At 56.1% G+C, this 68,718-nt stretch overlaps 3 protein-coding genes across 6 annotated transcripts; all 3 read right to left on the bottom strand.

Annotated features, from left to right (window-relative positions):
* Positions 1-4,705: 4,705 nt before the first annotated feature.
* LOC136139230 (somatotropin) lies at positions 4,706-6,474 on the bottom strand. The gene is made up of 5 exons (XM_065898124.1): positions 6,406-6,474; positions 5,992-6,152; positions 5,672-5,788; positions 5,282-5,443; positions 4,706-5,006 (listed from the first exon to the last, which is right to left on the bottom strand). Exons 1-5 carry the CDS (start codon positions 6,413-6,415, stop codon positions 4,806-4,808), a joined length of 651 nt encoding a protein of 216 aa, XP_065754196.1. The 5' UTR covers positions 6,416-6,474; the 3' UTR covers positions 4,706-4,805.
* Positions 6,475-14,065: 7,591 nt separating this feature from the next.
* Positions 14,066-17,606, bottom strand: CD79B (CD79b molecule). 4 transcript variants are annotated; one of them, XM_065897267.1, is made up of 6 exons: positions 17,464-17,606; positions 16,781-16,831; positions 15,449-15,760; positions 15,111-15,229; positions 14,797-14,838; positions 14,066-14,675 (listed from the first exon to the last, which is right to left on the bottom strand). In XM_065897267.1, exons 1-6 carry the CDS (start codon positions 17,528-17,530, stop codon positions 14,577-14,579), a joined length of 690 nt encoding a protein of 229 aa, XP_065753339.1. In that variant the 5' UTR covers positions 17,531-17,606; the 3' UTR covers positions 14,066-14,576. The 4 variants fall into 4 exon arrangements, with proteins under 4 accessions (XP_065753339.1, XP_065753338.1, XP_065753340.1 ...); XM_065897266.1 differs by having other exon boundaries at positions 14,577-14,675; positions 16,781-16,834; positions 17,464-17,530; XM_065897268.1 differs by lacking the exon at positions 15,449-15,760 and having other exon boundaries at positions 14,577-14,675; positions 16,781-16,834; positions 17,464-17,530.
* Positions 17,607-23,503: 5,897 nt separating this feature from the next.
* SCN4A (sodium voltage-gated channel alpha subunit 4) lies at positions 23,504-50,595 on the bottom strand. Its single transcript, XM_065898135.1, has 24 exons — positions 50,323-50,595; positions 50,115-50,233; positions 49,898-49,987; positions 49,465-49,593; positions 48,904-48,995; positions 46,663-46,923; positions 45,801-45,864; positions 45,407-45,548; positions 44,400-44,609; positions 43,620-43,773; positions 41,567-41,805; positions 39,594-39,767; positions 38,368-38,724; positions 32,822-33,313; positions 31,027-31,159; positions 30,182-30,336; positions 29,524-29,697; positions 29,305-29,427; positions 27,749-28,027; positions 27,406-27,459; positions 27,061-27,198; positions 26,399-26,503; positions 25,533-25,803; positions 23,504-24,729 (listed from the first exon to the last, which is right to left on the bottom strand). Exons 1-24 carry the CDS (start codon positions 50,593-50,595, stop codon positions 23,504-23,506), a joined length of 5,454 nt encoding a protein of 1,817 aa, XP_065754207.1.
* Between the last annotated feature and the right edge of the window lie 18,123 nt (positions 50,596-68,718).

Raw genomic sequence — 68,718 nt, 5'->3', positions numbered from 1 at the left:
ATAATTCAAAAAGACACATGCACCCCAATGTTCATTGCAGCACTATTTACAATAGCCAGGTCATGGAAGCAACCTAAATGCCCAACAACAGACGAATGGATAAAGAAGATGTGGTACATATATACAATGGAATATTACTCAGCCATAAAAAGGAACGAAAATGAGTCATTTGTTGAGACGTGGATGGATCTAGAGACTGTCATACAGAGTGAAGTAAGTCAGAAAGAGAAAAATGAATATCATATATTAACACATGTATGTGGAACCTAGAAAAATGGTACAGATGAACCGGTTTGCAGGGCAGAAGTTGAGACACAGATGTAGAGAACAAACGTATGGACACCAAGGGGAGAAAGCCGCAGGGGCAGAGTGGGGGGGTATGGTAGTGTGCTGAATTGGGCAATTGGGATTGACATGTATACAATGATGTGTATAAAATTGGTGACTAATGAGAACCTGCTGTATAAAAAAATAAATAAAATAAAATTCAAAAAAAACCCCTAAAAAACAAACAAACAAACAAAAAAACCCCTAATACTAAAAAAAAAAAAGAGTCAGAAATCCATGGCAACGACTGAGGGCCATCAAAAGTCATATACACCACTGATACTTCCTTTCTCTTTTTCCATTGTGTTCTTTCTTCCTCTTTTTCTATTCCATTTCCTTTTCCTTCCTCTACTTTCCCGTTTGTTTTTTTGTTGTTGTTGTTGTTCCCTAAGATTTGGGACTACTAGTAGGAGGACCAATTGTCCCAGTTTGCATTGAGCAGAGAGGTTCCTAAAACATGGGACTTTTGGCACTAAAATTGAGAAAGTCTCATGCAAACTGGCACGAACTGGTCACCCTAATACTGGTATCACTCCGAGTGTTTCTCAGCTTTGCCGGGGCCCGAATTAAAGAAGTCACAAAGCAGTATCATTTTTGCTTATCCCAGAAGCCCAGGTCCTGTAATTCTGAGGACTTGTGAAGCAAGGGCAAAGTGTAAGTCCTCTCAAATGTGTATAAAAGGACAAAACTCACTATATGTGTTTCAGCAATAATGATGGGAGGAATTCAGATTGATCATTTCAGGTTAAATTTAAAAGATTACATGGCATCAGAAAAACATTATTCCAAGGTGTCTAGGATTACTGGATCTCTGCCTGTTGAGCCCTTTCTTCTGCAAATCTCACTAATCTTAACCTTGGGGAAGATTTTTTCACTAGAAAATAATTTTTAAACATTTGAAATTATGCATTCAGATGTAATATACAACATGGTGACTATAGTTAACACTGTACTGCATATTTGAAAGTTGCTAAGAGAATAGATCTTAAAAGTTCTCATCACAAGAAAAAAATTTTTATAACTATGTATGCCGATGGATATTAACTAGACTTACTGAGATGCTCATTTCGCAATATATACAAATATCAAATCATTATGTTGTATACCTGAAACTAATGTTTTATGCCAATTATACCTCAATTTAAAAATTTAAATTGCAGTAAAATATTCGTAACAAAATTTACCACTTTAAACGCACAGTTCAATAATAACTACATTCACATTGTTGTGGGGCTTCCCTGGTGGCACAGTGGTTGAGAGTCTGCCTGCCGATGCAGGGGACACGGGTTCGTGCCCCGTTCCGGAAAGATCCCACATGCCGCGGAGTGGCTGGGCCTGTGGGCCATGGCCGCTGGGCCTGCGTGTCCGGAGCCTGTGCTCTGCAACGGGAGAGGCCACAACAGTGAGAGGCCCACGTACAGCAAAAAAAAACAAAAAACAAAAAAAAAAAGCCTACATTCACATTGTTGTGAATTACACAACAATTGTGTAATTCACAACAGAAACTCATTTTCATTTTGCAAAACTAAAAGTCTACCCGTTAAACAACTCCCCATTCCCCTTCACCCCAGCCCCTGGTAACCAGCATTCTACTTTCTGTCTCTATGAATTTGACTACTCAAAGTACTTCACATGGGAGGAATCATCCAGTATTTGTCTTTTTGCTACTGGCTTATTAGAATTTTTTAAATTGACTGGTTAGAACTGGAAACAGAAAGTGTCGAAACTGGCCCAGGTCTCTCATCTCCTTTTGCCCCCTTTTACCAGTACAATACCTGTGGACACGTGCATTTCATCTTTGTGGTCCCAACTCAGTGATTCTCAGCCTTCTCACCTGGGGAGTTTTTAAAATTCTCTTGTCCGGATCCCGTCCCAGATCCATTAAAGTCAGAATCTCAGGGCGTGAAGGCTACGGCAAACATCCCCGGCATTTCTAATTTACAGCCGAGTTTGCCATCCAACGCCTAACTGGAGAGCTGAAAGGGAGATTAACAGTTGGCAAATCAAAGAGTTTAGGGTAGATGGTCTTTAAGGTCTTTTTAAATTCAAAAATTTTGCAAAATCCACTAGCGTCTTCGTAATTCTCAACCAGCAGTGGTTGAGTTGATTCAGCTGTGCCCGCCCGGAAGGAGCTGAGTGGAAGCTCTCTGGAGTGTGGCTCCCTCTGCAGTCTACTGCTGGCATGACAACCCCACTTTAGAACCCTCTTATTAGTGGCTATAACACCCCTCTCTGCAGGCACCCCTCTCCTGCCACATTCATTCAACACGTACTTCTTAAGATGGCTCACTTTTCTTTCTTTTTTGCCACACCACACGCATGTGGAATCTTAGTTCCCCGACCAGGGATTGAACCCTTGTCCCCTGCAGTGGAAGCATGGAATCTTAACCGCTGGACCGCCAGGGAAGTCCCCTCACTTTCCTTTTAAAACACTTATTCAAGCCAATAGATAATAATATTTGTGCTTAATACATCAACTTCTAAAAGACCATGAGGTATGCAAATAATTCTAAGGTCAAATGAGGGATATTACAGGGACATTGATTTCAGCTGAATGTAAGAAATACTTTGCTGAAATCAAAGGGGTTTAATTACCTTGGGAAATAGTAATTCCCTTGACACCAGTGCTACACAAGTGAGTACCATCTGTGAGGGAGGCTATAGGGTAAGAATCCTAAATTAGAAGGAATTAGGATGACCTGTGAGGCCCTTCTAACTCCAAAACTCCATGATTTAAAAGTCAGACAAAAATGACCTAAGGCAGAGGAATGGTTTCTGAGTTAAGAAATGGAGCTCCAGGGTTCTGATTATTCCAACTTTCAACCACTCCCCAAGTTTACATTTACATTAGTTACTTGACGTAAAATATCCAAAATGAATACACGTGAGTCCCATTTTGAAGAAAATTCATTATGGCCTGTAAAACTTTGGGCTTTTCAGGAAGATTTATTGATTATTTGCATTGTGAAAGAATTATTGACTTTGTAAAATCATGTTTGGATGATAGAGTTACTTTGAGCTTCTAACTATTAATTTACAGATCACTAGTTACTTAGCCAAGGTGCTTGGGTGACTAAAAACTTAACTCTAAAGCTGCCCTTTTAAGTTCACTTGGAAATAAAACAGAAAGAAACATCTGAGGTGCCATTAGGAAAACAGAATGTGATTCGATAACAAGTACTTAAACATTCCCTTGGAAAACACAGACCACCCCACAATTCACTGCAAAACCAGCTGCAACTTCTCGAGTGCTGTACTGTGTCAATCGCTTCAGAAGCCTCACTTTGTCTAATCCTCACATACGCCTTGTAAGGCGACACACTATTATCTCCATTTTATCGGTGAGGAAGCTGGGTCTCAGGGAGGTTAAGTAATTTCTTCCCGAACATGAGTTTAAGTCCAAGTCTTTCTGATTCTTTCCCTTATACCAAGTTATCCCAATCCACTCCTCTAAGAACAAATTGTCCACTGACAGCTTGAAGACCACATGTGTTTGGGTTAACTTTTGCCCTTAAAGTGTTTTCAATAAGAACTAGTTGCCAATGTTTAAACGTTAGATTTTACATGAAAGGCTGGATGTCCTGTTTGTCTTGAAGAATCAGAAGGTCTGGCAGCACTGCTCCTGCAGTCTTGACAAGGCCGATGGGCCCCATCCTTAGCTGGGGCCTGAGTTCTTTAGGTTGCTCTGGCCCTCACCCCTCTGCGCTGTATCCCTCACAAGCAGGCTGAGAGCTAGTTGCTATTTCTACCTTTACATGCAGCCCTTATTACTTATGTATGTACCTACCTGGCACCTGTTGGCACTGAATTTGCAACCCTCAATTTAGAATCTCTCTTCCACATCCCTTGCCCCAATTCAGATCCCAAATGTTCTGGTTCTGTTTGTCCCAAAGCCATTTTTGCATTGTTCCCATTTCCCAAGGGTAGTTGGGCTGAACGTGTATTCACCTTAAAATTTCTGCACACAGGTAGTTCTATGATTTCCTCACATGTGGGAGGCGTTTTCTGGACTTCCGTACTTAATAGCCTGTCTTGCTTTTATTTCTTCCCACCCTTGGGGGCTAGGTTTGGTCTTGTGGTTCTGGTGGGGGAGAGAGAAACGTCTCCAGGTACTTTGGGGGTGGGGTGAGGGGAGTGGTCCTGACCTATGAGTCCCCAGCAAACTGGGACTACGGACCTGGGGAATGGACTAGGTGTGTCACAGAGAGAAGGGGATGTGTCTGCTTCTTTCTAGCCCAGGAAGAACTGGGTCAATTATCGTTCAGCATCTGGGTTCCCATAGGGCCCAGAGGATCCCTGCAGTTTGTCTTTCCAACCCTCCCCTTGCTGTACTGCCCTGCTCCACCCCATAACAGAATGACACCTACTCAGACAATGTGATGCAACCTCGTTTTATTAGGAAAGGACGGTGGGCACTGGAGTGGCACTTTCCAGGGTCCGGGGAGGCACTGGGGAGGGGTAACAGAGATGCCCGGCAACTAGAAGGCACAGCTGCTCTCCACGAAGCGGCGACACTTCATGACCCGCAGGTACGTCTCAGCCTTGTGCAGGTCCTTCTTGAAGCAGGAGAGCAGCCCGTAGTTCTTGAGCAGGGCATCATCACTGCGCATGTTTGTGTCAAATTTGTCGTAGGTCTGCTTGAGGATCTGCCCAGCCCGGGGGCTGCCATCTTCCAGCTCCTGCAAAAGGGAGGGAGAGACAGACAGGGAGCCCTTGGGAGCGGCTGCCTCCCGTCCCCTCCATTTGCCACCCTCCCCTCCAGGCTTGGAGAAGGGTGTGGAGGGAGGACTCACAAGGGGAAACGGGGAGAAGATTTCTCCTGGGTCAAGGCTGGACTGCCACAGAGAGAGCAGGCACCTCTCTCCCCCAGCCCACGGGAGCCCCCCATCCCTCGGCTAAGCCAGGAGAGGGCGGGCATGGGCCCAGCTTGGGAGACCCACTACGCCATCCCCACCTGCATCAGGGCCTGGATGCCCTCCTCCAGGTCCTTCAGCTTCTCATAGACGCGGTCCGAGGTGCCAAACACCAGGCTGTTGGTGAAGACCCTGCTGAGGAACTGCACGGGCCCGAGCCACGACTGGATGAGCAGCAGCGAGAAGCGGAGCAGCTCCACGTCCTGCGGGCAGATGGGTGGGTGGTGGGCGGTGGGCGCCGTGAGGTAGGTGGCGGGGGCGGGGGAGGGGGGCAGCCGCGGGCCTCCCTCCGCCATCCGTCACCTTCCGCCACCAGCCACCACCCTGCACCTCCTCGGGGAGAAGACAGCCCAAGGCCCGATGCCGAGAGATGGAGCAGCCTTCTTAGGATGAGGGAGGCCCCTGCTCCTCGGTCCGCGATGGCCACTCACCGATCTCTGCTGGGCCTCGTCCTTGCCTGTGGGGGCCGGGATGGTCTCCGAGAAGCAGAAGGCAGCCTGGGTGTTCTGGATGGAGTATCTCTGTCCCTCCGGGATGTAGGCGCGCTCCTGGGAGAAGGAACACACGCTCGGGTCTAGGTTGCTGCGCGGTTCTCCTCACTGCTTTATTAGGAACCCCCCTCCGTTTATGACAGCATCTTCACTCTGATAAAATACCTCTGAACTCCTTAGTTTCCTCCCACTACGTGGAGGGGGCACGGATTCTGCCCTTCCTGCCTCCCGCCACTAGTACGCGTCCCTGGGGAGCTTACAAACTCTTTGTAGGTGTCAGCCGCCAGTTGGTGCAGGTGCTGGGCCCGGAGCACAGCGTTGGCAAACAGGCTGGACAAGGGCATGGCTGGGAAGGCGCCCACCTCCTGAGTCCAGGGCAGGCAGAGCAGGGCGAAAGCCAGGAGCATGGAGGTCCGAGGGCCTAGAGAGAGACAAGGAGGGCCGGAGAGGGAGGGGTCCAGAGAACTCGAGGCCTGGTTCCCCTGCCAGTCCTCCACCTTCCCTCCCCCCCGGGAAATGAGAACATTTCAAACCTGGTCACTTGTCTGGGGGTAGATATCTGTGCTCACATCCAGAAGCCCCAAAGCCTGAGGATAGTGCCCCCGTCCATCTGCAGGGCCCTCCCATCACCCTTCAGTACACACCGAGCCCGAGGGGATTTTAGGGGTGCTTACCTGCAGCCATCACAGCTGGTGAGCTGTCCACAGGACCCTGAGCTGTCTGGGGAGATGGGTCCTGGGGTCCTGGAATTGGTCCCTTGTGGGCCGTTTTTATACGCTGGCCTCTTCTCTCTCTCCCTCTGCCCCCACCTATTTTCTTTATACATTTATGCACAGGCCACCGGCGGGCCTGGGCTAATGGATAATTTAGAACCCCCACCCACTCATCCTGTTACCGCTCCTCCTCTGGGGTCATGTCCCCCAGGCTTGTCATCTTCCCCTCTCCACTGTCACCTGTCCTGAGGGCTGTACGCACAGAGTCTCAGCTTGAGAGACCACCCAATCCGTCCTCTTTTTAAGGGGGAGGTAGCAGAAGGGAGTAGCCCGAGTCCAGGCACACTGTGGCAGGGTGTCATTGTGGGGTTGTCCCCCAGGGTGAGGAGGGCCCAAGCTGGTCCCCTAAAGGGGGGCTATGTCAGGATGGATGTACCCTGAGAGCTATGTGGATGCTTCCTCACTCTCTACCTCTTTCCTCCTCCCTGAACAGCTCCCCTCCATCCACCAGAGAGAATGTGTGTTTGGGAGAAGGGGGCCAAGGATAGCAATAGATTCTGGGGTTCCTGGGCACAGGTTCCACCTTTGCCCCATCACCATCCTCCTGCCGCCTGATCCAGCCTGAGGTAGCTGGATGCAGGGCTAACCCTGACCGCTAGAGGGCTCCAGCCCCACACATTTCCCTCCCCTTTGCCGGAGCATAGGGACTCCCCCAGGTGGATAGGGCAAAGGACCAAAACTTGAGGCATTTTCCCTGCTCCTTGGATGTGCCACAGAGATCCCGGGAACAGACACTGCTTACAACTGCTTCCTCCCATAGCCCTGTCACCGTCAGTGAATCTCAAATTTGGAAGAGCCCTTGAGGACTTGAGTCCCACCCCCAGCACTGGAGCTCTGGGCACAGCACACAGAAAGATGCCCTCTCCAGTCATTGCAGTCTCCTCCCCGTCTTTCTTCTCCTCCTTTTAATATTTGTATAGAGCTTATCAGGTTGTGAAGAGCAAGCCCATGCAACCTCACATTAGACCCTCAGGACCATCTTGTGAAGGAAGTATTATCACCCCATTTTACAGAGGAGGAGACCAAGGCTCAGAGAGGCTTACTTACATGAGCTACCTCAGCCAAGGCAGCAGATCTCCAAATCCTTGCTCTTCCCACGTTGCAGCATCCCAAGCCCTTTCTTCAAAGCGGACTGGGTGGACGCCACTCTGTTTTTTAACTTTTAAATCCCTCTGATCACAAGCGTCCTGCCCCTAATCACAAGAGTCCCTTTGCCTCATTTTGTCTTCCCTTAAGAGTCAGCTTGTTGTCCGTCATTTTCCAGGTGAGACTGGCCCAGAGACATGGGGTGCGTGGCGGAGACCACATAGCAGGGCAAGGCCAGGGTCAGGAAGGCTAGGGCTGCAGGCTTGCCCCCTCCTGGTGCCCAGAGTTGGGGCTATTTCAGCATCTGGAGGTCACCAGCATCAAATAGTCCCCCAAGATAAGAGCAGGAAAGAACATATTGCCCTCCGTTTAAACCTTCCATCCCTTGAGTCTAAGAACATTTAGCACTTGACCCTGTGGGGAAACAAACGAACGAATGAGCAAAACTTTCTAGAGGTGGTTGCTTATAGTGTTGCCAACCAATGCTGAAAAGTCACACCCCCATGGTCCAGAACCTGAGTGCTTGTGCCTTGCCATCTCCCCCTTTAAGACCAGAAGATAGAGCTCTCTTCTCTCTCATCGCTCCTGAACCATCGCCCGACCATGCCCCTGATTCTTTATCTGCTACGGAGGGCACTGGGACCTGTGGGAATTGTCCCCAGGCATGACCATAGGAGGACTAGAAGGGAGTGTCATTAAAGAAACAGTCTCTGAGGAAGATGGGGACACAGGAAAGGTGAGGACACCCCTTTCCTCTCCTTCCAGAGCCACCAAAGGGGAGGAGCTGGGCAGGAAGTGGAGGAGGGTCTCTAAGCCCCACACAGCCTCCTGTGTCCTCCGCCACTTCTTCCTTCTAGGTCACCTGGGGGAAGGGACACTGAAGTGGAACCTCTCGTGACAGACTTCTAGCTAATACTGGGGGGACTAGTATGTGAACTGTGGACCACAGGAGAAGCTCAGGCCTCCCCTAGGACTGAGGGTACAGGAGCCCGACTTGGGGACCACTCGAGAGCCACACAAGGTGGGCACAGGTGAGGTGTGGCTGAGGCTCCCTGCCAGGCATGTTACTGCCAAGAACAGGTGGGACCAGCCAGAGCAGGGGAGAGTCTCCTCTCAGCAACCCACTTCCGGTTGGCCCACAGGATTCTGGGGACCCCCGGGATACACCTTTATTAAAGGTGACCACGGTGGCAGCCATCGGACCCAAAGAGGGAAGAACTGGAAGATGGGGGGTGGATACTGGTGACCCTTCTCTCTAGTCTAGAAAAGGTCTTTTTCAGGGTCTTTAGTGATGGAGACACATACATAATTCATTGCTAGTAAAAGATAAACTTTGAATTAGACTTGGGACTTTCGTGCTCTTGCTAGGGAGTCACTCACCCCTCCTTGGGGCACGACCTGGGGCCAGACCCTTGGCTTCTCCAGATTCAGAGGCTGCCCCACAATGGCCTCTGCATGGTGGCCAGTGAGGAGAGGCTGTGATCAGCATCTCCGGGGTCATCCTCAAAGGGTTCGGGATGAATCCCCCATTATCTTGGAATCCATGAATTTCAGTGTGTTTGGAAGCCCTTCGTATTTTCAGATTTGACTGTCTCTGGGGTTCTCTGTACCTATTGTGGAAATTCAAAGATCTACTCTTGATCCGAAAGTGGCCTCTTTCAGGCTTCAGGAGCACTTCTGAGGTTCAAGTCCACGCGTCTCGGGGCCATCTCATTGTTTAGAGTCGTGATTGCCCTGGTCTTAGGGAGAGCCACAGAGGGACTGGGGGCAGCCCTTTCCATTCTCCCCTGGTCACTTGAGGTCCATGCTTCCCACCTCTAGCTCTGTCCTGCTTTCCTTGAGGCCAGAGGTTGGGATTGCCCCCAGGATATGCTCCACTTTGTCTTTGATTCCAGCATGAGTCTGATGACCGCGTTGATCACAGCTCATTGGGTCAATGTTTTTAGAGAATATTATGTGGGGATTCCCAAGGGCTTCTCCAGGGGGAGGTGGAAAAGGAGACCAACATTTCTGAGTGCCTTCCATGTGCCAGGCACTGTATTGAGTGATGCGGAGAGGGTGAGGTGCATTCATACAAGGACATTCAGGCTCAAAGAGATAAGTAGTTTGCCAGGTGTCTCTCAGCTCCTAAAAGATGGCAGCCCAAGGCCCCAGTCTTCCCACCACAACGAGCTCTTTAGAATCCTCACGTAGGAAAGACAGTGGCGCCGCTGGGCGTGGAAGCGCTATCCTTACTGCAAAGCTAGCAGGGCCGGATCAAGTCCCCATTCAGAAGATGTTCAATGAAGCTTGGGGGGAATTGAATGCAAGGAGCTTCAGCCCAGAGTGAGGTCCACAGACACCAAGAAAAGAGGCAGTAAAAAAACAACTCGATGGAGCCCGATTTAATGAACCAAGTCGCATCATCCTTCCCATTTGTGTTGCACATTTCAGTGTACATCACGTTTTCACTTCCTTTATCTCATCGGACCCTTGAGTTTGCCAGAGGGCTCAAGCATGGAGGAAGGGCCTTGGAGGGCTCTGGGGTGGGGGGGCAGGATGGGGGCAGGCACTCCTGTGGGTTGATGGGGATGTTGTTTACAGTAGGTGAGGATCTCTGAACAATCTAGAAGAGCAAAACAACCTACATCATGGGACCTACTAAGCAATTTCCACGTGGGGGCTTATTCCCCAGGGAGACAAGCCCATTGATAAAGAAATATAATAATACCGGGGTGTGTCCAGCAGCTGTGGGAAGTCTGAGGTGCTTTCCTGATTGGTGCTGTCAGCTGGAAATAACTTCTGCCTCCTCCTACCTTATTCTGTGGTTGTTTGTGAACATCTTATTCCCCTTAAGGGAATGTAAGCTCTTTGAGGCTGGGTTCACGCCTTTCGTCTCTTCACTCATTCTCTTTTTCCTGCATTAACTGATTCAATAAGCAGTTGTTGTACCTTCCATGTGCCAGGTATTGTACCAGTTCATTATACCTACATGAACAAAGGACACAATCTTTTCTCTGCTGGAGTTTACAGTCTACAGGAGAGACAACAGCGAACAAATAAATACAGAATGATAAAATTTATACAGAAATTTCACATTGTGAAAACTACCATGAAAGAAATAGCTAAGGTATAGAGGTGAGAGCGTAGCTCTGGGGAGTGGGGGGACCTGGCAGCTGGCACCATCCCAGGCCTAGCAACTCACCAAGCATCTGCTAAGTGGGTTGAATGGATGCAAGGACAGTGCCAAGGAAAGAACTCAAATATTCCCCGCCCCCCGGCCAGAAATGGCAAGGCACCCCATCACTTGTCTCGATGTTCTCCTCGTAGTAGAATGAATTTAACATAGCAAGTACAGAAAAAATGATAATACGGGCTCTTGCCACGAACAGCAATACATACCTGAACAAATTTAAATGCAAAAAGGAGACAGGGCGGCATGCATATGCTGAGGGTGAGCACACACAGATGTTCACACAGACCCACAACTTGCAGAACCTGAGCCCCAAACAGGACCTCACGAGGCATCTGGCCCGCCCACTCCTGCCATGTGAGAAAGTGGTCTTAGGGCCGAGAGAACGATGTCTTTTTTTTTTTTTTTAATTAATTTGATCTGTGCATTAGGATCTGTCTAAATGTGTTTAAACAAACTACACTCTGAATTCAGGGTTTCAGTTTTGTTAATTTTTGTTTTCTGTGGAGTCACCTAAGTTTCCAAGTAAAGGCTTTGGGGTGGGAGATGGCCGCTGAGGTGTCCCCAAGTGGCAGGTTTGTTGGTTTTGGGTTTTGTTTGTTCCTGAGTCAAGAGCAGTTCCCGGGGACACCGTAACTAGGTGCAGCCTGGAGAGCAGACACAAATCCAGAAATTTCACAGATGTGGGCTCTGAATCCAGCTGCTGAGGCTGCCTGCAGAGAGCAGAGCATGTGCGGACCAGAGTCCCTGGTCCCCCGGCTGGATGGCCTTTGAGGCCCTTTGCAGAAGATCCGGCCAGGCTGCACACCTGCTGGGGGTCCAGTGACACCCAAACAGCAGCAGCTTTCCGAGTTTTGTTTTGTTTTTCTCTAATCTCCAATTCTGCTGGAAAAACACCCAAACCCTTGGGTCAGAGCACCCCCGGCCTAGCAACACCTGCAGCCAGGGGGCCGGAAGTCAAGCTAGAACGGAGGAGGAACAAGCCTGCGCTTACCCCAGGCCCCGGGGGACAGGGCTGGATTCCCCCAGTGGGCAGCAGGGCATGTGCCCACCGAGGGCCCTCGGGGCTGCATTCTAAAGGAAGAGGGGCCCAGAGCTGGACTCCTGGAAGGATGGCCCAGTGACTCAATATCCTGGCCTGTCAGGAAGGAGTGGGGCCTTCAGGGCTTTGCGACTTGTGAACAAGGGAGATGGCAGAGCCGTCCCAGGATTCTCTCCCTATGGCTCTCCTCCTGCTCTGGCTCAGCGTCCTTCGAGGGAGGCAGCTGTGATGTAGTAGAAAGAATGCTGAGTTTGGAGTCAGAAGATCTGTGTGTGGCTTTGGGCCAATGATGGTAATCACCTCCCTGGGCCTCGATTTCCACATTTTTAAAGTTGGGATGCAGCTGTCCCCCTTCCAGGGTCACGGTGGGACAAGCTCATGTAAATGAATATGGAGGTGTTCAAGAAAATCTTACTGGCAGTTAAGAGATTCTCAATATATAAATATTTGGGGGACCCAGCAAAAGAGTCTGATTCACATTCTGTAACTTGGTTGTGGTGGTGGTTATACAAAGCTGTAAATCTAAAATTCATGCAAAGAAAACGAAGTCAATTTTACTGTAGGGTAATTTTCTAAAAACCAGCATCTGGTTCAGCTCCTTTGGATAAGATTTATGATTCCCGTTTTGTAGATAAAGCAACCGAGATCTGAGACGTTCATCGCCCCCCACCAGCATCACCCAGCTTTGTTTCCGCTGCCTGTCAGTTCTGGGGGCCAGGGACCCATCAGTTGGACATGGGGACACCGGTAGTGTAAGCCTCTAAGACAGAAGAACGGACCAGGGAGTGCTTCTACATCGTAACCATGAAGGCAGTGCCCTTGCGGGGTGAGTGTCTGGTGGTCGAGGCAGGCCTCCCTGCTCAGATGATTCTCTGCCAACAGTACTTCAAAGCATTAGAGAAACTCAGTTATTCAAGGATATTAAGTTGTCTTTCAAAAAAGCCAAGGCCTCCCCACATTCAGGGCAGCCCCAAGCAGGGGGAAGACCCTGCTGTGCGGGGGGAGAAGTGAAGGCTCCGTCCCACCCCCAGCCGGCTGCCCAGGGTCCCTGGTGGAGGTCGAGGCCAGAATTAGCGCCACTATGCAAAGCAGCAGGAGAGGAAGGGCTGCAGCTCAGTGGAGACAGATGCCAAAACAAGCCAGTTTCCTCTGGCAGCCCGGACACCAGGGAGGGAGGAGGCCCGCCCCGGCTTGGCCCTGCCTGGCTCTGAGTGGGCACCGCTGAGCGACGCAGAGATGGACCTGAAACCCCAGGCTTGGGGGCCTTGGCCACCTGCCCCACCTGGAATGCCAGGGGGAGCTGCTCTCATTGGTCCCCCCATGCTGGCCTTGGTTCTCCAGTTAAACTGGCAGCTCCCTGAGGGCAGGGATTTCTCCCATCTGAATCCAGAGCATGCATGGCAAAGAGGTGTTCTGGGGTCCCCCCAAGGTCAACAGGAAGTGGAGCTCAGCCTGGCTCTGCACACAGAGGTTAATTTCACTTCAGCTCCCAGCCCTGAGCTGCTCTCTGTCGCTCCCGCAGCTGGCAGGTTGGGGACCATTTTGCCTCTGATTTTGCGCTGGGAAAGCCTGAAGGGGTTACCTAAGGATGCCCAGATTTCACCACCACAGAGCTTCCCACTTTAGGAATCTCTCTTGCATAGCTCTGGGTCAAATTTTTAAAAATATCCAGGCTTGGTAGGGGACAAGGGTGTGTGTGATGGAATCAGGGGAAACCCTGCCCTCAGGGAGCTTCTAATTTAACGAGAACAAGGCCGGTATGGGCAGCACAAGGTAGTAGCTACGCCAGAGCTGGAGAGGCCAGGGTCCAAACAGAGATTAGGCAGGGACTGGGCACTCTGGGAGGGCTTCCTGTAGGTGGAGGGCCTTAAAGGACAAGAGGATTGGGGCGGGTGGGGGAGGGCAAACTCTTCTAGGGCTAAGACCTCTGCCCTACAGAGCAGGACTCAAGTGCTGCTTGTCGGCTGAAGGGAATGCAGGGTGAGGGTATCCCCGCCGAGAAGAAGGGCCAGTCCATTCAGCCCTTCTCCACTGCTCGGGGCCCCACTAGGGTCAGAGAGCAGGGGAAGAACGGGAGACATGGCCACAGGTCCCAACTGGGCCGTCAGAGAGAAGCAGTGAGTGAGACCTGGAGAGGGCTCTGAGCCCCATGGCAGCTGTCCCTCCTCACACCCCATGGGTCCATGGGTGCCCAAAGATTTGCGCCCAAACAGGTACTCTCATCCACCCCATAACCATAGATGTCACAAGCCTGTGTGTCATTTCTCAAGACACATTGTTTATTCCGTGGGAGAAAGGGCTCAAGGCCAGCAGCCCCCTGGCGTGGGGGAGGGCAGGAGAGAGCAGGAGAGGATGGGAGAGGGATGAAGCTCTCGGTGGCCCAGCGGCAGCCACATGCGGGTGGGCCAGGGCCCTTCCCGGGCTCTACAGGAAGCCGGGCTGTTCTGAGTCCATTTGCAGGTTCCAGACAAGTCTCTGCCTTCCCCGTCCTGAATAGGGGATGGATCCCCACATAGCACCCCCAGAAGGCTGGGTCCAGTCTAGCCCCAGAGAACTCCCTGCTCCAAATCACTGCCCTGTGGCCCTTCCGCTCCAGTCCCTTTGGCAAGAGATGGGGACCAAGGGCTGGAGGGGCAGGCGGACCTGGTGGGCCAGCTTTGGAGGCGGACAGGGGGTTCAGGGTAAAGGGGATGGGCTGGGAGCCGGGTGGCTCTGAAGCAGTCAGTGAGGGCCCAGCGGGCTATGCCCAGGGGCTTGGGGAGGGCCGGCCTCTCACTCCTGGCCTGGGTGTTCACCCACCGACCACTTCACCTCTCCTGTCCGCAGCGTCACTATATCCTCGTAAGTGGCTGTCTGGTCAATGTCCAGGCCCTGGGGACACAGAGCGGAGCTCAGGCCTTGGCCACTCCCTGAGCGCACACAGATGGGGCCTCTGAGCGCCCCCTCTGCCCCCCACGGCCCCGGGAGCTGCGGGGTCCACCCCACTCCTTACCTCATAGGTGTGATCTTCCTCCATCCCGGCCTTGCTGTCATCCTGGCGGGTGAGGGACGGAGAGCAGAGTGTTAGCTTCCCCCACCCCATCCACTGCTGGGCCAGGCTGGGGAGGGCCAGGGAGATTGGCCCGGGGTGAGGGGTCAGGGGCTAGGGGTCAGGGGTCAGGGGTGAGGCGCACTCTGCGAGAACAGCTGATGAATAAAGGAGTGATTGAATCGGTCAATCGACGGGCAGGCTCTGGGGCTGGGGAGATGGAGACCCTGCCCGTGTCCGGCCTGCCCCGTGGCTGCGTCCCCGGCCCCCAGGGTCACCTTGTCCAGCAGCAGGAAGACGGGCACGATGATGAACAGGATGATAAGCAGGGTCTGGATCATGATGATGCCATCTTTCAGCGTGTTCCGCCGCTTCAGCTGCGCCAAGGTGCTGAACCCTGGGGGGAGGTGGGGCGGGGGCGGTGAGGCTGGGGCCCCCCCTTTGGGCCTGCGCCCCTCAGGACCTGCTTCTCAGCGGCTCTCCCAGGTGCTCGAGGGCCACAGTCGCCGCCACGCTGTGGCCCCCCTACTGGTCCGGGCTGGGGTGGGGTGGGTGTGGACCGCTCCACGAGCACACCCGCTCTCCTCCCTGGCTGGGGGGCGGGCCCCGCACGCACCCATGACCCGAAGCTCGGTGCCACAGCCGCGCTCTGTCCTCGGGGGACTCTGCGAGCACTCCTGCTTGCAGAAGTAGATGCCGTTGTCCGGAAACTGGATGTCTTGGATGATGAGTGTGGCCTCGGTGCTGTTGTGGGTCTGGAGGATGCGGCCCTTTTCGGGGAGAAATAACTTGGCCTCCGAGTCCGTCTCCTGCTTCCAGAGCCAGCTCACGTTGCCAGAGTCCCCCAGGTGGCACTTGATTTCCACCATGGAGCCCCGTTTCTTGGCCACGAAACGTGGGTGCTGCCAGATCCGGGAACACGAGCTTCCTGTGGGCGCCAAGGCTGGGATTAAAATCCCGCTCCTTCTTCTTGACCGTCGGCCCGAACTCAGGCCCTCAGCCGTGGGCCCCCGTCCTGGGCAGCACTGACCCCCGGCTCAGCCCCCTTGTCTGTCCTTGCTTCTCGGGATGTGGGTCAGACATGAGGCAGAGGTGTGGGAGAGCCAGAGCCACGTGAGAAGCCACAGGCCAAGCCGCCGGACCCCGCCCCTTCCTGATGGCCCACCCTTCCCGCCTGATTTTCCTTTAGAAGGGCCTGGAACCTTCTGATTCCTTTCCACATCCATTACAGTAGCCCGATGCCGGCCTCACCCCATGAGGCCAGAAGGCCCATAGCACAGCCTCCGGCCTGGCCTGGTGCTCTCACCTCTCCCTGCCCTGGGCTACCCACACCAGCCCGAAATCCTCAGGGGCACCCCGCAAATCCTTAGCCTGGCAGTCAAGGCCTCCCACATCAATCCCCTGGCCATCTCTCCTCCTTCACCTCCCTCCCCCCTTCCGTGTGGACCTGCTCCTCTTTTTATTCCTAAGCCTTCTTTCTTCAGTTTGCCATGATGTCCCCGCCCACCTGCTCCAAGAAACCTCCCTCCTGCCTGGCTCCCAGTCAGTGGTCCCCTAGGAACCCCTGCGACCTGTCGGGGTCCCTGAGGTTACGGTCTCCTGCCGGGGCTAAGCCCAACTCCCCAGCCAGGGAGAACGGGCCTGAGTCCTCAGTGGGGTTCCCACTAGCCCCCACTCCAGCCCTGGGCTTGGCGCTGCCCCAGATCACTGGGACTGGAGCACTGATGTTTAATGAGGATGACAGCGGAGGAGCGGGGACTGGAGGTACTTCAGAGCCAGGTCTTACAGAGGGAGGCCAACCCTAAGGAGGCCTGGGGATGGGAGTCCTGGGTGGGGAGACCCATGGGGCACAAGGGCACAAGGACAACCATGAGACAGCACACAGGACAGTGACCGGCTTTGGACACAGACATACTTGTCCCCAGAATGGGCGGGGGAAGTTGCTGACCTTTGGGATCCCGGTAGAGCGCATCTGTTTTGACCTCCAGCACCGTCTCACCTGCTGGGTGGGAGGAAGTGGGCGGGCCGGTCACTGGGACTTGGTTGTCCCACCCCTGCGTTCCCAGACCCACTTCCTCCCTGCCCAGGACATCAGCATCAAGACCCCTCAACTCTCCCCCAGCCCTGCTCTGGAGAGACTAGAGCAGGGTGGGGTCACCAGAAGATCCGACTCCCAGCCCCCCTTGTGCCCTTGACCTTGAGCTGTGCCTGGATGAGACGGGAGGGAAGTTACAGCTGGAGGGCTCCACCGCCTTCCAGACCGGGGCACCACTTCTGGGACATGCTTGTCCCAGGTCTGCTTGGGGGCAGCTCTCCACTGCCCGCCCCCCACGCAGTGCCCTCCACGGCCTGGGGGTGAACCACACTCTTCTTTCTCTCTCCTGGGCCTAGGTCTTCTGCCGTCAGAGCCTCAGGCCCAGCTCAGCCTGACACCCTCCGGGCGGGAGAGGGGCTGGGGCCGCGGAGCCCTGAGCCATCAGCATGGCTGATACCCACAGACCTGGTCCCCAGGGCTGTCAGAGGGAGACAGGAGGCAGAAAAGTGTGAGAGACAGAAGGAGGAGGATGAGAGAGCAGGAGACAGAACCAGTGGAAACAGCGGAACCAGCAGGCCTCTCGGCTCAGGCCGTACCTGAAAGGAGCAGCAGCAGAGGCACCAACCAGCCGCTGAGCCCGGGACACAGCGCCGGCCCCGCCATGCTCACCCCTCCGTCTCCTGCCCCAAGCCCGTGACAGCGGAGGCTCCTGGGGGGAAAACGTGTAACTGCCCAGGCTGCAGCCTGTCTCCTCCCCGCCTCTTCCCCACCAGGCCCCTTCCTGCCATGCAAATTGGGACCCAGGGGAGGCACCAGCTCTCCGGGGACCCTGGGGGAGGGCAGGCTCTTTTGTCAGCTGTGCTGCTAAGGCTCAAGGGTCAGCCCAGCTCGGGCACTACAGCAGGGTCCGCGGTGGACGCCCCGGGTGGCGGCGGCCTCTGTGTCCCCACCCCATCCCCGTGCCCTGGGGCCCCCTAGCCTCCCACCTCACACTTAGCTGAATACACATGGGTCCTGTGGATGAACGCGAGTGTGGCCTCTCCACCCTGGACCAGCCTACACCCTGTGGGAAGAGGGGCACCCAGAAAGGATGAGGCAGGGGTGCTGGCGGGCAGCTATGGGCCCAGAGCACAGCCTCTTGGCTGGAGTGCAGGTGGCCATGTTGGGGGCTGATGGAGATTTGACCCTGGGGAGGAAAGGAACCACAGTGGTTCTTGAGCAAAAACAGGCCAAGAGTAACAGCCGCTTGGGAGATTTGGTCCAGGACCTGGCGAGAGGGCCCCTCCCTCACTTGGTGGGAGAGTTTTCTGGGAGCTGCCAGAGAAGGTGGACTTAGATGTTGACAGCTTAGAGAAAACCCACCACTCAGCAGTCAGGGGACTCTCAGGGCACTGAAGTGTTATCCACAGCTCCAGGGGTCTCGGGCAGAGGACAGGAGGCTAGTATGGGGGAGTCTTCAGGTTCTGAAACAAAAAGGATCTCTGGCTTTGTCTCACCAGTCAGCAGAGTGGTGGATGGAACCATAAGTCTAGGAGCTTGTCTAAGTTCAACTTTGTGCCCCTGCCCCTGGATCAGACACAACCTTCATCCCTTGGGGGCTCGGGGTGGGGGAGGTGCCCTTGTGCAGTGCACAACCTGCACAGCTGCACATGGCAGGCTTGCATCCCTCAGCCCCACAGCTGAGCCCACTCTTGAATTTTATGTTTTATGGAAGCTTCTTTACTCTCTCTTGGCCCCTCACTCTCTGTCTTCTTCCAACTGCCAGGAGGGGAAGGAAGATGCAAATCCTGTGTCCTCTGCCTACATATTCTCCTTACCACCTGCCAGTTTTCAAGCGGCCTGTGCTGCTGGCAGGTCTGTTTGGGTTCAGGGAGACATGGACCCACCTCCTAGGCCAGGGTTGGTGGTGAGGAAGACAGAGGTCTGGGTGCTGCCCCCTCAGTCCTGAGCATAAGCCTCACCTGGGATGGTGGGGTCCACCCCCCCACCCCCACCCCCAAGGAGTACGGGCCAGGACTGGAGCTATGGAAAGCGGGGACAGGAGGGTTAAGTTTCCCTCCAAGGAACAGCTCGTTCCTGGCAGTCCCAGATGTTCTTGTTGTTTCCAGATGTTCCAAATGAAAAAAAAAAAAACACATTTCTCTGAAAAGGTGTCAGATGTTCAGTTCACAGAACAAACAGCCCAGGAATATAAACATCACCTGAGGTCAGCTTGGGGACCATGGGCCCCTGGTGGGGGAGGTTCGAGACTCCCCCAGAGGAATGGGGGAAAATCCAGGGGTCTCTTCCTTTAGCAAAGTACCCCCTGGTGATGGAAGCCTTGGTTAGCTTTGGGGCTAGCATCCCCCAAAGTTGGGAGGAAGATGGAGAAGGCTTGGGATACACACGTGTGTGTGTGTGCATGTAGCTGCTGACATGGGTGTGCTCCCGGGCTGTGTGGTGTGGGGCTGCTCAGGAGCTGGTCCTGCGGCCCAGGGTGACTCTAGGGGGCATGGAGGTTGGGGACGCAGTAGGTGTCCTCCAAGCACACATCCATCTGCGTCTCCCGTGGGCAGGGATGCAGATGTGTCCTTTGGACTTCATTCCCATTCATGCCAGGAGTGGGTGGGGGCAATGGGGGCCCCACCGCCTGCAGGGTTATTTGTCACAGTTGGGGCCATGCTGTTCCCTCCCCAGTGACAACAGTACTGAGCTCTGTTCGGGGCTTGTGACGCCTTTTCTTTCCTGGAACAGGAGGCCTCGTAAGCCCACTCCTGCCTCTGCCCCCGGCTGCCCTGGGCTGTGCACCCCGACATCAGGCAGCCCTCACCCCACCTTTCCAGGAAGGCAGCATCAAAATAAGAGATGGGGGTGTAGGGAGAAGGGACATGGAGCTTGAGGGTTTGGGGAACAAGAGGACAGGGACCCCCAGTAACCCTGGGAGGGTGGTGGGAGAGGACAGAACCTCAGTTTGGAAAGAAGGGCTCTGACCTCTGCCCCTCCCCCCAGCCCTCGCCTACTGACTCTACTTGGCTTGTTGTTACCAGGGGAGACCTGCAGGCTCAGAAGGATTCGGGTGTGGATCCTGACCCTGCAGGAGACCGGGAAGCCGCCTCAAGTCACCTGGGGCTTCTCAATGAAGGGTGGTCCTGCCCCACAAATGCTCCAGGACCATTGCCAAGGTCAAATGACCAACGGACACCTCTGGCATTCATGGGCCAGGGGGCAGTGAAGACCCTGCCGTGGGAGGGGCAACCCCCCACACAGCAGAATTTCCTTGTCTCACATGTCAACTGCACCCCTGTTAAGCAACACCCGTGCTTAACCTTTCAGAGACCAAGTTTCCTCATTTGGGTAAAACAGAAATAATTGTAATAATATCTTCTTCGTAGGGCGGTCGTGAGCCTTGAAGGGACTCAGGTTCACCCTCAGGCAGGTGGTACGTATGACTGATAACTGGGGGAGGGTCTTGATTCTGAAATAGGAACTTTGGTTATCTATGTTTCTCACCCAGGATTTTGTCTTTTTTCTTTTACCATTCAAGGCTCAGGGGAAGGGTGGGTCAGGGCACCCTCAAGTTCTCCTGTCCTTGGGGCCAGAGAGGGACCCGGGCGAGGTTTGGAGAACTTTCATGTGAGAAGGAGCCCCTCTCCGACCTCTGGGAGGGAGGTCAGCACCCTGGTGGGGGGCTCAGGGAGCCCTGCGGGGATGTCAGACCCCTCCCCTGCAGGCAAAGACAACCACACTGTGGGAAGGGGCTCAAGGACATGGCTGAGGGATGTCGGGGTGGCCTGGGGGTTCCCCTCCCCAGCCCCCAAGGGTGCCATGTAACCTCAGGACCCAGGAAAAGGGGATACAGAAATCCTGAAAGGGACGAATACTCACTAGTTTGGAGGAATACAGTCTTGGCTGTCAGAAAACAAAATTAAATCTGAAATTACATTTCATCCACTGGGATTGTGGCCTGAGCTCACTACATAACATTACTCTTTGTCGTAGGTCCATGGGACCCTGGGTTTTCTGGGGTCAGGGGTCAGAGGCAGCATCCTGGGGGAATTGTACCTCTGGGGAGAGGGAGGGGCCACACTGTGTACCCATAGGCACCTTAGGGCCTCTGAGGGGCAGGGAAGTTATGGGGGCTTCTGGAGAGGAGGCGCTGGGGACACGGGTCCCAACACCCGTTTCCTGGGTGCTGTCGTGGGCAGGGAGACGCAGTGTGGTGCTGTCTGTTAGGGGAGTGAAGGGAGCGGGGCACAACTCGACCTCATCTGGCCTCTGGGACTCCAGCTGTGAGGCTGGAGTCCCAGTCTCCTTCTGGAGGGGGCAGGAGACACGGCCAGACGGAGCCAGAGGAGGGAGCTGGGGCTTCCCCAATCCCTGGCAGCTCCCCAAGTCTTCCCCACTTGGCTCAATCCCCACCAGCCCTTCTTGCTGCCCTCAGCTCCCATCGATGTCCGTACGCAGAAGCACAGAAGGAGAGAGCCCACACGTCAGAGGCACCGGGGAGGTTTATTATAAGAACTGTACAAAGGGGCCTGTCTACTGGCCTGGCTTGGGCCTGTTCCCACCCGGACAAGGTGCAATGGGTGTGGGTCTGCAGGGGAGGAGGCTGCAGGCAGGGGGAGGCCTGGACCCCGCTCAGCCACGCTGGCTCTGCAATCTGCACACGGTCCCGTGGAGAGTTCAGTCCAGCAGAGGCTCTTGGGGCCTCACTAGTCAGAGCCCCAAGGAGGAGGGAAAGGCAGTGGGCGGAGTGCTGGTCAGAGAGGAGGCTGACCCCTACAGGATGAACTTCTGAAGAAAGAGCCAGAACTGCTGCAGGAAGAGATGGAAGGAGCAGGGGCCTCATTCCAGAGAGGACCCAGGCGGGGGCCGGGGAGCAGGGCTGGGCAGTGGGTGTGAGGAAGAGAAGTGGAGGAGGGCAGAAGAGTAGACTCACGGGGCTGAGAGAGAGGGATGCCCAGGCAGGGTGGTGAGGGGGCCAGTGAGCGCGGCAGACGGAAGGGAAGGCTCCGGCCTCCGGGCGAGCACAGACGTAAACACACACGCACACACGGACACACGCACACGCGTGCACGCACACTCACACACGCACACTCACACAGAGGTTGTTTTGGAGGTTTTGCTGCTTCCTGAGTTTTAATCAAACTGTTCACGAGAAACAAGAAAAAGAAGAGGAACTAAGGGCAACGGGGGACTCGATGTGCAAACCTTACCACCTGTGTTCACACTCACATACCCACAGCACAGGGACACTCACACAGACAGACCTACAGAGAAGACACACATACACACACACACACACCCTAGCCAGACACTGCGGGGCAAACTGACACACATGTACACAAATATACCCATACACACATGCGTATACAGGCTCTGAGGGACACGGTGGTTCACACACACACACACACACAAACAGAGCTATACACAGAGGTATAACGCTGGCACACAGGCACACACACACCGATGAGTAAATCCAGTGACCCCTAAGCCTGCGTCTCACCCCCTCCTCCGAGCTCAGCCTCTGTCTGTTCTTGGCAGCCGGCGGAGGACCGGCACCGCCATGCCCAGGCCAGTGGTGCCAGCAGAAGTGCCGCCTGGCTTTCTGGGCGGCAGGAAGTTGCAAGGTTGGGTCTGAGCCAGGTGAGCAGTGCCTGCCCCAGTGTGGAAATCTCGAACGTGGGCTCAGCTAGAACATTCTTAGGATCACTTTGAGGCGGGGAAAAGGATGAGTTGTGGTGGAGGATGGGGAGGAAACCTCTGGGGTTGGGGCGGCTGCCAGGAGCCCCAGTGGTGCTGATGCAGGAGGGAGGGAAGGAGGGAGGGAAGGGAACCTTCTTCCTGAGCACCAGGGTCCCCGACACCACCCGAGATCTGGGTGCTCCGGCCAAGAAAGCCCCCAGTGCAGCGATATGCTGGTGGGATCCAACCTGTGCTACCCATCCGTGCTTTCTAGAAAAAGACGATTCCCAAATGGAATCCTCCCTTCTGCTCTTCTCCCAGGGGCCAGCCAGGGAGCCAGGGGCCTGGGCAATGGACAAATCTGGAAAGGGTGTCAGGGGTCACACCGGCCCAATGAGTCAGGATCCAGTGGCCCATCAGGTTTGTGGAGCCATTTCTGGACCAGTGATGCTTTCCTTTTCCAGAGAATTCCTAAGCTGGCAGGTGATGCTGCACCCAGAGTCAGGGGAGGGCTGGCGGGCCCTGGGGTCAGGCGTCTGCTCTCACTGAAGTTAAGACTTCCTTGTCCTGGAGGGAGCTGGGGGGGCCTGAGCCACTTCCTGGGGAGAGGTCAGTGGCCCTTAAGACTCTGGTGGCAGGAGGGCGGCCAATCCTTCCATCACAGGCCGGCTCCTCCCCAAGTGGGGAGCAGAGATTCTGATGTTCCAACCTCCCCCGGGGCCATGGGGAGGGCAGCAGGGCCCCCGAGGAGGTGAGAGCAACTTGAAGGTGAAATCACGGAGGCAGCAGCCTCGGGCTCAGAGTGGAGACTTCAGGTACAATTCCCGCTTGCCATGGCCTGGCTGACAGCCCAGCACGGCCAAATCCTGTCCCCGACAGGGAGCTGGATCAGTCCCAGACGCAAAGCCCTAGCTCCCTCAGGGGCAGGCGCCACGGGGGAGCTTTGGGGCTGTGCCACCTCACCGCCACCTGCTAGACAAGAGACTCTTTGACCCCTGGGCGCACCGTCTGCCCCGGGGGTGGGGCGGGAGGGAGGGCTGTGTCTGTGGGTCTGATGGACAGGAGCCCCAGGGCAGGTCTGGGGTCCCATGTCGAGCCCCTCCACTCCCCCTTGCTCTGCAAACCGCTGTTCCCGTTCTCAGGGCCATACATCTTGCTCATGGTGTCAGCAATCAGCCCCTCCTTCTCGGGTGCTGCGTCCCCGCTGCTGTCCCGACGGTGGCGGTACATGTAGGAAGCCTGCTTCACGGAGCGCTGCAGCAGGTGCCGGCGGTAGGCCCTCTGGATCTTGACAGCGCACACTTCCTCGTGCTTCCTCTTGAGGGTGGTTGTGATGGGCTCGTAGGAGACCTTGGATGGGTTGGCAGCCATGAACTTCTCCTCCATGGTCTCCTTGAGGGCATCCATCTCCCCAGAGTCTCCCAGGACCTCTTTGGTCAGGGCAAAGAGGATGTCCAGGCAGTGGATCTTGTCCCCTGGCACCATGGGCAGGTCCAGTGTGATGAGCTTGATCTTGTTGGGCTTGGCGAGCCTCAGCGGCTCCTGCAGGGTGTCCACGAAGTCGGAGAGGCGGCTGTAGTCGATGAACTGCGTGGCGTCGGGGTCAAACTTCTCCCACGTCTCGTAGAACATCTCGAAGTCATCCTCCCCGAGAGGCTCGCTGCTCTCCTCCGTGGCCACGTTGAAGTTCTCCAGGATGATGGCGATGTACATGTTGACCACGATGAGGAAGGAGATGATGATGTAGCTGCAGAAGAAGCAGATGCCGATGGAGGGGTTGCCGCAGTCGCCCCTGACGCTGGTGCCCGGGTTCTCCAGCGCGGGGTCACAGTCGGGGGGCCCGCTGTTGAGGATGGGGCTGAGAAGCCCGTCCCAGCCGGCTGACGTGGTGATCTCAAAGAGGCAGATGATACTGTTGCCGAAGGTCTCGAAGTTAAACATGTCGTCGATGCCCGACTCCTTCTTGACGTAAGCGAAGTTGGACATGCCGAAGATGGAGTAGATGAACATGACCAGGAAGAGGAGGAGGCCGATGTTGAAGAGGGCGGGCAGTGACATCATGAGAGCAAAGAGCAGCGTCCTGATGCCCTTGGCCCCTCGGATCAGCCGTAGGACGCGCCCGATCCGTGCCAGGCGGATGACACGGAACAGCGTGGGTGACACGAAGTATTTCTGGATCAGGTCAGAGAGTGCGAGGCCTGCAGGGAGGAAGCGGTGAGGACTGCTGCCCTCAGGGTGGGCGGCTGGGTCGGGGAGCAGGGGGCATGCGCGGCTCAGGGGGGCCCAGCCCGCTGGGCTCTTCCCCAGAAAGGAGCAGTAGAAGCTCACCGCTCAGAGCACAGCCCGAATGGCCTGACCCATTAGGCTCTCCCAGGGGTCTTGGGGCCTGGGCTCCATCTTTGCCCTGACACAGCTGCATGGAGGTGGGACGTGTCAAAGCAAACGATGGTAGGCCTATCGCTAAGGCTGTTTGCAGATGCCATGGATGAGAGGGCGGGGGAGGACAGCTCTGGGTGTGTGACTTCAGGCATGTCACCTAATTGGTTTGTGACTCAGTTTCCTCGCCTGTAAAATGGAGGTGACAACAGTACCAGCCTCAGGCCATTTGTTGGGAACAATCAGTGAGCTAATGCCTGTGACGTGCGTAGCACAGTGTCAGGCAAATAGTATATGATTGATAAACGATAGCTAGTTACTATCACAATGACACACAGCTCTCCTGTGTGAAGGACACTGGAACCCTCTTATGTTTTTCTCGAAGCACACGGGCACCACTGGACAAGTAAATGTTTCTCAGGTGTGGTCATGCATGTGAAGGTGACAGGTTGCCTGGGAGCCCACTGTACGTGCTTTTGCGCATTAAGTGTAGACACCAGGTGCACACGCGTGTGTGTATGTGTGAGTGTGAGCACGGCAGGTGCGTGAGCAGGTCTGTGTGTGCACACGAGGATGGGAGCGCCAGGCCTCCCTGAATGACTCAGCCCAGCCCGGTCCTGCTCACCCACAATGGACAGGATGACGACCACAAAGTCGAAGATGTTCCAGCCGATGGTGAAGTAGTACTGGCGCAGGGCCAACATCTTGAGCGTGCACTCGCCCGTGAAGATGATGATGAAGACCATGTTGACGTTGTAGAGGATGTCCACTTTGAGCTGGCTCTGGTCATCCGTCTCTACCATCATGGTGACCATGTTGAGGCAGATGAGGATCATAATCGTGATGTCGAACGCCTGCTGCGTCACCAAGTCGTACACCATGCCCTGGATCTTGTTCTGCAGCAGGGATGCGAGCGCGGGGATGCACGCCGAGGGGTGTGGGGGGCAGTGGTCAGGGCAGGACGTGGACCGGCAGAAGATGCAGGAGGACACGACAGCATGACAGGGAGAGAGACAGAGAGAGAGGAGGTGTCAGATCTTGTGGCAGAGTCGGCCAGGGCAGGGGCGGCGAAACCCCCCCATCAGAACAGGCCAATCTGTGGGGTCCGCGGGCATCCTTCCTCACTCTGGGACCCTTCCTCCCATCAAGGTCCCCCAGCAGCCCCTCATCCTTCTCCTGAAGTCAGTGCTCACTGGGGGGCTTTCTGGACATCCTCTTCCTCCCCGTTCCAGGGGCCCTTGCCCCAGAGGCCACCAGCTGAAGAGCTGACTGGACACTGGGGAGCTGTGCAGGCCCAGGCAAAGGGTAAACCAATGACCGGAGTTCATCAGGCAGCTGCTGGCGCCCCTCCCGGCAGGTGGACCCAGCCTCATGCCAGGGACATAGCCTGGTGGGCAGAGCGCAGGCTGCATTTTGCCCCCTGCCCGCCATGGCCCCCTTAGGCAGGAGCCTCATACAGGCTGCAGGGGGAGGGGCCCCGAAGGCTGGTACCTGGGGCCGGGGAATTGGCTTCTGAGGCTTCTTGGAGCCAAGCTTCTTCATGGCGTTATAGTATTTCTTCTGTTCCTCCGTCATGAAGAGGTCTTTCCCTCCAAAGTATAGTGGGATGGGGCCCGTAAGGTTGCAGTGGGGGGTGTCCTCCTTCTCACTTTCCAGGACCTCCCCCTTCTCACCTTCTCAGGCACCACCCTTAAAGCCACCCGCACCCCAGCAGGGGAGCCGGTGGGACCTGCCTGGAGCAGCCAGAGATGGGGGTCGAGGGAGGCAGGGGAAGGGGGACTCAGGGGCCCAGAGAAGGGAGGGGAGGGGACTGGGTGACCGACAGAGGCGAGGGGTCAGCGCAGCCTCACTGCCCGCTTTGGGCCACCTTCCATCAATGTCTCGTTGGGTCCTCAGAATGAGCCGGCATGGCAGGCGGCACAAACCTCACTCTGTACATAAGGAAACCAAGGTTCGAGGTGGCCACATCTCACTCGTCCAAGGTCGTCTGGTGGGATGTGAACCCAGCCTTGCTGAATCATGCCGCCAGCCAGCGAGAGCACAGCAGGTGCAGAGGCAGCATTTGTGAACATATGAAGGAAGGAGTGGACGGACGGAGGGAGGAGGGAGCCCGGGGAGGGGAGGGCCCGGGGAAGGTCGGGCTGGATACTTATCTTCTTCTTCTGCTGGTTGAAGTTGTCGATGATGACGCCAATGAAGAGGTTGAGGGTGAAGAAGGAGCCGAAGATGATGAAGATGACGAAATAGAGGTACATGTAGATGTTCACCTCGTACTGGGGCTGTTCCTCCTTCTGCAGGGGCCACAGGATGGGCTGGGCTGGGCTGGGTGGGCTGGGGGCACATGCTGCCTGCTCCCTGTTCCCCATCTCACCGTGGGCCCATCCACCCCCAGGCTGTGGGGTCTCGGGGGCTCCTGAGGAGGCAGCATGGGGTGGGGATGGATCTGAGTCCTCTCCCCTGGCTCACTCACCAGCCACATCTCGAGGACCCCCACTCACCTCCCGGGAGTCCACGGCTGCATACATGATGTCCATCCAGCCCTTGAAGGTGGCCTGAGAGAGTGTGGTTGGGTGTGAGGGGAGGGGGCTGCCCCCTGCTTCCATCATCCTTGAGTTTCCCTCCCTGCCCCTGCCTGGTCCTCCCCAGAGGCTGCCTGCCCTGAGCTCCCCTGGGGAGGCATCCAATGGAGACCGGAGAGGTATAGACACTACCTCTGGGTCCCACAGCCCTAGAAGCAGGGTGGGCGGCCCCCTAACAAGGGGCGGCAGGGCACTCAGGTACAATGAGAATGTGGGGGCACCTCCATCCCAGCCTCGGGCAGGGGCAGCGGGTCACACTCACCACCTGCAGGAGGGAGAGGTAGCCCAGACCCACGTTGTCGTAGTTGACCTTGACGTTGAGCCAGCGGACCTGGCCCGTGTGCATCAGGCTCTCGCACTCGGACTTGTTGTTGACCTCGGAGATGGCGAACCTCCCGGCGGTGGTGGTGTTCACGCAGTAGTAGAACTTGCCGGCAAACAGGTTGACGCCCATGATGCTGAAGATGAGCCAGAAGATCAGGCAGACAAGCAGCACGTTCATGATGGAGGGGATGGCGCCCAGGAGGGCATTCACCACCACCTGGGGGCCAGGGAGGGGGTCACGTCCAGATCCTCTCCCAGGCAGGCGGGGACACCCAGTCTCCTCTGGGAGAGGGTTCCCACCCACAGTAACCAGGGGACCAGGCACAGTTGGGCCTTGTTGCGCAGGGAAGGCTTCCTGGAGGAGGGCCCATCTGAGCCAGGCCTGGGGGAGAAGTCTGCTGGGCTTTACTTGGGGGCGGGGGGATGGTAAGCAAGGAGTAGGGGTAGTGGGTTGCCGGCCTGGTGGCTGAAGAGGGCTCTCCGCTTGGCTGGAGCCATCAGCCCAGAGTGGAGGCTGGGCTTCTCTGGAAGCAGCCCGGCCACGGGTCACCGGGTAGGAGACAAACACTCTTTCCTTGGCCCCCATAGGAAACTCAGTCCCCGTGACCTGTTCCCCTGCTCATCTTCTCACAGGATTAGAGACACAGACCCAGAAAAGAAGCCAACAGAGTCTTTGAAGCAGCAGGACCCTTGGGACTGGACTCCTGTGTACTGCCAGCGGTGGCCACCCAGGCCGACCTCATGATTTCAGGCTGAACTGAAGCTGAGAATTATCTGTTTTCAAGGAGAAACCGTTCCATGACCTCCAGACAAAGTGGGTGGCGCAAGCCCGGTGATGCCCAGGGGAGCTCCACTCCTGGCTGGGGCACCAACCAGCTGCCTGGTCACTTTCACTCTGGTGGGGAGGGGCCCCGGCTCCAGGGGTAGGACGGCCCGGTGCTGGCTGGCCTCCTGCATGACCAGGAGGGAGCCCCAGGCTCTGTGCACCGCTGACCTGCAATCAGCTGCTTCATGGAAGTTCATCCCTCTAGCGTGGGTTTTGCTCCTAACAGACACCCCAACCCCCCACCCCCGCCCCTTGCCTGGGGAAGTCCCATTGGTCTTGCCCAAACCCTGTATTTACCTGTCACTTCCGCCCTCAAGGGCCTGAGGGAAGGGTGGGCAGGCTTGGAGTCCTGGGGGGCCCCAGTCTGAGGCTGGGGAGGGACACCTATAAACCCACAGACCTGCTTTCCTTCCTCTCCTCCTGCCTCGGTGCCCTCAGGCCCCTCCTGGGAGCTGCTACAGCCTCTGCTGCCCCCAGTGGTGGAAGAGATGAGCGAAGGAGGGGGCTGAGGGCGGGAATGGGCACTTGGGCTGGTGTGGGAGGATGCCTGGGGACCTCCAGACCTGGACCCCTGGTGGTGGCCGGAGTACAGACACCCCCAGCCCCCTTCCAAGCTGCGGCTGCTCCCCCAGTCCTTAGCCCTACTCAGAGTCCCCCTCGGCACCCACCCTCATGCCCTCGAATCGAGACAGTGCCCTCAGGGGACGCAGAGCCCTGAGTGTCCGCAGGGATTTGATGGGTCCCAGCTCCGAGTAGCCCAGCCAGTTGGCCACCAGGCTGATGATGGAGACCTGTAATGGGAGGGGAGGGTGGTCAGGGAGAGCAGGGCCTCAGCCACAAGGACCACCTGGGATCCGACTGCGGGGCCGGGGGTGGGGCAGACTCACATCCACGATGAGGAAGTCGAGCCAGCACCAGGCGTTGGTGAAGTACACCTTGAAGCCATAGGCCACCCACTTGAGCAGCATCTCCATGATGAAGATGTAGGTGAAGACCTTGTCTGCGTATTCCAGGATGGTCCGGATGACTCTCCGCTGCTCGATGTAGATGTCCTCGAAGGCCTGGGGGCACCAGCAGGGCGGGGTGGTCAGGGCCCAAAGGAGGCCAGGGCAGCAGCCACGTCCTGCTACCTACCTGCCTAAGGCTGCTGGTTCCCAGGGTTCTGGCACCGGGGCCAGGCGGGGGCAGACTCCCCGTGCCCATCATGTGGGTGAGCCAGTGAGTTCCCGGTGGGGAGAAGCCCCTCAGCTCCCCTTCCCCAGGCCTAATAACAGTAACCCTCACTGGTCTGTCGAGGGGTTCACCTTGACACATCCTGCCCTCCCAACCCCCAATTCCCAAGGCCTTCCCCACCTGATCCCCGGCTGGGACCTGTCAGCTAAGGATGCACAGGGATTCAGAGCCCATCTGTCTCTTTAAGAAAATTAACACAGTCCACAACACATCTGGAAGCACTGGTGAGTTCTTTAGGATTCTCTGGGTTCGGGGCTGCCCAGGTCTGGCCCCTGCCTCTGCCCAGTGCCCGGTCCCCAGGGCAGCGCCTACCAAGGCTCCACTGCTGAGCAGGATCATGAAGACGATGAAGGTCTCAAACCAGTTGTGCTCAACGATCTTGAAGCAGGCCCTGCGCAGGGTCCACCACATCTTCCCTCGGCCCTGGGAGATGTCCACGTAGAGGCAGGGAAAGCGCTGCACACAGGCTGGGGAGGGACGGCGGCAGGGGCACCGGTCACGGGCCTGGGGGCCACCTGAGGAGGCACAGTCCCGCCACCTTCCCAGGATCCGCCCCCACCCCCTACACACACACAACCGCATGCAGAGACATTCCAGAGCACAGGGGTGCAGGCAGCCAGCACAGGTTGTACAGCCGTCAGGCTGTCCCCATCCTCCCCCACCTCGCCCAGGCAGCCTTCACTCTGCCACAGCCCAGGCCCTCCGGGCAAAAATGTTCCCGAGGGGCGAGGCAGGCCTCTCTCTGGCGGCCGAAGCTGAGGAGGAGGACAGTCTTAGAGCAGCCACAGCTGAGCGCCTGCTTCGTGCGGTGCCAGCCACACTCGGGGCTCTGTGGGGATTCTGCACAGCAGCCCTCGGGCTGATGCTACTGTCACCTACCGTCGACACTGCAGGGGTCAGAGGCTCAGGGACTGGGAGGCATCCCCAGCTCTGACACCCCTTCCCAGCATTCTATTCTCCTGGGGTGCCTCAGGGCAGGGCAGGAGAGCATCAGAGGAAGAAGGCCCTGCCTGCTTTTGGTGATGCGTGTGTCCCCGAGATGTCCCCAAGGGGGCAATGGGCTGGGGCTGCTGCCGGCCTCGGGCCCCTTACGGGGTCTGCCGGGCTGGGGGAGGCACCCAGGAGAGGTGGGGTCACACACGCGGGCTGGCCCTCACCCTCGGTGAAGCACTCCTCAGGCTGCTCCCCCTCAGGGCTCTCCTCGGCCTGTTCCTCGGGGTCCTCCTCGGGGGGCTTGTAGTCGGCAGTGCTGCAGACGGAGGAGTTTCCGTCGAGGGGCTGCAGCGGCTTCTGCAGAGGCCACAGGGTCACGTGACCCCGGGCCCTCCCACAAGGTGGGGCGGGGGAGGTCAAGATGGGAGACCAGAAGGGAGAAGGGAAAGAGAGGGAGGAGCAGACTCATTCATTCATTCATTCAGCCCTGGATTATGCAGCCACCCCTGGGGCCTATGCAGAAGAACGACAGGCCTTGGTCCTGCCCTTGGAGTGGGACAGGGATGAGGCCCGGGGAAGGAAGGGGATGAGCATGGAGCAAAGTCCGAGCCTTCCTATCCTCGGGGTCTGTTTGGCTGAGAAATCCAAAAAGGATGGAAATTTTTCTGCAGCCAAAGCTCCAGCCTGGGGCCAAGGGAACCTAACTGGGAGTGGGTCGGGTGGGACGGCTGGTGCTCCAGCCTGGCCAGGCCTCTCCCACCTCCTCCCGGTGCTGCATCTAGGCCGGCCTCCTGCCCCCAGCCTCCACTCCTCAAGGGGCCCCCTTCATGGCTGGGGGTGAGGCCCTTGAAGAGGAAGATGGAGAGGGTAACCTGGAGGGGCAGGGGGCGGCTGTCAGGACAGTGGCCAGAAAACCAGGGAGGGCCTTGTGCCCAGTCGACAGAAAGGGAAACCGAGGCACCGGGCGTTAGGTTGGGCACGACACCCAATGAGCCACTTGCCCTGCCCGTGCACCCCAACTCTCACAGCCCCCCAGGAGCCGTACTTGTTTCCCCGTGAGAGTCCCCAGAGCCTTGGCCCCGGCTACTGTCCAGCCCTCCTCCACCCGCTCTCCTCATAGCGAAGTTACTGCCACATTTCCCTGGGTATTTATAGCTTGGCAGGCGCTCAGCTCCCTGGTAAGTCAATGTGCCACGTATTTGGGGGAAACAAGGAGTCAAGAGCTTTCAGGGCAAAGTTTATTCAGGCTCCGGTGCCAGCAGGGCCCACGTCGATAGGGTTGGGACGGGCAGGGGGCCCCGCCCGAGCTGCAGGGTGGGCGAGGGGGCTCATCCTGAGCTTCTGGGGGCGACCACCAGGGCCTCCCCCACCCTCGCAGGGGAGGGGAACCTCAACCCAGCAGCAGGGCCCCTGCATGGGGGAGAGGGGGTGTAGCGGCTCCAGCTCCCGGCTCTCTGTTCCCCTTGAACCCAACCCTACTGGGCCCCTGACCCCTCTCCTCAGCCCAGACCTGGCACTTTGGCCCACACTCGGAGGTTGGGACCAGCCCTCCAGGTGGGGTCTAAACAGAAACAGATGATAATGGCAAGGACTTGGCAGGAGCTTCAAACCCAGAGGGGGTTTAAGAGAGGCCTCTTGGATTCCGGCCCTGGAGCTAGGGTGCCTCAGGTGAGAACATGCTGTCTCAGAGCGCCACCTGCTGGGGAGAGGGGACCCAGGTGGAGTTGTGGGGCAGGGGTGAAGGGAATGGCCTAGGGTATTAGGACAGGCAGGGCATGCCATAATAATTGTATTAACAGTAATAACAGTCACCGTTCACAGAGAGCTGACTGTGCTTTGCACACAGCATCTCATCTAATGCTCACAGTAATACCACAAGGTAGGTACCATTACCCCATTTTATAGATGGAGAAACTGAGGCTTGGAGAGGATTTGTGCCATGTTCAAGGTCACACAAAAATGTAGAGTCATGTCTGTCTGACTCCCGGTCCCTCGATCCAGGCTCTGCGACAGGCTCACCTTGCCATCCTCAGGCTCCGAGAAGGTGTCCGTTTCCTCCTCTGTGGGCATCTCCAGGTCAGACTCCTCGGAGGCGATGGGCACGTGGATGGTCAGGTAGGGGTTGTTGATGAAGTTGAGGTGGTCCAGCTCAATGCTGCGGGGAGGGCCGTCAGCCAGGCCCATGTGGTTCAGGATATGATTGTCCTTCTTGAGGTCCTTGTTTTCATCCTCCTCGGGCGGTAGCTCCTTCTTCTCATCTTCTGAGACACTTTCCCCAGCCTCGCCGGCCTCGCCAGCCTCCCCAGTCCCCCCGAGGCTGAGCATGATAACCTTGGGGCTCAGGATCTTGCCATGCAGCAGCCCCACGAGGAAGGCTTTGGCGAAGCCGACACCCCACTTGATGCGCGTGACGGCGATCTGCAGGTTGTTCATCTCGCCATCCTCGTCCGAGGCCGCCAGGCTGTCGGCGCTGAAGGAGCTGAGCAGCAGGGCCAAGAAGAGGTTCAGGACCTGGGAAGCAGGGGGTGGGGGAGCCTGAGCTCAGCCTCTAGGCCCCTGAGGGTGCCACCTTCAGCCAGCACGAGGGGCCTCGGGTCTCCAGATCAGACCCACCTCATGGTGGGCTGTTAAGAGGACGCCACCTTACGGAACCCTCACAACTGCTTGTGAAGGTGAGAAGTGCTACTGTCACGCCCACTTTACAGATAGGGAAACTGAGTCTTACGCACATGATAGGACTCTGCTGACCAAGGCAGAGGCAGGGTTCGGGGAGGCCCACTGAGTGACAGGGACTCTTTCTATGACTCTGTCCTCCACCTCCACTGCCAGGGGATGTGGAACAAAAAACAGGACTCATGTCTCCAAGCTTCCAGGACTTCTTGGTAGGCTGAATCTTTTGAGCCTTCTTCTCTTGTCTGGTAAATGGGACTTTTTTTTTTTGCGGTACGCGGGCCTCTCACTGTTGTGGCCTCTCCCGTTGCGGAGCACAGGCTCCGGACGCGCAGGCTCAGCGGCCATGGCTCACGGGCCCAGCCGCTCCGCGGCATGTGGGATCTTCCTGGACCGGGGCACGAACCTGTGTCCCCTGCATCGGCAGGCGGACTCTCAACCACTGCGCCACCAGGGAAGCCCTAAATGGGACTTTTAATAGACCCTGTGCTCCAGATACCCAGATGCATGTCCCCTGTTGCTGTAGAAGGGGCATCTCACCTACCACTGTTCACTGCCTTTTCTTCCTTTGGGGTTCCCTGCTCCACCTGGTTCTCTTCTCTTAGCCCCACTGAAAGGGACTTCAGAGGCTACTGGTCTATCCCCGTCAACTTTATTTTCCAGTGGACAGACATTTACTGAGCCCCTCCCACTGTGTGTAGAATCAAGAGGTCTCAGTTTGCCCTCCGCCTAGAGACAGACACTTGATCAGACAAATACAATGCAGTGGGTATGCACAAGCAGAGACTGGGGGGCACGGGTTTTGAAACCACGCTGCTTGGCTTTGAACCCCAGTTTACTAGCCGTGTGTCCTGAGGCAAGTCCTATCACTGCTCTGTGCCTCAGTTTCCTCATCTGTACAATGGCGATGGTTCCAACACCTACCTCCTCACGTTGTTGTGAGGATTAAAAGGTCAATACAAGTAGAGCACACAGTAGGCACTCAAAACTTGTTGGCTGTTACGTGTGTGATAATAGAAGACTCTGCAAGGTACAGGGAGGAGTGTGATTAACTCTGAGGCCAGCTAAGCATTTTATGACTGAGGAAACAGTCCCAGAGAGGTGGAGTGACTTGCCTGAGGACAAACAGCACGGTCAGAACTAGAACCCGGTTTCCAATCATTGTACAACTTCAGAGGACATCCTTTATTTGGACTACAGTGTGCATGGACACCCCAGAGGCTACACAATGCAGTGGCCCTGACTTCCACCAGCTTACTCCCACCCCAGGGCAGTGAGGAGGAAGGTACAGCCTGGCTGGGGTGGGGGTCCTGTCTCCTGTCAGCCAGAGGCAGGTATTACTCTGGGGGTCTCAGGGTGGGGCTGTATGAGCGGACATGAGGAAGTAGGGCCAACTGTACCACACCATTTTCTACAGGACTTGAGTAGCCTCAGATTTTGGAATCTGCAGGGTGTCCTGGAACCGAGCCCCTGAGATACCAAGGGAGGACTGTAATGTGAATCTCCCACCCTTGGCCATCTTCTCCATGCATCTCACTGTCTGGCCTTCACCAGTGTCCTCCAAAGTCTTTTTGTCATTGTCTTAACTATCATGTTGACATAATATCTTTCAAATCTAGGAGCTTCCCTGGCGGCGCAGTGGTTGGGAGTCCGCCTGCCGATGCAGGGGCGCGGGTTCGTGCCCCGGTCCGGGAAGATCCCACATGCCGCGGAGCGGCTGGGCCCGTGGGCCGTGGCTGCTGGGCCTGCGTGTCTGGAGCCTGTGCTCTGCAACGGGAGAGGCCACAGCGGTGAGATGCCTGCGTACGGCAAAAAAAAAAAAAAAAAAAAAAAATATATATATATATATATATATGCACATCCCTGGTGACGCAGTGGTTAAAAATCCGCCTGTCAATGCAGGGGACACAGTTTCGAGCCCTGGCCTGGGAAGATCCCACATGCCGTGGAGCAACTAAGCCCGTGCACCACAACTACCGAGCCTGCGCTCTAGAGCCCACGAGTCACAACTACCAAAGCCCACATGCCTAGAGCCCGTGCTCCACAACAAGAGAAGTCACTGCAATGAGAAGCCCATACACCGCAATGAAGAGTATCTCCCGCTCGGCGCAACCAGAGAAAGCCTGCACACAGCAACCAAGACCCAACGCAGCCAAAAATAAAAATAAATAAATTTTTTTTTTAAATGTGGTCTTAAAAAATATATATATAGTATATTGTATATCTTCTCTCTGGGAGAATGTGCTGGGGGTATTTGTCTCCACTGCCATGCCTTCTAGCTACTTTTCTGCCTTTGCCCCCCCACCCAAATTTACTGGTTTTTCTTTCCCTCTTTGGCGGGAGGTGTCCAGTTGCCAGAAGCACATCTGAGATGGGAATTAGCTGCTCTCTGGGTCAGCAGGGTTTGCACACGGCTCCTGCCTGGGACAGAAATAGCTACCTCAGGCAAGGCATGGGGGGTGGGTTGGAGGGAAGGGGGACTGACAGCAAGTTCCCCTGGGGGGCTCTGAGGGGGGGGTTCCCCATGTCCTGGTCATTTCCTCTTCTTCACAGTAGCCCCGAGGAAGTGCCTGAGTGCCATGGACGCAGGGGACCTGGGTCCCCACACACCCTGGTGGGGTGCTCCGGTGCCCTCTGGCAGACACTTGCTTCCATGAGGCCTGGGAGGGTGGTGGGCAGGGACAGTGCCCAAGGAGCTGGCAGTGCCGCCCCCCTTGGTCACTCCGCTTCCTCTGAGCAAAGTGGGAGAGCCACAGAGCTGGGCCGGAGAAGGGCATCAGGGTGGGTAGGTGTGTGTGTCTGTGTGTGTGTGCACGCGTGTGCATGTGTGTGTGATGGGAGGGTGCGGGTGGCACACACCCAGAGGCAGTGCATTGCAGTGGTTCCAGACTCTGGGGCAAGACTGCTTGGGTTCAAATCCCGCACAGGTTACTAATCAACCTCCCTGAGACTTTGCTCGATAAAACGGCACGGCCCTCATAGGGGGTGGTGAGCATTAAGAGATCAATACCAGGAAAGTGCTCAGAATGCTGAAGAAACATGAGTAGCCGTCAAGCTGCCATCGCTGGTACTGCTGATGCTAACCTCATCATTGGTACCATTGCTGCTGGTATCGACGCTATTGCTGTTGGAGTTACACAGACCCAGGTTCTAGTCCAGGCTCCGTTTCACACTAGCTGTGTGGTTCTGGGCTGTGCCTCCTGGATGCACAGAGCCAACATTACCTGCCGTGCAGGGTCGTCAAGAGCATTAGGGATAATACACGTAAAGCCCCTGGCACAGGAACTGGCACGTGGCAGAGCCCAACGAGGAGTGTGATGCTGCTTGGTGATAGGTACTGTATCCGCCACTGCTCCCCCGACGCCTGTAACATTTGGACTCCCCTGGCCTCTTGACATGTGTCATGTCATCCTTACGACCACCCAGTGGAGTAGGTCACCACTCCCATCATCCCCATTTTCCAGTTGAGAAAAACTGAGGCCAGAGAGAAATAACTTGCTCAAGGTTTCCCAGTCATCAGGTGGCAAAGTAGGGGCCTGAAATGTTTTTGAGTTTACACACACACAGACAGAAACCCCCTGCAGACCCTTTTAGTCACCTCCAGGTCCTTAAACTTGCCCTCACAAACTTCTACTGAGAGCCTGCTCCCACGCACCCATCCCGAATCCTGCCCCAAAGTTCTGCTGGGACATCTGCCCTCACTCTCCATCTTCCCTCACTCTCCCCACTCCCTAAGACCCCCCTCCCAGGAGCCACCAGCCTGGGTTCTGCTGTCTGGCTGTCCCTGGGGGCTTGGGACCCCCTCCCACGGTCCCCTCCTCAGTCAAGGTGACATCCCCCACCGCCAGTCCGTCCCTGCCCCCAGCCAGAGCTCAGCCGTATCTGAGAAGCGCTGACCCAGCAGCTCAAGGATTCCACAGGCCTTTGCGGAACATGGGGACGTGCGTCTTCCCACCCCCTGTTGCCCGGGGCAGAGTTGGCCACCACAGGGGGCAGCTGGGCACAGCTCTCCTTGCAGGAGTGACCCCACCCCAAGAAGGGGAGGAGCAGAGTCAGCAGGGTGAGAGCAGATGCCTCCCCCGGCCCCAGCCACAGAAATTCTGGTTAGCTGGCCATGGCCTCACACCCCGTTTCTCATGGGCCCCTGCACCTCCTTCCCTGCACCAGCCCCGCATACAGAAAGTGGCAGGATGGATGCAGCCCATGCCATCTCCAGATCCTCCCAATGTCCATGGCCTAGTTCCTGGGAACAGAGGGTGAGAGGGTAGGAGGACAAAAGGGCCAGGAGTTCCTGGTACCAACCCCACACTGTGCCTTCTTCGGTCACAGTCAATCCTCCCGGCCACCCCCTGAGGGGCCTACTATTTTTCTTCCACGTGAAGTTAGAGAACTCAGCCAACCAGAGAGCAGTGATTCGTTCAAGGTCACATAGACAACGGAGGAGCCGGGACTGCAACATGGGTCAGTCTGACTCCAGTTATCATGTTACTTTACCCAAAACACTAGGTCTCAACAGTACTACTCGCAGTGTGGTCCCTGTACCAGAGGCAGTGACATCACCCAGAGCTCATTAGAAATGCCGGTTCCTGGGCCACGGCTCAGAGCTGCTGCATCTGACTCTGGGGCATGGGGCCAGGAATCTACGTTTTGAGAAACTCCCAGGTGATCCCTAAGCAGGTTAAAATTTGAGAGCCACTGAGTTAAACCATCCGAAACTGCCATTTGGGGCTGGGGTTAGGTAGAAAGCAAGCATCGGCGGTGTCACACAGTGTAACCTCATGGGAAGAGGGCCCTTCAGCGACAGCCTGATTTAAAGGAAATAAAGGCGTGGACCTTGTTGGACACTTGGATGTCCTGGGCGAGCGTGGGGGAGCCACCCAGCCGACCTCACTCACCACCAGGTTGCCGATGACCATGACCATGAGGAAGACGGTGAGGCACATGGCCTGGCCGGCCACCTCCATGCAGTCCCACATGGTCTCGATCCACTCCCCGCACAGGATGCGGAAGACGATGAGGAAGGAGTGGAAGAAGTCGTGCATGTGCCACCGGGGCAGGCTGCAGTCCGCGGCGATCTTGCACACGCACTCCTTGTAGCTCTTGCCGAACAGCTGCATGCCCACCACGGCGAAGATGAACACGATGATGGCCAGCACCAGCGTCAGGTTGCCCAGCGCCCCCACCGAGTTGCCAATGATCTTGATGAGCATGTTCAACGTTGGCCACGACTTGGCCAGCTTGAAGACCCGCAGCTGCCGGCCAGGGGGAGGGCAGGGGCCGGTGAGGCCTGGGGACCCCTGGCCCAGCCCCAAGAGAGCCCCATCCTTATAGGAGAAAGAGTAGTTCCCTGACCAGGGATTGAACCCAGGCCCTCCGCAGCGAGAGTGTAGAGTCCTAACCACTGGACCACCAGGGAATTCCCAGAAAGAACTCTTTTGAACAGCTCAACTCCCACCCACTGAGGGATGCAAGGCCTCAGTTTACCTCTCTATGAAATGGGAATGCTCACATCCTACCACCTAATCCTCTTCGAGTGATCAAAATAAAGAGTCCTTATCTCTTAAATATACAGGCTAAAGTATCTGCAAGTGAAATGAAATCTCGGGATTTGCTTTAAGATACTCCCCACAGAAAAATTGGGGGGACAGATAAAACAAGAACTATAGAATGTTGACAGCTGTTGGAGCTGGGTGAAAGGTACACAGAGGTGTGGCTCACCTTCTCTATACTTCTGTGGATGCATGAGAGGTCCCTATGGGGTAGTGGAAAGGATGCTAAGTCGGAGTCCCAATTCCACTACTGATGTACTTCCTGAGCCTCAGCTTCCAGCTCTGCAATATGGGTTGAAATCCCCACCCCACTGCCACCCAAGGTCACTTAGGAGTCAAGCCCAAATGTCAGCTCCTGGGCTGTCATTTTGGTCCCCCAGCAGCTCTGTGTGATAAGGGGGAGGGCACCTTTCTCCTTTTTTCCAGTAAGAAGGGTTCTAAGAGGCAGAGTGGTGACCAAAGGGCAGAGGGGGCCTTACTTCCAGCCCTCTGGCTTCCTGGCAGCTTCTCCTCCTTTCCCCCAGCCATCCTCACCACACCTTCCCCAGCCCGGGTGCCAGGGCCTCACGCACCAGACGGAAGGAGCGGAGCACCGACAGCCCCTGCACGTTGGCCAGGCCCAGTTCCACCAGGCTGAGGGTGACGATGATACTGTCGAAGATGTTCCAGCCCTGCTGGAAGTACTCATAGGGGTCCATGGCGATGAGCTTCAGCACCATCTCTGCTGTGAAGATGCCCGTGAAGACCTGCAGGGTGGGGTGCAGCCCCCGTCACAGAGCCTCAGGGGCACAGGACCTCGGGAGTCTCCAACCCCACTCCCACCTCCAGGGCTCGAGGGGAGGGTGACAGAGTCCTGGGGGCGCAGGCAGAGGTACCCACGGCCCACAGGTGTGTGTACGTGAGTGAGCGAGGAGCGGAACGACCGTGCCACAGGGCAGCGTGGGAACCACTCAGACACCGGGGCCTGTCCATTCCTGGCCTTGTGACTGTTGGCCTGTCACGTGACTTCCTGGGGCCTCAGCCCATCATAATAATATTCAACACTCACAGAGCATGCTGTCGCTCACGTTATGACCTTATCGGTATCCCAGCCTCTGTGAGGTTCTGAGGAATACCGCGCTCATCCCAGAAATGAGAAATTGAGGCTCAGAGAGGTCAGCAGTAGGCTGCCGGTCACACTGCCCACATAGAAGCATGTCTCAAACCAGGTCTCGGGGCGCTTAGTCCGGTCTCCTATCCCTACACCCTACAGCCTCTCTACCCTGGTTGGCTGGGGTCCCAGGACCCAGAAAATCTTGGTGGCTTTGGAAGTCTAAGGCAGGGCCCCAAAGAGGATGAAGCAGAGGATCAGTGAGAAGCCAGAGCTGAGCCCCCAGAGCCCTGGACTTGTCTGAGAGCTGCAGAACCTCTAAAAGCTCCCTGGGCACGGTCCCCCTCCTGCCGGGCACCAGCTGCCCCAGGTCCACAGCCTGCCCGGGCACACGCTGAGCCCCGCCCAGGAGCTGTCCCTGCCCGTAGCAGGTGCCCAGACAGCAGCAGAGCGTGGGCAGGGGGTGGGCAGGTGGCGGGCCGGGCCCATCACACACACACCCCAGCAGCTGCACCGCGGGTCCAGAGCACACCCTTGCTCCTCCAGCCCGGCCTGGCCACGGCCGCCTCGGGCATCTCCGTGGGGTGGACGTGCCTGCCTCGCGGGCTGGGGAGTCCAGGGTCTGATTCCTGTGCCGCCCACCCAGTCCTCGTCCTGCCCCAGGCCCCAAATCTGACTCTTCCTGGGCTCCCCACGCCTCAGGAGAGGGGGAGCATCTTGCCCATTCGCCATCCTGGGAAGGTTGCAAAGGCAATTGGGAAGGGTGGGGCTGGACTGGAGAAGGAGGCAGCTTTTTCCCTTTGTCAGGCTCCACAGGGGCTGGCAACGAGGTGATAATGCTTCTAATGGGCAGGGATAAGCAGGGGGATCAGTGTGTGTCAACAATAGCAGGGCAGAAAGGGCTGGAGAGGGGAGCCGGCCTGGCCATGCCGGGGAAATGGCAGCCAGCGGGCAGCGGGGCTCAGGGCTGGGGGACTATGCCCTGGGGCCTCCAGGGTGAGCTGGGGCCTCTTGAGCCTGGGTGCCCATGGCCCTATACCCCCACTTCCAGGTCCCTTGGTCCCTCTTAGGCCCACAACAACCTCCGAAAGTGGAGAGACTTGCCATCCAGCCACCCCCATACCTCTGTGCTCTCACTCCCCCATCTCTGCCTCCAGGGCATGGCCTGGACCCCAAAGCCCCTGAAATCCTGATCATAAGAGGTCAAGCACCTCATCCCCATTCTATCTGCCCCCAAGTACCCTAAAACCCAAATTCCACGTCCCATGGATCACCCCAGGTACATCCCTGGTAAATCAACTCATGCCCCCATATACCCATATGCTGGGAAAATAACCCCAGCCTGTCCCCTGATGCCCCCTAATCGTGCCCCATATTTCCACACAGCCCGTCGGGCCCTGTGGCCCCTCTCCTGTCCTGCACAGAAGGACAGCCTCTCCCTCGTCCGCTCCCTACCAGGTTGCCCACGTTGAGCACCCTGTCAAATTGCTCCGTCATGGGGTAATGCTCCATGGCCATGAAGAGGGTGTTGAGCACAATGCAGATGGTGATGCCCAGGTCCACGAAGGGGTCCATGACGATCAAGTGGACGATGTTCTTGAACTTCATCCACGGGGTGCAGCAGTTCCATATGAGCACTTTCTGGGAACACTTGTACCACCATGGTGGGCACTTTTGGTGGGCCTCTTCCAGCTCTGGGAGTAGGGTGGAAACAGATACCCGATGAGGATCCTCCCTCACGTGCTCCTTCCTCCACCTAGGTCTTTGGTCCCACCTTCCAAGCCCCGCCCCCGGAGCATCACACCTCAAGCCCCGCCCCCTCAGGGAGGCCTACTCCAAGCCCCGCCTCTCAGTGGGTCACCCTCAAGATCCATCCCTCTAGACGCCGCCCACATGGCCCCACCCCTCAGTGCCCCGCCCCCCAACACGCTGTCTCTTAGCTGACCCTCAAAAAGCCACAGCCTCAGCAGCCTTACCCCTAGCTCCTCTCTCCCAGTGTTCTACTTCAGCTCTGCCTTCCTGGAGCTCCCCACCCCCCAACGCGATGGGGTGACTCCCATCCTCTGCCTATGGCCCAGGGCTGCGATCTCGGCTGGGGAGGGGCCCGAGGGCCCCCAGGGAGAGGCGGGAGGCCACTGCAGGGGGTTGGGTCCCAGTTCCACCTGCTGCTGGCCAGCACCACTCAGGAGCAAACCATGGTTCCCCCCAAGGGCTCTCCCTCTCACTGCCAGTATGCCGGCCCCTCCAGACTGTCCCCAGCCAGTCCTTCCTTTCCCACCAGGGTAGCTTTCTGGAAACAGCCCCTGTTCTTGCCACTCCAGCTCTAAACCCCTGGGGCTCCATAAGGCCCATGGGTGACGCTGCTTCTCCTCCTGGTCTTCCAGGCCTCTGCTGCCCATGGGGGTTCTCAGCCTGGGCGTGCTCTCATTTAATTACCACCGGAAATGGATGAGGTAAGTATATTAGTGCCCCCACGTCATAGATGAGGAAAGAGGACTCCCAGGGCAACCCCATAGACACCTGGGTTTGAGTGCGTGATTGGGACACCCCAGAGTTTGGGGGCTGCTGAGCCGCACCCCCACCCAAGAATTAGTAAACCAGGCTGCAGATTCTGCTCTGGCAGCAACACCCCTACCCCCAACCCGGGTGCTACTGCAGGTGCCCCAAACTGTGTCTGAAGCCCCAAACTTCCCACCACAGTCCCAGCAAGGACGGCGTTGAGTGACCTCCTCGGCCAGCCCTGCCCAGCGTTCCCTGGGGCATTCTCTGGCAGGGCACACAGACACCTGGATGCCCATCACACAAGGTCAGCTGGGATGGGGCCCTCTAGAGGTTTGCAAAGTCCTCCAAGTCCTTCCTGGCACAAGGCGAGACACCTGGGGAGGGGCCCGATCCCTTCTATGTCAGATTTCCTTGCATCTCCCTCCCTTGCTTCCCCCTTTCCTCCTCCTCCCTCCCTCCCTCTCATCCATCCACACACCTATGTCTTTTCCCATTCATTAATCTTTCAGCCCACCCACCCAACCATCCATCCATCCATCCATCCGTCTGTATGTCTATCCACCCTCTCCTCGTTACCTAATCCTTGTGTCCCACTGAGGCCTGGGGGGCAGCACAGGGATTTGGGGGAGTCTGTGACTCTATCTGGGCAGAGGGACCTTTGATGTTTAACTTTTACCCAGAAGATATTTGAGGAACAGGATCTCCAGTTTCCGGAACATTGGGCCTTCCTGGTTCGTATTATTATCCTGTCCTTCCCCATTGCCTTGGCAGCCCCCAAGGCCTCCCGGAAGCCCCCAGTTCCCGCCACAGCCTGGCCTTGCAGCCAGAATTGGGCCAGGGTAAGCCAGGACTATATTTATCACAGCCATTTCTTCGATGCCAATATTAAGTTACTGTCCTGAAGCTGGGCCCAGCCAGGCCCTCCCGGCCCCCACCCCGGGAGCCCAAGTGGCCTGATGGACAGGACAGGTAGAGTAGGGTGGGTATGGGGATGCCAGGCACTCACCTTCCATAGCATCTGAGATGCCGCTGTCTGCGCTGCAGCTGGGTCTTGGGGGCCCCTTCTCCCCCGCCGATGTGTCCAGGCTGCCGTTGCAGTCTTTGCCGTGGGCTGGGTCCTCGTCTGCCTCCCTGCCTTCCAGCGCCTGAGCGGCCTTGGCCTGTGGACCAGCAAGGGTGATGGACATAAAGTCCATTGCTGAGCCATGGGGATGGACTAATGGACGCTCAGAGCTTCTTCCTGAGTCTTTCAGGCTGGGGGCCCCTCTTTTTGGCCTGCACCCAGCTTACTGTGGGCAGGGGCGGCAATCTCGGTGGTGGTGGGGTGACAGGGTAGGGACCAAAGTGACTGAGGACACACATCCTGAAGACCCTTCACTCTCTGAAGCCTTGACTGACCCTGCACTTCATGAGATGATGGGTAAATGTACAGCTGCTCCCTGGGGCCTCATCAGGACCCACCTCTCCCTCAGCCTGGACCTGTACGCTGCCCATAAAGAATCATAAAACCGTAGGAATTTGAGCTGGAAGGCTACGTCAGGTTTAACTACTCCAGATTCCTTGTTATATATGGGGAAACTGAGGCGCTGAGCTGAGAAATACTCTTTCTACTGCTTGCATGCCTCCCACCCCACCAAAGCTCCAGCCTGGGCCTTCTGTTCCCCATCCTCTGCCTCGCAGGCCCTACCCCATGCCTCCCCCGACCCCCCTCAGCCTGCCCAGGAGCACCCAGGCTGAGGGGCAGGGAGATCCCTGGGTCCTTGGCCTCCTCTCCCTGAGTCCAGACCTTCCCCAGCTCTTCCTGCTGCTTTTTGAATTTCTCCAGCATCTGCTGAAACTCTTCTTCTTTCTCCTGATTCTCGGCCAAGGTGGCCTCGTTCTGCTCAGCGTATGCCATGGCCACCACCGCCAGGATCAGGTTGATGAGGTAGAAGGAGCCCAGGAAAATGATGACCACGAAGAAGATCATGTAGGTCTTGCCCGCTGCTCGAAGGGTCTGGGAGTGGGGGAGGGAGAGAAAGCGTCACATGGCACCCGCCTGCTTTCACCCACACCCATCTCCATACATCCATCGCCCAGATAGGTAAACAGAGAGGGTCCTTCACAGAGCCAGGCAGTTTGAGGGCTTTTGAGGCAAGGTATAGCCACCCTTGGCAGGCTAAGCCACATCCTGGGGTGCTTCAAAATATATACTCAGGACCCAGACCTTCCTGGTCTCCTGGCTCAGAAAGCCCAGAGGACCTCAGCCAGACATCTTGAGATCAGAGAACCAGGCTAAAAATTGGTGAACGTGGGCTTTGGGATCAGCTTGAGTCCTAGCTTTCCCATAGTGCCTGGCATCTAGTAAGAGTTCAGCAAATAGTAGCTATTATTATTATTATTATTATTACTAAATATTATTATTAACATCATCATGTTAGAAACATCACCAGGAACCAGCAGGCACTGTTGCTCCAGACCCAACCTGCCCACCTGCAAACAGTGGAAGGTAAATAATTGTGTATGGGCAGAGTTGGAGTCTAAGCTGCCCTACTGGTTACTGTGAGGCCTGGGAGTCTGTGCCCGGCTCAGATCTCAGCTCTTAAGGCAAATGAGGAAAAGGAAGAAGGGGCTGAGGCTCAGATCTGGGCACGTACCTAGCGTCAGAGGGCTCTGAGAACCCGTATGTAGGGGCATTTAGGGGGTACAACGGAGGGGACAGCCTTGTTAGGGGCCCCACCAAGCCTGGAGGAGGCCGTGGAGATGGAGGGAGGCAGCCATGGGGCTGAGGGGCAGGGCGGGGGGCCGCTGTACCAGCTGGAAGAGGTTCTCCCAATAGTCCTGTGTCATGAGGCGGAAGAGAGCCAGGAAGGCCCAGCTGAAGGTGTCATAGCTGGTGTAGCCATAGTTGGGGTTCCGTCCGGCCTTGATGCACTCATAACCCTCAGGGCAGCGCCTGGGGATAGGATGGGGGCTGGCTTTAGGGAGAAAGGAGAGCTCCATCTGGGAGATAGATGGGGGATCCCAAGAGAAAACTATCCTTCTGTCTTGTCTGCATCCCCCAAAATGGAAAGTGTTCCCCCCGTGCCCATGAATTTTCTTTAGGTTTCCATCCACCCCAGGTTCTCATCCCTAATCATCCCCCATCTTCTGACAACCCTGGGACATCTGCCCTCCACCCCCCCACCCCCCCACCAGTGTCACTCACCCAGCGTCGCTGCTGTTCCCACAGAGCAGGGCGTCATTGGAGCCTTCCAGGAAATAGAAGTTCCCTTTGGGAGTCAGAGGCCACAAAGGAAACATGTCACCACATGGACACTGTGGGCACAGTACCCACTGTGCACCTGTGGACACATCTGTGTGGACCACACGCACCAAATGGATGCTCTCTGGGTGCCCCTTCTCTCTCCTTTAAGGGCAGCTCCAAGTTCCAAGGTCTCTGGGTAGATACATTTTGCTGTCAGCTCAGTGCCTAGTGTGGGGTGCCGCAGGGGCACAGAGGGATACGGGGTGGGGGACATGCATGTGTGTAGATGGGGCTACCATGTGCCTGTGCAGGACCCTCAACTGAAGGGGGGGATGCGGCTAGAATCCAGGATGCCGGGTTGAAGAAGGGGTACCACTTTCTCAGCTGTCAGGAGGCACAGTGTGAAGTAATAGTGGCTTTGTGAGAATGTTGCCTGGTGCATGTGAGGCTATGAAGTCTGGGGATGTGAATAGGATGCAGGGGCCTGGTGGTGGCCCTGCCAGGGTGCGAGTATGTGGTGTGATGGAGAACAAGGAGTACGTAGGTTAGGGACTATGCACTGCTGTTTTTTATAGCCAAAGTTTTAGGATTTTCAAAGCAATTTGGCATTTGTTGTCACACAAACCCTTTGAGAAAGGTATTGTTGTCTCCATCTTATAGGTAAAGATTCTGAGGGAGGAGGAGATGAAGTGACTTGTCAGAGGTTACCCCAGCTGGTAAGTGATGGATTGACACTCAGGTCTTCTCCATGCTCTTTGTCTCACAAGAGGCTGCCATTGGGGCTGGGAAAGACCCCACTGGCCTCCCGACCCTCCGTTCTTACCTTCGTCATTGATGTAGGCATCCCAGTCAAAGGTAGAGTTGCTGGCCCAGCTCTCCTGGCCATCCCAGGTGTCGTTGCCGTACCACGTGGTGTTGGTGTCATTGAAGGGCGGGGGCCAGCGCACACACTTCTGCCGCAGGTTTCCCATGAAGAGCTGCAGCCCCACCAGGGCAAAGACACTCAGGCAGAAGACGGTGAGTATCATCACATCTGACAGCTTTTTCACCGACTGGATCAGGGCTCCCACAATGGTCTTCAGCCCTGATCACAGGGAGGGTGAGAGTTGGGGCAGGGCAGGGGGTAACTCACCCACTCAGCCCCTCCAGGCCTCTGCCTACTCCACCTCCTTCAAGCCCTGACTTACTTGGGGCACTGCTTGCCCGAAGCCTTCCCAAATTAGCCCCATCCTTCTCTGGTTACAACCTCCATCTGGAGCCTTGAATGGCCACCGAATCTCAGCCACTAGACAAGGGACTACGAAGACTTCACAGTGTGTTGCCCCAACTCGGGGAGCGACACCCAGTCACACAGTGGAGCTTAATACATGTCGCTAAGTCAGCACTCCTGAAGTGTGTTCCTTAGAACGCTCATCTCGCAAGCTGTGCCCTTAACAAAAGGGGTTCAATCATGTTTGGGGAAGGCTGAGCTCTGGAGCGCCCTCTTGGAGGGTCCTTGTGTAGATTAGCCTATCAAAGGCTCGGAAAAGTCCTACAGGAACAAAAACTTTAATGCCACGTTTCACCTTATTTGACACAGAACCCTTTCTCTCTCTCTTTTTTTTTCTTTAATAAATTTATTTATTTTTGGCTCCATTGGGTCTTCGCTGCTACGCGCGGGCTTGAGGCCTTCTCACGGCGGCAGCTTCTCTTGTTGCGGAGCACGGGCTCTAGGTGCGCGGGCTTCAGTAGTTGTGGCTCGCAGACTGTAGAGCTCAGGCTCAGTAGTTGTGGCGCACGGGCTTCGTTGCTCCGCGGCATGTGGGATCTTCCCGGACCAGGGCACGAACTCGTGTCCCCTGCACTGGCAGGTGGATTCTCAACCACTGCGCCACCAGGGAAGCCCCCTTTCTCTTTTAGTGACTGTTAACACCCAAGGAACAGCAGGGTTCACTCTGAGAAGCTCTAGGCTGACTTTGCAATATCGCATTCCACTCCTCTGGACTGTCAAAGGCATAGCCAAATCGTATGGAATTCCAGGCTCAGATTCCGTCGTTTATAGAAGAGCCATAACTTCTTCTTTGGGCCTAATCAGTGTGTCTCTTGCTTCAGTGTGAGTTTATTTCTTTTTCTTATCCTGGTAGGAAAACAGATGCTCAGCAACCTCCTTATAAAAGCCCTCTGAGCTCTGAGGATGCTGGAAGCATGGCACCGAGGGAAGGTATTGTGGCCTTGACTCAGGGGCCAACGTGCCGTGTGGCCTTCAGTAAGCTCTTCCCTCCCGGGGTCCCTCCTTCCTCAACTGCAATTCACGAGGGCTTTGGACTAGAGGAGAACTAACGTATTTTCTAGCACTATGACTTCACAATTTCCCCTCCTCCCAGAGTCTGTTCTCCATGCCTTTTCAGATCATCTTTCTCTCCTTTAATGAACCTTCTCCAGTTTCTCCACATGCTTTTTTGAGGGTCCGGATGATCCAGATTCTAGTTATTTCATGCTTCTTGATGCATTACTTTGGAATTGCCCTGGCCTGATTGCTCAGTGGGTATGTGGGGTGTTCATTATTGAGCCCACAGGGCTGGGACTTTCTATCACTGATTCTCTGTGTCTCTCTCAGGGGGAGGTCTCTGCTCTGCCCAGTCTGTTTATTTTATTGAATACACATACCCTGTGTCAGGCATTGTTCTAAGCACCTTATTGCTATCAAGGCTTTGAATTCTCATAACAACCGGATGAGTGGTACTGTTATTATCCACATTTCACAGATACGGAAATTGAGGCAGACAGGGAAGCCACTTACCCAAGGTCAAAATTAGGAAGTGGTGGAGGTGGGAATTGAACCCAGGCTCCAGAATCTGTGCTCTAACCACCTTGCTAGGCTGCCTCTTAAAACTCATCCTCCCACCCGGGGCCCCTTCTCCCCTCTGGCCACAGGGGCCCCTCTGTGTCCAGGCTTTGGTGTGGGTCCTACACCACCTGGGAGGGCTGTGACCCTGAGTCACAGAACTTGAGTGCCTGGTTCCAGGCCTGGGTGAGGGGGGAGGCCTGATGGCCTGGGCAGAGGGTCCCCGCTCCTCCCCAGTACCTGGGATGACTGTGATGGTCTTCAGGGCCCGCAGCACCCGGAAGGTTCTCAGGGCCGAGATGTTGCCCAAGTCCACAAACTCCGTCAGGTACCTGGGTGGGGAGGTTGGGGCGAGGGCTGTGTCAGAGCCGGGGGTGGGCGGTAGGGCAGAAGTCACAGGTTCTCCAGGCCCAGAAGGAGGATTCCCAAGGAATCCTTGTAGTTGGGGTTACCGTGGAGTTGCGGGGGGACAGGTCAGGCACAGCAAGTTTCCTTTCGGGGCCTGAGAGGTGGGGAAGACAGCGCAGCAGCTTTGCTGAGGAGTGGGGTTAGCAAGGGTAGCCCAGCTGTCCCGGGTGGGGACCCGTGGGACTAGGGCTCAGGGCTTCTGTGTGTGGTCATATGTGCTATGTGTAGGGGCAGCGGGACAGACTCCCAGCCAGACCCCGGGAATGGCAGCTCCTAGAACTGTGCAGCCTGCCATCTGCAAGCTGGACCCACAGCCCTGCGGTCCACCCTCTGAGGCCTGGCCCCCTCCCCTCCCCCTCATCAGCCTCAGGACGCCCTCGGGGCCCTGCTCACGCCATCATGATGACGCTGAAGTCCAGCCAGTTCCAGGGGTCCCGGAGGAATGTGAAGTCTTCGATGCAAAAGCCTCGGGCCAGGATCTTGATGAGGGACTCAAAGGTGTAGATCCCCGTGAAGGTGTACCTGGCAGGGAGAGGGCCGGCCAGGGCCAGCCATGTCACGCCGGGGCCGGGGTGTGGGTGGCAGTGATGGACCTCCTGGGAAGGAGGGCACAGAAGTGACATATGCCACCCAGGGGCTGAGGACATTGGTGAGAGTGACAGTGTGTGCCATTCCGGGGACTTAAGGTGTTTGTGGATGGGGGGGGGCAGTGACAGTGTTTGTCTCCCTGGAAGACAAGAGCAGCTTCACTCTGGGCATCCTCGGAGTGCACACCTGGGACCGGCAGACACCTGGGACCGGGGGGCCGGGGGAGGGGGAGACTTACTCCACATGCTTAGACCAGGAAGGCGGGTCGCTCATGGTCATGAACACGCAGTTGGTCAAGATGGTGACCATGATGAACATGCTGAACAGCGTTGGGGAGAGAGTCAAGGAAAGTGAGGGAGCAGGTGGGAGGGGAGGTGGAAAGAGGGCCTCCCGCCCACCCCCGAGCCCTCCCTGCCTTTCCCCGCCCCTGCGCCCGCCCCACTCGGGCAGGATATGAGTGGATGAGCACCTTGATGGCGCAGCGTCTGAGGGTGCTAAAGGGGCTCAGCACGTAGAGAGCAGGTGTGGCAGAGAAGCGGAAGATGGCCTTGCCCTTGTTGAGCACGATGAAGGTCTGCGGCGGGGAGAGAGCTGTGAGGCCTGGGACAGGCAGACAGCTTGACAGTGGACAGACGGGTGGAGGGAAGCCTCCCAGGCCCGGACCTTCTTGTCACTGTAGTAGGGATCCAGTTCCTCCAGGGGGATGCCAATGACCTCCGGTGGGGGGTCCCCATAGATAAGGGGCAGGCTCTTGCCAGCCTCCAGGTCACTGCACGGCTTCTGCTCGGGCTCCTCAATCTCCATCTGCTTGTTCCGCTGCTGCCGGGCCTCCTCCTCCATCACCCGCCGTTCTATGGCTGCCTGGGACTCCCGGGTGAAGGGGCGCAGGCTCTCAGGGCCCAGAGGCACCACCGTGGGCAGAGATGAGGTGGCCATCCTCGCATCCTGGGCTCAGGGGCCAGCAGGGCGGCAGGCAGCTGGGACGGCTGCAGCGTGCAGCCCCCGGGGTGCTGGGCGGCCACCCCGCCCTGGGCCTGCTGTCCGCTACTCACCTCCGGCCTGACCAGGGGCCGGGGCGGGGAGGTCGGCGTGCAGGCCCTTTGGGGGCTGGGGGATGTGCCTGCCGGGCCCAGGTGCTGCTGCACAGGTGCTGGACACAAGAGCATCACCCCCAAGCCCCGCACCACACTCTCCCCAGCAAGGGCTCGGCTACACTCTGGACTGACAGCAAGCCAACCAGATCCTCTTCCGCCTTCGAGACTTGGGGCCAATGCCCCAGTGCCTTCAACCGCCTCCTGGTCCCAAGTTCTGGGGACTGTGTGGCTTCAGCCTATGGGGACAGAGAAAACCACAGCTGGCTATGCCCATGTGACCTCTATCCAGCAGTGAGGCAGAAAGGAATCAGATGTGAAATGTGAGGGTGGATTGAGGATGGGCCGAGGTGAGAGGCCTGATGGGGTCAGCCTAAAGCAGGAATGGCAAATGGATTACATCTTGAGGGCTGACTTGGATCAGCTGCTATTGGCTGCATTGGAGATGTGGGCAGACTATCAAGATTGCAGCCTGAAAAAAAAAAAAAAAAAGATTGCAGCCAGACTCAGTGCAAAAAGACTGCTGTGATTGATTAGTGATGTCTGCCAGGGGCATGAGAAAGGAGAATGTGGTACACCTGCCTGTACTCACCGTATCTGGCCTGGAGGGAAGAGAAAAGGAAGATGTGGGAATGTGGAGTGCCCTGTCCTGAGCTTTGGGGAGGTGTGATGTTGGTCGGGGAGAGGGAAGAAGCAAGGTTCCCGGGCACTGCCAAGGATCCCACCAGCTCCCTCCCCCAGGACCCATGGGACCTAACCCATGGGCAGGCAGGGGGAGCTGGAGTGGGAAAATGCAGGGTGTGTGTGTGGGGGGTCATGTCAGGAGAGCCTGAGGATGCTAACGTGGAAGAGAAGGACACACAGGAAAGGTCCTGGAGACAAGGAGACGGACAGTTTCAATGGTGGGGGCAGGGCTAGAGCTCCCAGGGACTGCTTTTGGCTGGTGGTCCCTGTATGAACTGGGCTGATAGAGGGGTCCCCACCAGGAGCTGCAGAGGCCTGTGAGAGCTGCGCAGCCCTCCTGAGCCTGTTCCCTGTGGAAGCAAGGTGGTAGGTCACTTATGGCAAAGGCCCTGGGGAATGACCCGCATCAGCAGGCGGGCACAGGGACACCACAGCAGCCTGGTCACACACACAGCCATCACTAGGCCCGCACGGACAGATGCCCCGGAACCACCCCTCCACCAAAGGGCCTCAGACAGAGCCCCCAGAGACACCCAGGGCTACACTGGAGGGTAGCCCTGTCACAGCGGGCCCAGAAGCCTGAGCAGTGCCCCTGCCCTGGCCAGTGCAGGCACTTCCTCAGACTTGGTCAACAGGTGGGGAGGGCGGCCCAGGGAGTGGCCGGAGCCATTGGGCAGAGCTGGCCACGCCCCCTGCCTGGCTGCCCAGCTGCTCCCTCCCGGGGAGTCGTGTTTCCACGGGGATGACTCTGCTCATTCCTGCTGACCCCGTCCCTCAGCTGCTCATTGGCCCCACTGTGTGCGTGGGAGTGTGTGTGCACGAACACACACGTGTACACACGAGCGCAGACACACGAGAGCACACGCCCAGCCTGAAACCACCCCTCACGCTGACCTCACAGTTGCACCTACCACTTGCCACATACCTTTGCTTCTTCTTCCCCACCACTGGCCTCACGTACATGCCCAAACAGAAGACACTGACGTGCCAGGCGGCCCTGGCGGGACCACGGCCACTCGGCGGCCTCCCAGTTCACTTGCCCCGCTTGGCAACAATCCTCTGGCCTGATGCTGCCCCCTCTCTCCCTCGCAGGCGCCCAAGTGGAACCACAGATCACCAGAGATGAACAGTCTGGCTCGGGCCCCAGCACCCATGGAAACTGCGCTCACCAGAGGCACCAGAGGCCCCGATCAGTCAGACCCAGTGGTTTCTGTGCAGCCGACCCTCCCTCGCACATCTCACGGCCACGGCCTCTCTTCTCAGGAGGAGAGCGTGGCCTCCCCGTCTGGCCACTCTCTCTACATCTGCTCTGTGAGCCCCCTCCTTCCTGCCCCTGGAAGACGCTGCTTCTCCAGGGCCTGGTCTGCAGCCCTGTTTGCCTTTCACAGCAGGCACCTCTCCCGTGCCCTCCTCTGCCACGGGAATAACCACCATCCGCCTCCTTTCCGTGGTTTCTGTTCCCACTTCCCTGACGGCCCCAGACCCGTCAAGTCACGGCTCCCCTTCACGTGCAGCCACAACATTGGCAGCTCTCAGGTCAATGGTGATTCACGCCCTCCTTGTGCGATTATCTGTGGTCTGTCTCCCCCCACCAGACTCCTCACAGGCCTGGGCTTGGGGTCACCCCTGAACCAGTGCCTGGCACATTGGCATGGGAGCACCAGATGGCACAACCAGCCTGGCACCTCCTCCTGCTGGCCCCCAGCGGGCCTCCAATGGACTCCTCATCTCTCCCTTTGAAATCTGCACTTCACTGTAAATTCCTCTCCTCCTACCCTCTTCACCAGCCCTGAAGCCACTTCACATCTGGATGTCTTGTTATGTGAGTGGGTAAATGCCCTCCTTGGCTAGGCCAGTTGAGGCAATGGTTTTGGTTGCTGGTGGCTGAAAGCACCCTGGTGGCACATCTGGTCAGTTCCCAAGCCATGCTGAGGCTCCTTCCCAGCACCCACATGTCTCTCCATCCTCCAGGCTACTGCTGCTTCGTCACCCCTCACCTGCTCTATTCAAATAGCCTCCCACCTGCATCCCTACCTCCTGCCTGGTTCCCCTCCAAGCCACCATCCCCATTTCTAAAATCACAAATCTGATCATGTCACCTTCTGCTTAATCCTTCGGTGGCTTCCCACTGCTTAATAATGTGTCCACACTCCTCCACGTGGGTCCCAAGGCCCTGCACGATCCGATCCCTGCCTCATGGCCCATCACTTCACCACACACACCCACCCTCTGGCCATGCTACCTCCATTTTCACAAAAGGGCCAAACTGTTTTCCACCGAAGCCCATGCCTTTGCTTATGGTCTGCTTGCCTCTTGGAGCACTCCTTCTTTTTGGCATCCCGGAGAGCTTTAATTCGTCCTTCCAGACTCAACCTACACAAGAACCACCACCTCCAGGAAGCCCTCCCTGGGCACCCTGGCTGAGCGGATTGCTCCTTTGTACCACCAGTGTGCCTAACAGTGGATAAAAGGTTATCAAATGAATGAATGGATGAGAGGACCCTTCCACCTTAGCCCGTTTCTCCTTTGAGCCCACCCTGAACTTAAATCATAACCAGAAACTGGATCTCTGATATCGCCACTCACACATTCCCCTCCCCCACCTCCTACTGCTTAGCTCAAGGGCCCTGTTGTGTAATCCTTGGGCTTCTTCTTACACTCAGTCCTTGACCCTGAGATTTCTCCCTCTCCGTCAGCCCCTCAGACTTCACCTCCCTCCTCTTCCAGCCTCCGTTACCAGATCCATCATCATAATCCATCCCTCGAAAATACGCTTAACTGCAGCCTTCTCTCTCCTTCCACCCCCCTCACCTGGGGAAACCTCAGCCTGCCTGGCCTGGCTGTGCTCTTCCCGAGGCAGCCCTGAGCTGCTGGATGCTGTTGCAGCCAAGGCAGGACTTCGCTGGGTTCACGCTGTCTCTGTGGTTATAAACTCCGGGTTTGCCCTCAGTGCCACCCTCTAAGTGTAGGTTTCTCTGTGAGTCTCGCTTTTCCACTTTTTGAGAACAACTATTTCGTGCCTTCTCTTCTTTCCTCAACACCCCCATAGTCTTCCCCATGATGCGCCCAGCTGGTGACTCTGTCTCAGTCTTCACTGAGAAAACAGGATCCGTCACACACAAACCAACAGAACTATCCCCACTGCCCGCCCCTTCCTCCTCTGTCCTGATAACAAAAGAAGACTCAAGACCAGGACTTCCACTTGGTCTCAGGCCCCTGACCCCGCCTGCCTTCCCGAGGACCTCCTTCTCTACTTACCTTCTCTCTCTCCCACCACCAGCCCCTCCCCTTCTATGACCAGGTGCTGCCATCTTCAGAATTATGGCAGTGGTGACAAAAAACACCCTCCCGGCCCCATGCCTCCCTTCACGCTTACTCTAATTTTCTGTTCCTCTTCATGGACACACTTCTTGGAAAGTGTCTACACCAGCTGTTTTTCCTTACCTTTGCTCCCTCTCCAACCCATTCCAACCTGGCGTACATTCCCCCCACTCCACGGAAGTGGCTTTTGTCAAGTCACTAGCACCCTCCCTGCTGCCAAGTCTGCTGAACACGTTTCTGTCTTCACTTCCCTCAACCTCATAGAAACATTCAATCCAGTTGGCTGCAGTCCCCTTCTGGACAGGCTCTCTCCTCTCAGCCTCCACGACAGCTCACCCATAGTTTACCTCCTGCCTCTCCGGCTGTTCCTTCTCAATCTCAGGGCTCTGTCTGGGTCTGGGTGGCATCATTCCTATGACTGTAAGTAGTGTTATAGGAGTATGTTAAACCCCTCCTCTGAACTCCAGACCGATATATTTAACTGGCTACTGGACCCCACCATGTGGATAGCTAACAGGCATCCAATCGACAGCATCTGGAATGAAACATTTGTCAAGGACCTATCATATAGCACAGGAAACTGTGCTCAATATTATGTAACAACCTAAATAGGAAAAGAATTTGAAAAAGAATAGATGCATGTATATGTATAACTGAATCACTTTGCTGTACACCTGAAACTAACACAACATTGTTAATCAACTATACTCCAATATAAAATAAAAAGTAAAAAAAAAAGAAATATATTCTCAAAAAGCAAACAACCCAATCAAAAAATGGGCAGAAGATCTAAACAGACATTTCTCCAAAGAAGACACACAGATGGCCAACAGGTACATGAAAAAGTGCACCACATCGCTAATTATTAGAGAAATGCAAATCAAAATGACAAAGAAGTCTCACCTTACTCTGGTCAGAATGGCCATCATCAAAAAGTCTACAGATAATAAATGCTGGAGAGAGTGTGAGGAAAAAGGAACCCTCCTACACTGTTGGTGGGAATGTAAATTGGTACAACTATTATGGAGAACAGGCTCTGCTCCCATAAAGGGTTACAGCCAACTATGAAGCTTGAGGACACAGTCCACCCAAGACCGCTCTCATTTCTGGTATCAGTTGCAAGGTCAGGGGTCCTCAATACCACTGTCTTACCCACCGTCTTCCTCAATCCAGGAAATGGTACCACCATCCAGCCAAGTCCAAATTTGCTCAAGTCAAAAACGGAGGTGTCGGGCTTCTCTGGTAGCCCAGTGGTTAAGAATCCGCCTGCCCGTGCAGGGGACACGGGTTCGAGCCCTGATCCAGGAAGATCCCACAGGCCACGGAGCAACTACGCCAGTGCGCCACAACTACTGAGTCTGCGCTCTAGAGGCCGCGAGCCACAACTACTGAGCCCACGTGCCACAACTACTGAAGCCCACATGCCTAGAGCCTGTGCTCTGCAACAAGAGAAGCCATCATAATGAGAAGCCTGCGCACCACAATGAAGAGTAGCCCCTGCTCCTCGCAACTAGAGAAAGCCCGCTCGCAGCAACGAAGACCCAACGCAGCGAAAAATAAAATAAATAAAATAAATTTATTTTCAAAAAGGAGGTGTCTTTGTGAATTCTCCTTTTCCCTCACCTCTACATTCAGCCTGTCCAAAGTTCTGTTAATACCATCTCCAAAACATACCTAACCTCTCCTTTTTCCCCTGGTCCATTTCACAACAATTTCTTACAATAGCTACCTGCTTTTGCCCCTGGCCTCTCCAAACCAGTTCGAGGAAGCAGCAGGTGCTGTTTTAAAAACAAGAAACTAGGGACTTCCCTGGTGGCACACTGGTTAAGAATCCACCTGCCAATGCAGGAGACACGGGTTCCAGCCCTGATCAGGGAAGATCCCACATTCCGTGGAGCAACTAAGCCCGTGTGCCACAACTACTGAAGCCTGTGCGCTTAGAGCCTGTGCTCCGCAGCAAGAAAAGCCCCCGTTTGACATAACTAGAGAAAACCCACGCACAGCAATGAAGACCCAATGCAGCCATAAATAAATAAAATAAAAATAAAAACAAGAAACTCATCATGTTGTTTCTCCTGCTTAAATTTCTCTAGTCACATCCTGTTGCACTTAGAATAAAACCTAAGGCCCTGGTGATCCAGTCCCGATCTACCTCTTCGCCTCTGTCTGCTGATCTGGCCTCCTGGCCTCCTTCCAGCTCCTTGACCACCAGACTCATGCCTGCCTTTGGGCCTTTGCTCTCCCTGGAGCTCTTGTCTCCCCGCTCTTCACATGGTCTAGGCTCTAATGTCCTAGACATTACTCCCCGGTCTAGGCTCTAATGTCCCTTCTCCAAGAGGATTTCTCCTCCTCAACTCTCTATTACAGTCCCTTGTATTTTCCTTGACATCATTTATCATAGTTTGTAATCGCTTGTCTATTGGCCTAATTCATTCTTCTGTCTCCTCCACCAGACGGAAATGCCAAGAGAGCAGGAACCATGTCTTGTCTAGGTCACCATGGCCAATCCCAGTGCTGAGCACACAGCAGACACTCAGTGAGTGGATGAGGCCTTGGATACAGATCTTTCTGGGAATAGAATGGATTCTGATACATTTCACCCATTCATTCATTCATTCATTCATCCATCCATCCACCCATCCATTCATTCTGTTCATAAGTCAGAACCTGAGCTAGCCCTGAGTAGGTAACAAAGATGCATCTGCTGGGCATCCTGCCTTCCAACAGCTGATAGCTGGGGAGAGGGTGGACATGGGCACACGAAGCTATGGTACAAGGAAAAAGAATTGCCCTCCCTAAAGAAGGGAGTTGATTGTGCTGTGGGAGTTCAGGTGGATGAGTGGTGACTTCCAGGCTGGGGGCAGGAAAGATGTGTCTTTTCAGTTGGGTCTCAAAGGATCAGTAAGTTGTGAGCACAGGGAAATGGAGAGGAAGGACACTCCAGGGAAAGGGAACAGCCCGAGCAAAGGCAGATTCAGGACACAGGGAACTACACTGTGTCAGTCTTTGGGGGGCATGGAATCTGTTTAGGGTTTTGGGGGAGGTGGGTTGGGCAGCTAGGCCAGAGCCTTGAAGACCATGTCTGGGGGTCTGGATTTCATCCTGCAGCTTTGGAGAGCCCCTCCCAGGGGTGGTGGGCCTGGGTGGGGCCACATTGGCCAGCATGTATATGCTTCCTGCTCACCCTTACAATGTGTCTAGAATAGAGGGACAAACTGTGTTGTTTGCAGTGGCACCAGTGGAAAATGAAAGGACATCTGGGGTGTATGCATGGTGACTTTCTGGCAGAGACAAGCACTGATAATGCCCCATGTAACTGGCTGGGTGACTTGCTGGCAGATCTCCACGTGGCCCCTCAAGTTACAACCCAGAGTAAAGAGAGCCACGTGACAGCTTGACCCCTCCTTCCACCAGCCACAGATCAGTCTCTGGCCTCCACCCCAGCCTGTTCCTGAGATGTGGTGGCTGAGGGCCTGAGGGAACCTCTTCCCACTGAATTTAAGAATGTTAGATACAAATAACAAATGCTGGAGAGGGTGTGGAGAAAAGAGAACCCTCCTACACTGTTGGTGGGAATGTAAGTTGGTGTAGTCACTATGGAAAACAGTATGGAGGTTCCTCAGAAAACTAAAAATAGAACTACCATATGATCCAGCAATCCCACTCCTGGGCATATACCCAGACAAAACTATAATTCAAAAAGATATTGATACATGCACCCTTACGTTCATAGCAGCACTATTCACAATAGCCAAGACATGGAAACAACTTAAATGTCCATCAACAGATGAATGGATAAAGAAGATGTGGTATATATATATAATGGAATACTATTCAGCCATAAAAAAGAATGAAATGATGCCATTTGCAGCAACATGGATGCAACTAGAGATTATCACACTAATTGAAGTACGTCAGAAAGAGAAAGACAAATACGATATGATATCACTTATATGTGGACTCTAAAGTATGGCACAAATGAACCTATCTACAAAATAAAAAAAGACTCACAGTCATAGAGAACAGACTTGTGGTTGCCAAGAGGGAGGGGAGGAGGGAGAGGCATGGACTGGGAGTCTGGGGTTAGTAGATGCAAACTATTACATTTATTTTTATTTTATTTTATTTTATTTATTTAGGCTGCACCGGGTCTTTGTTGCTGCATGCAGGATCTTTAGTTGTGGCACGCAGTCTTCTTAGTTGCGGCATGTGGGCTTCTTAGTTGCAGCACGTTTGCGGGATCTAGTTCCCCGACCAGGGATCGAACCTGGGCCTCCTGCATTGGGAGCGTGGAGTCCTACTCACTGGACCACCAGGGAAGTCCCCAAACTACTACATTTAGGATGGATAAACAACAAGGTCCTACTGTATAGCACAGGGAACTATGTCCAGTCTCCTGGGATAAACCGGAAAAGAACATAAAAAAAGAATGTCTCTATGTGTATAACTGAGTCACTTTGCTGTACAGCAGAGATTGCCACAACATTGTAAATCAACTACACTTCAATAAAAAAACAGAGAATAGGGCTTCCCTGGTGGCGCGGTGGTTGAGAGTCTGCCTGCTGATGCAGGGGATACGGGTTCGTGTCCCGGTCCGGGAGGATCCCGCGTGCCGCGGAGCGGCTGGGCTTGTGAGCCGTGGCCGCTGAGCCTGCGCGTCCGGAGCCTGTGCTCCGCAACGGGAGAGGCCACAACAGTGAGAGGCCCGCGTACAGCAAAAAAACAAACAAACAGAGAATAAAAGAATGTTAGCGTTGCAAGGACCCAAGAGATCGAGTCCAACACCCTCATTTTATAGATGAGGAAACTAAGGCCCAGAGAAGAGTAGTGACTCCCCCAGATCACACATTTATTCATTCAACAAACATCTCCTGAGCATCTGTTCTATGCCGGGCTCTGTTTTGGGAGCCAGGGATACAGGAGTAGCAAAGTCCCTGTCCTCACTGAGCTTGCATTCCCGAGAGAGGAGGCAGATAATAAATAGGGAAGCAAATAAGATAATTTTAGAGAATGATAAATGAAAAGTTGAGCCAGGACTAAAACACTGCTCCCTGGGTGCCAGGGCCCATTTAGTAAGTGAGAAGCTCCATCGGAAACTGCGTCAAAACGGAAGTTTGGGCAGAAGTGGTGGGTAAAGTCTTGGGGGCCTAGAGGCAAGGGGTGGGAAAGGAAGCGTCTGGAGTCAGGGAGCCAGGCTGGGGCCAGCTGTCCACAGGCAGGGAGCCGAGGGGGAGGACACTGGAGGGTGAGGCGGCTCTTCTCTGGAGCAGGTCCAGCCCTGCATTGTCTCCCTCTGTGAGGCTGCCAGATCGGAACACCCAATTCCAGATATAGTCTGACCACAGAGACAGGCCTTTTTTCCTTGGCCTAGACGCCCATTGAATTCATTGATCCCAAGATGGCATTTACTTTTTCAGCAGCCCACTTACAAGGTGACTCTACAGTCACCCCTGGAGCTTTTCGTCATGAGCTATGGCCATATTAGATCTTCCCTGTCCTATAATTGTGCAGTTGGTTTTTCTCTTTTAAATACAGGTGGACCTCAACAAAATATTAGCAAATCAAACCCAAGAGTATATGAAAAGAACTATACAACCAAATGGGATTTATTCCAGGTATGCAAGGCAGGTTCAATATTAGAAATCACTTAATGTTAATCTGTCACATCAACAGGCTGAAGAAAAATCATCTGATCATATCAATGAATGCAGAAAATGGATTTGACAAAATCCAACCCATTCATGATAAAAACTCTCAGCAAACTAGGAATAGAGGGGAACTTCCTCAACCTGATAGAGAACATTTAAAAAGATGCTATAGCTAACATAGTACTTGACGGTGAGAAACTAGAAGTTTTCCCACTAAGTTCAGAAAAAAGGCAAGGATGTTGCCTCTCTCCACTCCTTCTCAATATCATACTGGAAGTCCTAGCTAATGCAATAAGACAATAAAAGAAAAGAAAACGTATACAGATTGGGAAGGAAAAAACGAAATTGTCTTCGTTCACAGATGACATGATTGCCTTTGTACAAAGTCCAAAAGAGTCAACCAAAAAACCCCCTCCTGGAACTAGTAACGATCATAGCTAGGAGGCAAGGTTAATATAAATCCAGGTGTAGGATTTTCCATCTACTTCTACTTAAATTCCCCTCATTCATTGCACCTCTTCACCTGCAGTCTTTTGTGAAGGTTTGTTGAATCTTGATTCTGCCTCTCCGTTCAAGGCCAGTCCCTCACAGCTGAGTGTCTGTGATCCAGATTGTCCCAAATTATTGGCCAAACAAGGCTCAGGACAGACGCCCCACCACCACCACCTCTTGCCACTATATGCTTCTAGAACCTTCTCTCCCTGGGACACCAAGCTTTCAGGGAAGGTCCTTCAACCCACCTAGCTGCACTTCATTGGCTTGAAACCCTCCCCTGCCTTCCCCTCCCACTACCCCCCACCCCCAGGAGCCTCAGCCATGCCCTGCCAGCCTGAGATATAAAAGCTGCTGTGAGAAACTCCCAGAAGATTGAGAATGGATGTGACCTTCCCCTCACAGCCTTCCCGTTCACTCTAGGGCACATGCCCCAGGATGCAGAGATGGTGGATAGCTTGCTGGCCTTGCTCAGGCTCCAGTCACCATCCCTCTTGCCAACCAAGCATACCCTTCCTCTCCGGTAAAGCTGCAGTCCAGGCTCAGGCTGTTTTTCTCTGTGGATTAGGAGCAAAATTACCCAGAGCTGCAGCCAGCCAGTGGCGGCCCCTCCTCAAGCTTCACCTGCAGTGAGGGCTCAGACTCAGAACTTTCTGAGAGATGGAAACAGATCAAACTTTTTCTGCCCTGGCCAAGGATAGCACCGTACATCCTGGCGGCCTACTTCCCAGCTTCCTGCATTTCCACTGTGGCCCAGCTCCAAGAATGCAAAATGGAGCCCTATGTCTCCCTAGCTGTAAATCTCAAGTCACAGCTTTTTCTAAGCTGGGACAGGCTGAAGGGTAGGCATGGGAAGGGGGTAGCTGTGTTGTTTCTCTCCCAGTACTTAGGACCCCGGCCTTGGCAGGCCAGGGGCCTGGAGGAGGTCACCCCAGGTGGCCCTCCCCTCCTGGTCTAACACTCTCTGCAGAGGAAATCTGCTCCAAGAGGTCTTGGAGGGCAGCCTGGAGCCCAGTGCAGAAACCTCCGGGCACTCAGGAACTCTGAGAGTTCTGGAGACCATCAGGGTCACACGGCGGGGGTGGGGGTGGGGTACCCTGCGCAAGGGCTGGGCTGGTGCTGACTGCATTTTCCAGGTGGGGTTCACTGGGTCAAAACAAGCCTCCTTTTTTCAGGCACCTGATTCAACCAGCCTGATGATCTGTCCTCCCTATGGGGAAAGAATGCGTGATTGTAGAGGCCACATTTATTTTGCCCTTACTGTATGGCAAGGTTAGCTTCCTGTTCAGGGTATTTTGTCTGCCCCTCTCCCCTCAATCATCTCTGGCTCTGCCAATCCCCAAAGGCTCTCTAAGAACATCCTCTAGTTTTTCCACAGCCTGCCTCCTCCGCCCAAAGCTGACTCTTTTCCTCCACCCAGAGCGCTTCTGGTCAGCTAGGGGCCTGATGAAATAAAAACCCACAAATGGGCTGTGTTGGGTTTTGTGAACCGCGCCCCTTCCCGCTAAACCCTCCCAGCTCATCAGTCGGCCCTGGAAGCCTTTTCTCCCCAGAAGCAAAGGCCAGAGAGTGGGTTTCTCCTCCCAAGACTGAGCCTTAAATCAAAGGAGTTTATCTCATCTCAAGATGTAGAATTCCAGGCCTCGGTCAGCGTCAGCTCAGGAAAGAGTCTATTTGGAGCGGGGGGGTGTTGGTTCCTCTGTTCCCCAAACCTCAGTGCATTCGCCTGTCATCCCGATGTGTGTGGGCCCGAGAGGTGAAGGCGTAAGAATTATTTCTTGATGCCGCAGTCGTCTGTATGTTCATTGGATGTTTACCGCGTGCCAGGCACCACTCCAACTGCTTTGCATTCATCATCCCAGCTAACAAGTGGCAGAGCCAGGATTCGAATGCAGCTCTCTGATGCCAAATCCACATGCCTCTTACTACGGCCTCCCTCTCGCCCGCCCAGTGGGGAATAGGGCTGGGCATGGCTGCCCTCCCCCAGCACGGGACACGCCCAGGTTGAGGTCCCATCCAGTTGCCCGCTGGGCTGGCCTGATCCTCACCTGTCTGTCCTCTTCAAAGGACAGACCAGAGTCCTTGGGCCAAGTCCCTGAAAGGCATGGGCTGTGGTGGGCGTCTGGCAGGCCTTGGCAGGCCCAGGGCTCAGGCTTCCTGGGGCCTCGTGTTGGGAGTTGTGAGTGGTGGGGACTAGAGGTCCCCACCTGCAGTTTGGTAAAGAGCCTTTGTTGAGGTTTGGTTTTTCACTTGCACCAATCGACCCTCATATACCCCCCAACCCCTCTGCAGCTCACTCCTACACACACACACACACACACACACACACACACACACACACTCTCTCTCTCTCCCTCACTCTTGCTTCTATGAGTCATTTCCCAGCTGCTCCAAGGGGTGGGGAGGCTGATTAGTTCCACCCAGGCCTGGGGCTTCCTGCCCTCCGCTGGCTTGGCTCTTTCGAAGGTACCTCAAACATGGTGACCAGGGCTTCATGGATGCTCCCCTCCAACTTGTGTACACACCCCCTCGTATACACACATTTCTAGGCCCACTTCACCCACCCTCAGGCAGACCCACCCCCTGCCCGCAGGGCTGCTTCCCCTCACCCTGCCTGCTTCTACGTAAGATCTCCCCCTGGAGCTGCCGGCCTCTGTTGGCTTCTCTCTACCACGCACCCTCCCCACTCCCAGACCATGGCTGACAGGCCTTTTTCCTGCCTGAGGTCCACCCAGAGGGCAAGAAGAGGACCGTTCAAAACTGATCCTGAGCCTGGAGAATTCCAAGGCCGACCTCGCTCCCCATTCCCTCCATCAATCTCTAACCATTTGGGTAGGGTGAGTTTTGAGCCCTTCCCACTCGGGCCTCAGGCCCCTGTCGGGCCCTGGGAGTTGCACAAGGCGGTAGGATGAGCGGACTGCAGGACCCAAGCCTATAACCTGAAACCCCCAAAGGGGGTTGATGAAAGGCTGATGGACTCTCCCGCCCCGCAGCCAGCTTGGCTTTGCCACTCGCTCCGAGAACTTTGTTCAACCCCAGAAACTGCTCCAGTGATGTTTTCTCACCAACTACCCTGGTGGAAGATCCTTCTCCAAAACTAGGCCAATCAAGAACTTAAAAAGCCTCAAAAAAGACGAGTCACTTGCAGCTCTTACTAAAATGTGAGCCCGGGGTGGGGGGCTCTGCTTAGTGCTTTCACAGCCCTTAAGGCAACATTTGCAAACCACAGACCCTTATAAAATGGGCTCTGCTGTCCATATGATAAAAGGATCTCCCAATAGGAAATCCACGCCCCCCTCCCAGCTATGCAGGGTACCCAGAGCTGGATAGGGTTTTCCTACCTTCTGTCCTGCTTCCCCACCTTATAGCTCCTTCTCCCCTTCTGTCACCGCCCCCGCCCCCGCCAAGGAGACATTCATTTCGGAGGCACAGCCTGCTAACAAGCATAAAAATGAATTACTAGTTAACACTTAAGTGCTTGCCAAGCACTGTCCTGGGCACCTCACATGTCAAGAGCTCATGTAATCCTTACCGTGATCCTATTGTTATCACTCCATTTGACAGATGAGGAAACGGAGGCACAGAGAAGGTAAGGAAGTTGCCAAGTGTTATTTATGTAGTAAACTGAGGCTGGAAGCCCTGCTCTCGAAAGAGACCTTGGCTTTTAACCACTAAGGTATCATCGCCCCAGTCTAAACTGGACGGTGACCTTGTAGCACCTGTGGGGCAGGGGAGGGGTAGACAGGCACCTGGTTTCACAAACCAGTTCAGAAGCAGTGGGGTCTGGTAACTCTTGTGGTTTTGCACTGTCCGTTTATGCTAGGGCTCCTGGCAGAGGACAGGGAGGCCTTGGTGGGGGGCAGCCCGTCCTTTGAGGGGCACAGCAGCTTCCCTGCCACCCCCGCTTCCTGTGGGCTCCTCGAGCCCCTCCCATTCCTCCTGCTGCCTCATCCCCCCCCCCCCACACACACAAGGGCTGTTGACTGAAAACTGCAGGGACTAAAAATAGCCGCTGCTGATGGGGCAGAATGGGGGCCAGAGCACACGGAAGGCCCGGGTAGGGGTGGTGGAGGTGGACGGACCCTGCGATTCCCCAGCCCCATGAGCACCTTCTGATGGAGCCCTGGGGAGCCCAGGCCTGTTTCTGCCACTGCAGAGCTGGAGACCCCTAGGGCTGCCCGCGGGAACCCACTGCTCCCTGTGTCCCAGGAGCGAACTCTGCCCCATGACCCAGCCCTGCACCGGCGTGAGTTCCTTCCCAGCGAGCGGGGGCCTTGGCCACTGTGGACAGAGCCCTGGCCCCTCATCAGCCGTGTGACCTGGGTGACAGGACCCGCTGAGCCTGAGCCTTCCCTGTAAAAGGAGTCAAGGGACAGAAGGTTTGTGTAACCTGGACTGGGGTTGTTGACCTCCTTCCCCTTCCCTGATCTCTGAGGCCCCTGGGCTCAGATATTTTATTTCTCTTCCATGCATCTCTCTTCTGTCACCTGGAGAGAGAGAGCCTTCCCACTCCTCTCTGTAAGGTCCAATCCCTTCTCTCCTCTCTAGCTCTGCCTCTCCCAGGAGCCTTCTCTAAACCCCACCCGTCCCTGCCATTACACTTTTCTCTGTTCTGGTGGCCAGAGTTGCCCCCAAAGGCAGGGACTTCGTCAGGACTACCCCCAACATCTGGCCAGGAGTTCAATGCCTTTGGCTTCAACCTCAGGGCTTCCCCGTGGTCTGGGTCTGGGGTCGGGGCAGGGAAGCCGGCTGGGCAGACCTTGACACTCAGGCCAGCTTAGAGCTGGAGGTGACCTTGAGTCCTGAGCTCCCACCCTGTACAGGTGCCCAACCAGAAATGTCAGGGAAGGCCAGGCTGGGATGGGACCACCTAGGAAGGACCCCTAAGCACCTTTCCCAAACCCTGTGAAAATCCCAGCCAATCCGTTGAGAGATGCCTGGGATGGAGATGCGGGTGGACCCTTGGGTTATGTCTGGGCCCCTGCGTCGTCCTGCACAGGTGACAAGCCTCCAAATACTAGTGCAATGGCCACAGCTGTCCACACCGCTGGCCACGGGCAGGGCACTGGGGATGACCCCGGGAAAATCTGGAGGGTCCTGAGAGAACCAGCCCTCTGTGCCCCCAACCCCAGCCCTGGGTTGGGTTCAGTCAATGCCACCCGTGGGGTCACAGCTGAGTGACAACAGTGCTCACCCGTGGCTCCGCCCCACTTCTCTGTCAGCCCCCTCCCCTCTCCAGACTAGCCAGACACCCAAACTTGTCTCTAGCTACTCTCCCCCAGCTGGTTCATGCTCAGGGGCTGAATTAAACAGCCTTCAAGGATCCCTTGGGCTCTAACCTTCGGGGCTCTGGAGTGACTGATTTCTGGGCAGGCCCCCGCGGCAGGCGGTGTGGATGGGAGGGGGACCTGTCTAGTCTCTACTTGGAGGGCTGCCTCCCCACAGTGGGGTGCCACGAGCTCTCATCATGACCTGGCCCCCTGCCCTGACCCCATGCACTGAGCAGGGTGAGGGGCAGCAGGACACAGTACTTAACTGGGTGGAGTGGGAAGGGGCTCAGGCCCTCCCTCCCCCATCAGTGCATTTTTGGAAAGCCTTGAGCAGACCCCCCGGCCCCCGTCCGAGCCTTCTAGACGGGGCATCCCAAATCTTTTGAACAAATTCCCCTGACACACACACACACACACACACACCCCTGAAAGCACACCTCCCTCCAGCCCCACACGCCGCCAAAATACCTTCTCTGTCTCTGCTGGGCCCATTTGGCCTTCTCCGCTAGCCACTGCCCGCCCTCCCTCCCAGTGTCTGGGCTCCCTGCTCTGCCTGCAGGGAGCGGGCAGGGGGCTGCACTCTGCCCTGGCACCGCACCCCTGCCCCCTCACCCCGGCCCTGAGGCTCCTTCTGAGTCCCCCAGAGCCCCCTCGGTGCAGTGGCCCCCCTCACACCAGACTGTCTGGCTCCCTGTTCCCACACCCCCTCCACCACGAGGGGCTTCTCCAGGAAATGAGCCCGAGGGCGCCCCGGGCGGGGAGAGGCCGGGGCGGGGGGGCGGAGGGCAGAGTCCGGCTGGCCTCGTAGCCTGAGATGTGTCCTCTGCTGGCATCTCGCAGATTCCTGTCTCAGCAGAGCAAAGGAGCCGCCCGCCCCCCCCCCCCCCCCCCCCCCCCGCCCCGCCGCCCCGGCCTCCTGCTCCCCTCCCCCCGCACCCCTGCCTTCTAGGCCACCGCACCCGGGCCCAGCAAGTCGCTGTTCTGGCTCTTTCACCCTCCTCTCCTGAAGACACCAGCCCAGTCTCTGTCCCTCGGGTCACTCCAAGGAGTCGAGCCTTAACCCCTGGGCCACTGGTGACCAGGGTGAGGACCCCTGCTGAGGGCAGGGACGGCACCCGGGCAGGGGCACAGGGAGCAGGTGACGGGGCAGCGAGAGGCAAGCGTGGGGACTGAGGGTCACGGCCCGAGGAGCTTGGGCAGGGACAGCCTCGGAGCAGGGCCCGGTGTGGGCAGGAGGACAGCGGTGCCCGGAGCAAAGTGGTGACTTCCTCGGAGCCAGGCCGGGCTGGGGGCCAGGGTGCCCGGCCCCTACGGGTGGCCTGCCCTCGGGGCGCCCGGCCCGGGCGGGGCGTGGAGGGGCGCAGTACTCACTGTTGGACGGGAGCGGAGTGCTCGCTGCCGAGCGCGGAGCGGCGTGCCCACCTCGGGCTGGGGCTGGGACTCTGGGGGACTTGGCCGGGGGGCCGGGCCGGCGGGGACAGCTGCTGCCGCTGATGTCACAGGGTCATGAGTGAAACCTGAGGACTGGGCCAATCTTCAGGTGGGAGCCTGGGCCGCGCTTCCCTCACGGGGGTGTGCTAGGCCCGGCCGGGACCGCCTGGGCCGGGGGCCCCGCTGACCCGGAGTGGGACGCACGCGGCACGCTCGCCCACCCACACGCACACGCACGCGCACGCTCACTGGGGCACGCGTCTGAGCCCGCACACGCGGTTCTCTCCCTCCCTTGACGTACTAACGCAGGCTCATTCTCACACGTGAATCTCCTTTCACGCTCGTTCCCAGAAGCACTCCCGGGAGACAGGCTGGCTAGCACACTCACACACTCTGCACACTCATGGCTGCGCTCCCCCGTCACACTCACACACGCTCAGCCATACATGTAAACCACCACCACCCTTCATACAGTCACACAAACGCTTCCACTGCGTGTCACACCCATTCACACACAGGCCTGCGGCTCACACGTACAGACTCGCTCCCACGCTCACGTCAGGCTCGTGCACGTGTGTATTATTACACGCATATAGCCATACGCGCTCTCCTGCCCAGATGAGCACAGATGCCGCGTATCACAGACATTATACTTGTATCAAGTGTGTACACACACCAGTCACGCCCATGCATTCTTGCATTTCATGCTTGTTACTTGCATCCATGCGGTTGTCTGTGCCCATGTAACATGCTTCCATTCACACGTACACAGGGCCACCTATATGTACCTATGGTCACTAGATTTTTATCAAGTAGATGCCTACCTATATACCCACACCCACATCTCACACACACACTCCCATCCCCCCACACACACAGCTGTTCAGCTGTACCACACAGCAGTCTTGAGGGTCATTTCTCCACCACCACTCCCCCACCCCTCTGGCTAGACATCTGTCCCTCAGAGGCTGGGGAAGGGGGTGTGGTAGGGGGAGAGATGAGGTTATTTAGCCCCCCTCCCCCACCTTCCACTCTGGGACTGGGGTGACCCCTAGTGGAGGTGTTGAGAAATGACCCATCTCTGCTCGCTCACCAGCGCCTGCCCCTGCCCGGCAGACGAGA

The sequence above is a fragment of the Phocoena phocoena genome, chromosome 19, assembly GCF_963924675.1.
Source record: "Phocoena phocoena chromosome 19, mPhoPho1.1, whole genome shotgun sequence".
Classification (NCBI taxonomy): Eukaryota; Metazoa; Chordata; class Mammalia; order Artiodactyla; family Phocoenidae; genus Phocoena; species Phocoena phocoena.
This window is presented reverse-complemented; position numbering and strand designations above follow the sequence as displayed.

Excerpts from the sequence above, each read along its gene's own strand:
- LOC136139230 (XM_065898124.1), bottom strand. Across the intron at positions 5,789-5,991 it reads CTGACACCTACAAAGAGTTT|GAGCGCGCCTACATCCCGGA; the intron begins GTAAGCTCCCCA and ends TCCTTCTCCCAG. Across the intron at positions 5,007-5,281 it reads GCATCCAGGCCCTGATGCAG|GAGCTGGAAGATGGCAGCCC; the intron begins GTGGGGATGGCG and ends TCCCTTTTGCAG.
- CD79B (XM_065897266.1), bottom strand. The coding sequence starts at position 17,530 with ATGGCGGGGCCGGCGCTGTGTCCCGGGCTCAGCGGCTGGTTGGTGCCT. Across the intron at positions 15,761-16,780 it reads GCTCTACCGGGATCCCAAAG|GAAGCTCGTGTTCCCGGATC; the intron begins GTCAGCAACTTC and ends TGGCGCCCACAG. Across the intron at positions 15,230-15,448 it reads CACCGAGCTTCGGGTCATGG|GGTTCAGCACCTTGGCGCAG; the intron begins GTGCGTGCGGGG and ends ACCTCCCCCCAG.
- SCN4A (XM_065898135.1), bottom strand. The coding sequence starts at position 50,595 with ATGGCCACCTCATCTCTGCCCACGGTGGTGCCTCTGGGCCCTGAGAGC. Across the intron at positions 46,924-48,903 it reads GACCATCACAGTCATCCCAG|GGCTGAAGACCATTGTGGGA; the intron begins GTACTGGGGAGG and ends CCCTGTGATCAG. Across the intron at positions 38,725-39,593 it reads TGCTCCGCTCCTTCCGTCTG|CTGCGGGTCTTCAAGCTGGC; the intron begins GTGCGTGAGGCC and ends CCTGGCCGGCAG.